This window comes from Nilaparvata lugens, chromosome 5, assembly GCF_014356525.2.
Source record: "Nilaparvata lugens isolate BPH chromosome 5, ASM1435652v1, whole genome shotgun sequence".
Lineage (NCBI taxonomy): Eukaryota > Metazoa > Arthropoda > Insecta > Hemiptera > Delphacidae > Nilaparvata > Nilaparvata lugens.
In genome coordinates this window covers 20,325,002-20,397,090 of record NC_052508.1, presented here as the reverse complement: position 1 = coordinate 20,397,090, position 72,089 = coordinate 20,325,002, and the positions used below count along the sequence as shown (strand labels likewise).

Genomic DNA, 72,089 nt, shown 5'->3' with positions numbered 1-72,089 from the left:
ACATTCAAACACGGCTGTTCAATTATTTCCAATCATTAATAATAGCAATATTGTTAATGAAGCTCTCGCACACAGCATTTTTAAAAAATAATAACAATATTCTCATATTCCACCATCATTTTCAATCAAAGCAGTGAAAGACATGAAATTTTAATAATTGTGGTAATGAGAAGTTCTCTCAAAATGCACGAAACGCACAGTGAAATATTGAAATTGGATTGATTTCAGTGTGGAATCACATACGTATTGTGAGCCCAACGAGAACAAGAATAAATTATGTCGATACCAATTACAAAACCATAGCCCTATCCAGTATATGGAATGCTCGCCGACTAAATTAAATGGAATTCTCTATTAATAATCAATAATTATTTGATGATCAGACCGCCCAATAACTAGGGCAAATATTTCAGTGGCAACTATGTGACCAGTTTCAAAATGGAACGAATATACTCTCTGTGGGTCAATAGAATAGTATGCCACGAACAAAATGTTTCATTAATAATTTCTTTGCATTCATTAAAGAAGAGTTCACAAAGAATTCACCGAGCTATGAGCATAACGATTCTGTTAACTGAGAGATGTCGAGCTGGATGTCAGTTGATGTCTTGATGTATTGTTCTGTTGGGCCCATGGTCGTAGCTACTGTTTCATTGGACCCATCTATACAATAATATGATTTATATAACGAATACTAAATTTTAGTGAAAAACATCTTACTTTCTAGGGTTCACAGCATGTTTCTAATGAGAGTAATAATGTTTTGGATCAAGCAATGAATGCTCAAAAAAGGGTATAGAGGGGAATGTTTGGAAGAAAATTTTTGACCCCGCAGTTCTATTTAGGGTAGTAAGGAGGTAAACATATCAAAAGTCCCAACCCCTACTCCCTGTGCTAAGGGGGTGGGGGTGTTTTAAAGGTACCATTTTTTGGTTTCTCGCATAAAACTCAAGAACTATGTATCCTAAGGACTTGACTATCATATAAGAAACTTCAGATTACATAATTTCCTACAATATTTGCTCTTGAAAGTGTGACATTTTTGAAAAAAAAACACGTTTGCCACCTATTTTTTTCTATTTTTGCTCTTATAACTTAAAAATCAATTTAAAAATCGATGTGAAAACGTCATGTTGATTATGAGCTTATAGAGCATTGAATTCTCTTCAATTTGATGTATAATTTCACACTCTTACGAATTTCTTTACACCTTTTGCAGCAGCTTTAGTGTTGAGTGTGAGATCCCCATTTTTGTAATAATAGACTAATTGAAAAAGGAATTTGGAGGGAACGTTTTAAACAAAATTTTTGACTTTACAGCTTTGTTGAGACTAGTTAGGAGGAGAACATATCAAAAGTCACCATTCCGAACTCATCTGCTAAGGGGATGAGGGTGGTTTAAAAGTTTTGCAGCGTTTTGCTTCCACACTCATATCTTGAGAACAATGCGTTCAGCCGACATAACTAACAAAAATGAAGCTTGTTAAATTCTCTACACTTTTTGTCAAGTGGAATTTTGTGATATTCCCAACAGTTCCCGAGATATTCGCTCATGAAGGTGTGTAATTGTTGAAATAACATGTTTTTATCAAATGTCCTGCGCTTTCAGGGCTTATAACTCTCCAACAATGCATCATAAAAACTGATGCTTATCGTAGGTTTGTAGAGCATTGAATTTTCTTTGAAATTATGTATTATTTCACTATTCCAAGTTTTCCTTTCATTGTTATAGCAGCTTCCATGTAGGGAGTAAAAATTCCATTGTTGCAACAATTGATCGTTTGACAATAACATTTGAAGGGGGTGTCTGTGACACAGTTTTTGACTTTGCAGCTTAATTTTCACTAGTTAGTAGGTGAACATAGCAAAAGTGAGCATCTTTATCTCCTCGGTTGAAGGTGTGGAACCGCTGAGTTAACACTTGTTGCAGCAATGAAGATTTCACCACCTAGATTAAAGCTGCTATAACAATGAAAGAAAAACTTGAAATAGTGAAATAATACATCATTTCAAAGAGAATTCAATGCTCTACAAACCTATGATAAGCATAAGTTTTTATAATGCATTAATGGAGAGTTATAAGCCCTGGAAGAGCAGAACATTTGATAAAAACATGTTATTTCAACAATTACACACCTTCATGAGCGAATATCTCGAGAACTGTTGGGAATATCACAAAATTCCACTGGAGAAAAAGTATAGAGAATTTAACAAGCTTCTTTCTGAATAGTTAGTTATGTCGGTTGAACGCATTGTTCTCAAGATATGAGTGTGGAAGCAAAACGCTGAAAAATGCAACTTTTGAACCACCCTCATCCCCTTAGCACATGAGTTGGGAATGGTGGCATTTGATATGTTCTCCTCCTAACTAGTCTCAACAAAGCTGCAAAGTCAAATATTTTGTTTAAAACGTTCCCTCCAAATTCCTTTTTCAATTAGTCTATTGTTGCAAAAATGGGGATTTCACACTCAACACTAAAGCTGCTGCAAAAGGTGTATAGGAGCAAAAATAGAAAAAAATTGGTGGCAAACGTGTTTTTTCAAAAATGTCACACCTTCAAGAGCGGATATCTCGAAAACTAGAGGAGATATAAAAAAAGTTGCAAAATGAATATTGTAGTAAATTATGTAATCTTAAATTTGTTATATGATAGTCAAGTTCTTAGGATACATAGTTTTTGAGTTTCATGCGAGAAACCAAAAATGGTACCTTTAAACCACCCCCACCCCCTTAGCACAGGGGGTAGGGGTTGGGACTTTCAATATGTTTACCTCCTTACTACTCTAAACAGAACTGCGGGGTCAAAAATTTTCTTCCAAACATTTCCCTCCATAACCTTTCCTTGACTGGACTAAGGGGTCAGTTCAACCGTAACCAAATTGAAATGTTTGAGAGTTTGTTAAGTCACAATAAAGTTAGTTCAAACAAATTCAAACTTGATTAATCATGATATCTACTGCGTTCGAATTATAAAATAAAATTATATATAAATATGTTCAACTTTAATAGGAAATGTATTTACTGTTCCTACATAAATTTCAGTAAAGAGAAAACATACTTCCTGTAACTTTGCTGATTCTAAGATTTCAGAGAATTATACATTCTAGAAATTAATGTTTAATGAACAGCGCATGGATTTCCCATTCAAGTCCAAACTGAGTTCGAGTTTATTAAAACCTATCTTTGGAGATTTTTTTCCAATTCCAAGCTACAGTATAAAACTCCTGATTGTCTTAGGGAAATTATCGAAATAATATGGAAAAAGCTATCTGAATATGAAGCTTTTCAACATTACAATTACTTTCTTGGAGTCTCTAATACTCAATTGACAATAATAGCTAATACCTGATCCTTCCAGGAAACTATAGAAATCCACAAAAAATTTTCCAACACAACTCCCTTGATCCATGTGAGGATGTCACTCCGGGTTTTAACGATACTTACCACATCATTCAAACATTTCATGTCCTTTCTTGAAAAATAATTTTCCAGCCCATTAGCCCATTTTCAAGTTTAGTGTTGTTTAATCAATTATTTGAAAAATAGAAAACATCTATGAATATGTTATTGTGAAGTTGCACCGAGGATTCTTTTGAGTTGAAACTGGTTAGTGCCTAACGCCCAAAACATGGTGCGTCTTTTCACATTAAGTTGGAATGTCCGACATTCTAATTCAATTTTCAGCTTTCTTCCGGCATTCTTGGCAATTAAGTGCTTCTCACAATGGGCTTTTGTAACCATTTACAGCTCTCAGGTTGGAGCCGAACTTTAACCTTGAACTTTACTTTCGTTCGAAGTAATAATTATAGACCTTCAAAAGATTGGAAAAGCTTGGCTGATAATGAAGAACAGCATTCAGGGTGCTCCAACCTCCAGGAGTGTTGGAATATAGTTAGTTATCTTCATATATAGTTATCATTTCCATTAAGGAAATGATACTTGGTTGATCTCCATTGCTATAGGGGATGAAGATTGCTTCGATATTCATCCTTGTAAAGTATGATAATAATGATTTTAATGATAACTAGATCTAGATAATGGATTTTCTAAAAGGAAAAAACAGAACATGAATCTTTAATCTATAATATCATACTCAGGATGATTAATAAATAATTTTATATAGTTATAATAGTTATTACTGTCATTGCAATAACTATTATACTCAGAATAAACTATACAGTCAGAATAAACCCATGATGTGAAGCTATTCAGTATTATCATACCTCATAACTGGATTAGTTAATTTATCAGTGATCAAAATTAAAGTATATAAATATAACATAGAATTGCATAATAGTTTAATCATTTTTTGGACTTTTTGTCCACAAGTATTTGGATTTTTTGGAATCAAATCATGAATTCTACATAGCCTCTGGACTGTTTATTTTTAATCAAGGATAAAAGCAGTTTTGGGCAAATGCTTGTAATAATTTAGAAATACTTGAAATAATGAAAAATGACATCTATTAGTACTGATAGTGATGGGACGATAAAATGACGATTGATTAGTGGAGAAAATCTCTAATTTTATATTGTACTGTACCTATCTGCTGATATCCCTTTTCATTTCATCAAACAACTGAAATTTATTTGATATATTATTGAACAGAATATGAAGTACTTATCAGACATTCCATGATTTATACGTACAGTATGCTACAGGTTTACACCAATTTCAAAGTGTAGTATAGTTATATTTAGTATGGACATATACATAACAGGTTATGATCAAAGGATATATCATGCTCAATTTGAACTAGGTGCAGTAGCTAGGACCCACAGTACGGTAAAGCGTAGCCGCCTGCTTTTAATGAAAATGCATCATCTATCCAAAACATGAGAGTATTGCTCTGCCTCTGTGTGAGATTTAATGCAAAAATGCATGGAGAATCGTATGCACTCGACAAATCATTACCAGACTGTTTCCTCAATGCCTGATAATGGACTCATCAGTGAGCAATGCTCTCTCTCATGCGTCCACAGAATGAATTATTATAAATTATCATCTCTGACACTCTCAGCTCCCGGTAATTTATGTTCGAAACGTAATACGAAAACCAAAAGAGAAGAGGATTATTCACAATAATTATCCAGTATCATGTCAGAAAATGGAGAGCCGTGTTTTATTCGTTACCTCTGAATGTCAATTACTAATTTGAGTTGTAAATCATTTTTGAAGTTCCGAAATACGGATTTTATTCAGTTAATCTATCTGGATTATATCCAGGAGGAACCTGAATCGCGTTAGATTTGAGTTAGATGTTTACAGCGGTGACATTCTGATGACTCAAAAGTTCCACATTAGATTTCCTGATACAGATGGAGTTGAATAATCTATCGTCTATGATTACATTTTATAAGGACCTTTCAATATTTTTAATTGAGATTTGTCAATAGCAGATGTATATAATTCATATCTTCTTGATAACATTAAAATGGCCCTTCAAAACTACTCATTATTCTATCAGGTTGATAATTATTAATGAGTGGAATGTAGTAAATAGTTGAATCTATAGTAAGATTGCTATGGAGCCATGAATTTTCTATGTAATTTTGTCTGCGCCCTATTTGTATGCCAAAATTTACATACTGACCCCATTTTTCCCAGAGATCTTCAGATTCCACTTATTATTTTCAACTAGATTTTGAAAACCCTCTGCCCCAGCTCACCTTATCGCCTCTCTCTCTTTCTCTCTCTCCAGATAATACTTACCACCATTTCCAATAGAATCCAGAAATCTAAATAAATCAATTACAACTCAATTTTGAGACTTCGGTCACGTCATACATTGTCCCAACGGTGAGAAAAAAGGTTGAAAAGTTTTAAGAGGAAAAACATAGCCTACTGATTTAGTGAAAGAATGTAACGGAAAAACTTTTCACCAGCAGAACTGAAAGTGAGGGACTTTAAGGGTGTGAGTAGTTTAATGGGTCAATTTTAGGGAGAATAGGACAACGGCATTTTTGCAGGGGATAGAAGGATTAAATTCGGAAAGATAGAAAAATGGATTATCTTTCACCCAATACTATTCCACTTAATGATATTACCTCATCCTCTCCCTCCAAAAGTGTCTCACTCTTTCAGAACCTTCCACTCCCACTGACTCTTTCAATCACGATCTCTCTCTCACTTTCTCATCAATCGCTCCCTCACAAACTCACACTCTTGTTCTGTCTTCCTCTTTCTTCACTATCTCTCTTTCTCTTTCTTCATTCTTCCTCTTCCACTCTCTCACTTTTTTGGTCGAGTTTAGGACATTTTGGGTATCAGGATGGTTACCTGATTGAACCTTCGCCATTTTATATTTTGTTATGTAGATATAATCACATTTGTTACATAAAAAATAATTTATTTCTTCTATATCTTATTGTTCTCTAGTAGGCCTACACACTATGTAAATTTATTAAATTTCTCGTTTAGTATTAGTAAGTATTCATCTATAAGTGTATAATACCGTTTATATAATTGTTGTCTGCACATATAAATAAATAAAATCTAATCTCTTTCTCTGAGAACAATCTCTTTGAAAATCAATCAATCTCTGTCTTCATCTCTCTCCTGTCACCAAACTCAGATCACTCTTCTCCCAAACTCTTTCTTTCTCACTCTCTCATTTTTAACCACTCCACACTCACTCACCCTCTCTATCTTATCTCGCTCTCTTTCCCTCTCTCTTTCTCTTCCATTTTCTCTCTCTCTTTTTCTTTCATTCTTTCTTACTATTCATCTGTACTCTCCCACTCAATCAAATCACGTCACTCTCTCTCTCTTCTACTCTACCAAACTCTCCAACTATCACTCTCTCAAGGACAATCTCTCACTCCTTTTTTCATTTTCCCTCCTCCTCAATCATGAGTATTTCAACCTATGATAATTTCAATTTTAAGAGAGTGAGTGCCCATGATCATAGAATAACAATAGAGAAATTTGTACCTATCTTTCCTCTATGATGTATCTCTTCCTTTGAAAAAGTCTAACCTTATTTTGGACTGCGTCATAACCCAAATTCGGGAGAAAAATAACACAAGGGTCACCTCATTATATTATTTACCAATGCTATTTACATCAGTGTCATTTGTACAAATAAATACAGAATTGTTAGTAGCTCCTTACAGATTTTAGGCTCACAGACAGTCTCTCCCGCTCAATCTCTTTATTCTTTCTCTCTGCCTTTATCTCTCTTCTACTCATCTTCTTCCTCATTCCTCAGCTGCCAGTTTATTGGTGTTGGTTTGCGTGTTCGTCGCACAATCGTTGAGCGTTTGTCCAGTGCTTGTGAGCAGGGAGAGGGCACGTTTGTTCAGGGGTTAAGCAGGCAAGCACAATCCTTCGCCGCTCTTTGTGAATCAGCGCCCAGTCACTCACTCCTCCATCCATGTTTATGTTGGGCACAAAAGCCGGGATAGAGTCTACTTGAAGAGGACTTGTCCCATTCATCGGGCGAACACTACTTCACTTGCAACTGTTTTCTCTATTCATGTGTGAGTGCTTTCAAAGGATCTTATCCGGCACAATAATAATATGATGGCTGCATGAATCTTTTATCTGTGTATTGGATGAACTTGAAGAGAAAATGCATGGGAACCTAATGCCCTTTAGCATTGTCAAGACATTTGAACATGGTCAAGCCGTGTACGATTTACAAGTGCACAATGGAATTATTTGTAACCGGAGATATCTTTGACCCTTGACTTGATTGATCTTCCAAAATATGAAATATTTTGACGTTATGTGGTTCGATAGTCATTCTTGCAGACTATACCACCGCTGCGCACCAATGTAAACGGAGGGGGTTATTTATTCTCTTCTATAATATTTGCTAAAGTTTACTGCTATCAATTCATCTACCGGTATTTGAATCCTTGATTGGTTGGAAGCTTTTAGTGGATTCGTTCTTCAAATGCACAGATTATCATCATTGTCACCTATTCTAGCAACTATAGTAACTACGAGCCAGGAACTTCAATGAAAATACTTTTAAAATTTAACTTCAAGTTTATTGAACTCTAAATAGGTAGAACGAATTAATAAGAGTCAGGTAATATGTCAAATTTTCAAACAGAACAAAGTTATTCAGCAATCGATTCAGGTCAAGAAGACACTCCATTTTTAATCTATACATTTTGGGAACCTGCTAACTTGCTGCAACTAAATTCGGGCCTCGGTCATTCTATGTACTAAATTTTGAGCTATAATACGAAAACAACAAGAGTTTGGCACTCACCATTTTAACAATATCTAAACTTTACTTTTGAGAACACTCAATCCAAAACTCAATAAACTCAGACGTTATGAAACTTTACTTAAATTCACGCACACAATAAACTATTTAATTTTTCAAATCTACTGATTCTATCAATTTTATATTACTATACAAACTACAACAAAAGTACTGATAATGAAAAACTTTTCAATTTTTCCCTCTGGATGGGCAACAGACCCATTCAGAGGACCGAGGCTCGCGCACCGTTACAAGATTTTTCGTTCGCGTCTCAATTCGAACTGAGGCCTTTTCACTGAAAATTATTCCCCCTCCACGAGCGTTGAGCATAACTTCCAGTGGAAAAGCCAAAGCTGCAAAAAGGTCAATGGTCGTACAATTCCCAAATACAGTAGCTTTCTCGACAAGAAATTGAAACTGCATTTGAAAAATGCACGAAAATTGCTTTAATTTCGACAACTAAGCAACAAGTTAGCAAATTCAAACAAGACAGAGTCAATTCTCAGACTAAAACGCAGGGTTCAACATACAGTAAAAATCAAAGTTCATTCCAGTTCAAAAATCTGAAAAATAATATAAGATACACAAAAACAACTACAATACTACCCTCTCAATATCACACTATTACATATTCATGGTAACTATCATCATAAAAGTCATATAATCTCCAGTGCACTCGATATAAATAATACCTGGAGTTGACCAAATTGTTGTTCAAATGTCTTGACCGAGCTTGGTGAAACTGGACATAAGACTTGACGATTGAAAACTAAAAGAATCATCAAGAATTGGAGAATAATGACTTATACCAGAGAGTAATAATTAACTATTCAATTAAAAGCAATGTACCTAGAATGCATTGTACCTAGAATAATATATTCTAGATTCCTTGATTAAAAGTATTCAATGGTATATTTTAACTCAGCAATGTATTAGTTTCAGTTCAGTATATGAAAGCTTATTACCTTATTTTTTTTTTTTCATTTTTCAAGCGTTGTGCTCATCGGTGACGCCGACGGAGACTATCTCAAACATCCGATCATGGCTTCAATATTCTGCCGCTCCCGTCGTTGCCATGCGATTCACACCAGTGTGCGCAAGGCTACAGTGGAAACAACAATTTTCTGTATCCACTTGATATTCCATACACTTTTATTGTTTCCCACTGCACTTCAAACAAATGCATTGCGTGATAGTAAGAGAGTGCATTTCTAGTTAAAAATGCACTGACAGATTGGCGGATGTGATGTGGGGCATCAAAGCCGATCGGAAGTGGCGTAACATCGTAAAACGCTGCCGAATTAAGTCTTCATGCACATTGGCATCGACTGCCACCTCAGTCTAGCTCTGGCAGCATCCGTCTCATCATTGGTGCACAGAGATTTGGAGTGGCATTATCGGGCTATCAGCAGTCAGCGCACGCAGCAGTTAGCTCCGTTATCTCCGCTTTACGACTCCTAATGGCGCTCGCAGCCACTATTAATAGGGAATCGCCCTAAACTATCCGGCGAGTTATTGGCGCCCGTAAAAACAAAGAAAATTGCCACTTGGTTCCGACCTATAGGTGCATACCATAGAACAACACTAGTATTGGCTCATTTTGCATTCAGTGCGCAGTTTTATAAATGCATGAGCGAACTTCACTCCGCCCAACACTTTTCTAATGGGCAAGATCAGATGGTTTTGTAATAGCATGATAACTGTGCAATTTTGCTCTCATAAAGTTGCTGCACCTGATTATTGAATTACTATACATTGATTTCGTCTCCAATTTCATGCTACTGTTATCCGGTTCATGCAGACAGTATAGAATGTAATAATCTCTATCACATTCTATAGTCTCTGGGTTTATGAGGGAAATGTGATTCGCGACTCAGGTAACTATTGGTAAACCAAACACTCAACACCACACGATTGGAGTTAATCTCAATGAATATTCCAATTTCAACTCTATTCTCGAATGATTTGAAAAACTTGGATTCTATACTGGGTTTTTTATGCATTCTATACATTTTAGCGCGAGTATATCAAAGCGAATCTGATGAAAGTGTTCTCCATAGAATATCCTATTACTTCTGAAGCCGGACCAGACTATCAAACTAATCATCCTATTTCAACCTATAAACCGAAACCTAAATTGCGTGAAATGAGATAGATGAGGAATATTGTGATTATGATTCGAGTGATTCTAGTTTTAGAAATCGGAATTAATTTAATTGTATGCATCATTCTGAATTCAAGATCTGGTTTTTTCACCAAATTACAATCAGAATATCTAGGCTATCTTCATATCACAAAATTTAGATTTTGGCTATAGGTTGAATAAGACCATTAGTTTAAGCGTCTGGAGCGGCCTTAACTCTTGGAGTAATAGGAGATTCTATTGAAAACATTATCAACTTCAAGCTTACTGAAACTCTCTAGGTTTACCTTGAAAATATTGGCTTCAAACCTTAAGGCTATGCAAAGGCTGGAAATAAACTTTCTACTGGTGATATTTTTCAAAGTTTCTCGATTTGTATATCATCAAGCTATCAAAATGAAAAAGTTTTCTTTGGGAAAACTTTCTTTTACGATCATTACTTTTTGAGATATGAGCGCCTAAAGTTTACATTTTTGGGACAGAACATTTCAAATTCGGTAAGAGATAAATACATGAGATTTAGAAGATTGATTCATCATGCTATTGTTGATCTAGTAAAAAAATTTTTTAAGTTATTCAATTTACCAAAAATAACTCAACAAAAAGTTATTTTTGGTAATTTTAGTAAATTCAATAACTTTCTCAAAAATTGATTTTTCCAATAGCATGAAGAATCAATCCTCTAAATCTCATGGATTTATCTCTTACCGAATTTGAAATGTTCTGTCCCAAAAATGTAAACTTTAGGCGCTCATATCTCAAAAAATAATGATCGTAAAAAAAAAGTTTTCACCAAGAAAACTCTTTCATTCAAAATCAATGATTGGGAAAAAAAGTTTTTCTCAAGAAAACTTTTCCATTTTGATAGCTTGATGATATACAAATCGAAAAACTTTGAAAAATATCACCAGTAGAAAGTTTATTTTTAGCCTTTGCAAAGCCTTAAGGATGAAGATCGTCGGGATCTTAGCATCATATCTATCAGTTGCATTCTTAAGTTGATTTATCTTCTTAGAAGTTGTTCAATTAGAAGCGTTAAGGAAGAAGACAATTTGGAATGTATTACAGTATCAAGTTTGGGTTTGTAAAAAAAAAAACGATCAGTTCAATTATTCACTGAGAGGTGTGAGCTCTCAATCGCCTAGACTCCTAGAGTTATTGATTTGAGAAATGGTGTGATGTATTCTCTGATACTTTACTTTTCTTTTTAACTGCGTAAGTTGCCCACATGAGCTTTTTGGTTGTGCGTGGGTAATGGAATGAGTGTGTGGGTGATCGATGAGGTTTTCAAACATCCACGTCTACCAGCGGGATTCGAACCCACTATGATGCAGTGCTAGCAGATGGGTGCAACACTTTACCCCACTCCACTAACTTTAGGAACTTGAATGAATAAAGAAAACAAAATGTCTATTTGAATGAAAAATTTAGTTGATCTATTACCTTGTTATTTTTGTGCCTGTTGTGATGATTGTGCGAGACATGACGATGATGCACCTGCTTATGATGTCGCTGACGCGGAGCAACGTCTGACGGCCCCAGCTGACTGGCGGCGTCAGCGTCATGATGACAGCCCTGCGACGTCGGGGCGCCGTTCAAAGATGGCGGCTGCAGATTGGGATCGCAAGGCATTTTGCCGTTGTCCGTCTCGAACCAACCCGACATCCCACCTATCAACATTGTCAATGCTGTTCCGAGACCTGTAATCCACAAAATCGTTTAAGCAATCATTTAAGGAATATTCCTTCTCTTTTTGCAGCTGTTGGAAAGCAGTGTGAAGAGAAGCACAGACAGACTTGGGAAAGCTGACAACAGAGAACAGTGGAGATCACTGTTGTACAGACAATAGAGAGATCAGTCACAGGGACAGTGATTTTAGAAGATGCCATGTAACAAGGTGATGCGAGCGAGCACGGAGACACTCAGTCGTGCCAGCACACTCTATGTAAAGGGTGGTGGTCGTGCACCGACTGGATGACCCGCCAACAACGATGGACAATGCTCAAGGATGGCTAAGCTCATAATAAACATCTTCCAAACAAAGAAGACTGACTTTGATAGGGATGAATAGGGAAAAGAATAGAATAAACCTAAAAATGGAGTAATGCTTGTAAATGCTTGAGAAACAATGGCCTGCTCTGAAGTGATGTTTATATAATAAGTTGTATAGGCCTACAGTGTTTCAGAGAAACGGGAAATTTTGAAAGTTAAATAATTTCAAGAAAAACAAATCTTTAAATAAAGTTCTCATATCATTCAATAGTAAAAATAATGCCATTTTAGAATAAATAATACCGTAACATTTATTTTTTGCTGATGACATTTTGCAGGTGTATTCCTTTTCTACGCAAACAATCCTGTAGTCTTTTCATCACATTGTCCATGGTTTGACGTAACATTACAACTGGAATTTGAAATCGCTTCTCGAATCTTGGCTTTCAATTCTTCCGTTGTTGCAGGATTGAAAGCCAAGATTCGAGAAGCGATTTCAGAATTTCCAGTTGTAATGTTACATCAAACCATGCATAGACAATGTGATGAAGAGACTACATGAATGTTTGCGTGGAAAAGGAACATACCTGAAAGATGTCATCTTGAAAAAATAAATGTTAAGGTATTATTTATTCTAAAATGGCATTATTTTTACTATTGAATGATAGTGAAAACTATTTTTATAGATTTCAATTAGTTCCAGTCAGTTTCCGACTCTGGGACATTAGATGTGGTTTTATCCAGTAGTTTGTCTCCAAAGAAAGCCTAGCACAGCGTGAGTAGGAAATTGCGACCCCCATGGATAAAAAAATGTTATAGAATAGAGTTTAAATCGATTAATAAAAACAATATAAAAACTTGTAATACCCTTTATTAAAACTTTAAAATATTTTAGCTTTTATGATATTTTAAAGTTTTTAATAAAGGGTACTACAAGTTTGTATTGTTTTTATTAATTTGAACAAAAGTAGCCCATATAAGTGGAGTGATTTTCAAAATTGATTATATTCCATTTTTGAATGTATTAGAGATTTACAGAATATGAGTATTAAATGATGTTAATAAATTGTTTATCAATATCTAGTATGATGAGATGAGAGGAAAGCGTTCTTGAATAGTAAAGTTTGATTGAAATAAATTAACTCACCTGTCAGAAGTAAAGCAGTAATGACTTTAGATTTTGCAGAGACTACAATAGCCATTATTACGTGAAGCAGCTTGTAATAATAGAACAATCACTAGTGTTGGATTTTGCATTCCCCATAATGGCTAAAGTCTATCACCGTAATTAACAGTATTGTCCTCAAATTGAATACATTTTCTGTAGTGTATTTTCTCCTAAATTCATTTTGAATCATCACACCACTTTATAATCTACAATAAAAAACGTATTTTCACATACGATGAAGTATTTTTATGGATTTAGTTGAGTTACAAAGTTCTAAGCTTATGAGAGCCAGAAAACGATTTGGAGATTCAAATGGAAATGATTAGATGAAAATGATATATATTGTCAACCAACATTATATAGTGCAAGTAGTGAAACTCATAAATATAATACAGTATAATGTCTCGGTATCGTACCAAACGTGAGCATAGATATAGGTAATGAAAATATTATAATATTTTGGACTACACACCAATGGAATACTAAATAATGATCAAATAGATCGCTAATCAGGCAAATCATTTAATCTTCCGGCTAGTGAATTGATAATAAGAATAATAATTATTTGAATTTTTGAACAAAACACGGGTTTTCAGGAGAGCTCAAAAGGAAGAACTAGAACTGGATGATGAACAATTTTGTGATGGTCAGGATAGCCAATAAATTGCACTACCATGGGGATACAAAGTGTTTCCATTTATCTTGAATACCATTTCTTGGAGAGAATTTCTCTTGTTTTATCTCCCCCAAGTGACCACTTGACTGTGGAGTCTATTCGAATCTTTTTGTCTGAGCAGTTGCTAAACTCGTTCATGATACATTTTTAAATGGACATAACTTTGATATATTGTAAAGTGATGTTATTGAAAAACACAGTTAACTTGAACAACTTCACAACTTAGCCGCAAAACGATGTTGTCTTAATGGGAAAGATTAAGAAAAAATATCAAGTGAGAAAATATACACTTGAATGAATACTCAGTAAAAAGTGCATAAGGATTGTCCAATCTTCGAACACTTTTGAGCCACTACATTCAATCTGAATTTCGATCTCATATGAAATTTCAAACATTTAGTTGTCAATTATAGCTAGATGGGATGGGCAATTTTCTGGCATTGATTCAAATGATTGTTACAACGTATTTTTCAAAAGTTGATATCCAAATGATATATGCTTCTGGAGTATTAATAGGTTTGTTAGAAAATCGTAGAGATACAAAAATCAGCCGACAAAATAAGAGTTCAATTTATATCAGTCATATAAAGCACTGTTTAATTTAATAATCCTTGTACTACTAATATCAAATATTTCTATATTCAACCAATTGACCTAGAGAATAACAACTAATAAAGGTATCGGTGCATGTTCTAGTAGAGGATTGGAACCTCAGCTTACATTTATTTGTGATGTTATGCTAGAATAGAAGTGAATAACAAGAATTCTCCATTATCATAAGAGATTGTTTTATAATTGATAATAATAGGCCACTTGAGCTACCAACTACTACCTACTGTTGTTCAATGAGAAATCAATGGAAGCTCTTCCATCATATAAATTTATAGTTGCTGAAAAAGTAATATTTTATCTGTTTTCCTTAAGGAAAACAAATCAGAGGAAATTTACGTAGAGAATATATTAAACAACTGTATTGTTTCATTGTTCATCATTAGTTTATGGAGTCTGGTGTAATGCAAAAACAGTATTACAAGACACGTGGATCGTAAGGTTTATGTCAATACATGTGTCTCATTTTTCTCATCTTGAAGGTACTTTTGTGCCAAGGGAAAATCTTTTGCAAGCGGTGCCACTGCTTTCCCACACTGGATGGGGAAACTAAAATTGAATTCTATGAGGATTCCCTGCTGGAGTTGTAGGTAGGTAAAGTAAGCGATTCACGTAAACACGTAACGAGGTTGGAGAAGCGATTTGACGCGTGTCCTCGCGACATCGAATCGTGGCGGCTACTGAAGCCAACAGTGACGAGTCGGGGTTGAAAACCCCCTCGACTTTATTGCGCAGAACCTGTGCTCTCGAGACCAGAAACCCCACTTTGCAAACCCCCAGCGTCACCAATTTCGAGCCCCACACCCACTAGGATGTTAAGGGTCGCTTAGCTCGGATTAGCAGGACCAACTGCTTTGAATCAGTGAACGCGCGCGCGCTGACGCTTCATGATAACGAGCTGATGATTACGCCAACACGTATTTTTTGCACGGTCACATATTTTTGTTCAGCAATTTTTCACTAGACTTTTGCCATTCGAGACAGTAATGCCCTATAGTCAAAATATCCGATAATGACGTTTCTGTACCTTTTTCTCTTTCCCTCCTCAAACAAGGCCAATAAGATCTCTCCCGTGTAGAACGCAAACGTTCATAACATTCGTTTGGAGCCATATGTTTTCAACTATGAAACTGTCATTTTTGAAACTGGGTTACCTTCCATTTTATTAACTAAATAGCATAATATGATAAATGCTGCAAGATAATTTAGTCATCTAAAATGTGGAAATTATTGTAGTTTGGAATAAATCTCCATTATTATAGAAGTAAAACATTGCTGCAATCTGAGCTCGAGCGAATAAAAATGTATGTATAGTACAATCAACGAAATGTTATAAAAGGAAATGTTTCTCACAGTTTTTACTTTGCAACTGTTTGGACTGGTTTGACATGTGTATACAGAGTTGGTGAAAATGATAGAAAAAGACTAATACGGTATTTATTTTCCAAGGATAATTTGACAGTATGTTTCATTGGTGATCGTAATCGAATTTATTAGCTAACTACTTTTCAGTCAACAGGCATATGACACTATCAGTAGGGTGAAAGTGTATGAGGCACTTAGGGAGTTAAATTTATTTTTATTTTATTTTTATTTTATTTTATTTATTTATTCCTTGAAAAAGCATTACAATAATTCACAATTTAGAAATATAACAACAAAATGAATCAATAGGAAATACAAATAAACATAAGGAACTACTTCCCCAAAAGAGCAAGCTCGAGCTTGGGGAAGGAGCAGCCGTACTTTGACTACTTACTTATTATTAATTAACATTACAGTATATACATTAACAACTAAAATCAAATCCTTTCAATAAACAAGATAAATCAGTGATGCTATAATAGATCAATATATTTACATACAATATGTGTTAGAATGCAACAAAATTTGTAAATTATAATAAATTATAATAATGACCTGATATTGCCTAGCCCAGTGTATAACATGATATAAGATGTGGTACAAAATGAAATCTATTCAATTGCAATAATTACTATACTAATGTAATCCAGAAATTCTCGGCACTATCCCAGCCATGAGAGCTAACCAGATACTTTTTCAAATGTAGTCCAAAGTTTTTTTGGGCGAGTAAACCTCTCAAATTACTTGGAAGAATATTAAAAAATAATGGAGATAAATATATGAAGCTATGCTGACCAGCAGTAGTCAATAATCTAGGAACAGTAACCAGACCTGACTCCTCCCGTCTTGTAATAGCACAATCCGTTCTATTAATGAAATGAAAAAGTGATAGCTTCTTATAATATAATATGATGTGTTTCAGGTATATCTGTCTAATCGGTAGAACTGAAAATTCCAAAAAAGCCAATCTTGTTGAATACATTCTATTCTTTTTCAGAATAATTTTTAATATTAAATTTTGTATTGTTTTTACTGGTTTTAGAACATTTGTATATGCACCACCCCAACCCACAATACCATATTGGAGCAATGACTGTGCCAGTGCATAATACACTATCTTCATGACTTTCATAGGCAAAACAGAACGTAATTTCACAAATAAATAAATAAGTTTTCTAGATCGTGTAGTAAGCTGCGACAAATGTACATCCCACTTTAAATGCTGATCAACCATTACTCCAAGATATCTGATACTGCTAACCTTCTCTATTTCATTACAATTAACTGAACACCCTAAATCTACATGACTAAGACAATTTGGAGAATGCAAAACAAGTGACATATTAACTGGCTGATTCTGTATATTCAAGGAAAAAGAGATGTATTTTGTTTTGGACAAATTCAGAGTCAGTTTTCTTCTATCAAGCCATTTTTTTACTTCTCCCAGTCCCCTAGCAGCTGAGTCATATGTGCTAGCCCAGTTTTCTTCATGAAAAATTAAAACTGCATCGTCTGCAAATGACAATATTTTCCCATTGATTAAATTAAGGTTACAAAAGTCATTAATATAGATCAGGAAGAGGCAAGGTCCAATCACTGTTCCCTGCGGGATTCCCATTTTAACAGATTTATATTCACTAACAGTGTTATTGACTCTAACACATTGTTGCCTATTCTTTAAATAACTGCAAAACCATCCCAGTGCCACATCCTCAAGACCAAGGCTACGGAGACAATCAAGTAGACGATCATGGCAAACTGTATCAAAGGCTTTTGCAAGATCAAGAAAATAGCTATTTGTCTCCTACCTACATCCAAGTTTAAGATTGTTTCTTGAACAAAAGCAGCAATTGCTTCCTGTGTTCCCATCCCCTCTCTAAAACCAAATTGATTTTTTGACAGAATATTATTCACTTCCAAAAATTTATGTAGCTGTCTCTTTACACATTTTTCAATTATTTTAGCCAAATTCGAAAGTAAACTTATAGGTCTATAGTTGGTAATTTTCCTTTTGTCTTGTGATTTGAATATTGGTTTTACTACAGTTGTTTTAAAAGAATCTGGAAAAATACCTTGTTCAAAACTTACATTAATAATGTGTTTGAGTGGAGAGGCAACAATACTTTTAACAGATTTTAAAACAGATACAGTAATGCCATCATGACCAGGCCCAGATGCACCTCTAAGACTCTCGATCGCCTCCACAACCTCAGTCTCTGATACATATTGAAAAGTAAAATAATCTTGCGGATTGTGGGGATTGTCTGGTTGCAAATCGTCACCAGGCTCACTAGGAATATTTTGTACCATTTTCTCTCCTATAGAGATGAAAAAATCGTTAAAAGCATTAGCACATATATTGGGATTATCCCTAGCACTATAGACATTACCATCAATTTCAATTTCTTCCAAACACTCCTTCCTTATTTTACAACCAGCTACCTCCCTAACTACATTCCAAGTCCGTTTTACATCATTTCCAGCCTCCTCAATTTTTCTGCTATAATACAATCGTTTAGCTTCTCTAATAAGGACTGTCAATCTATTTCGATAACTTCTAAAATAATTTCTCAGATTTAAATTGAATGGTTCCTTTTTACATTTGTTAAATAGAGCTTGCTTTCTTCTAATAGAAAATACTAAACCTTGAGTAATCCATGGCTTGATTTTTTTAAACCTCGAACTAGATTTGGCTACATTTATAGTGGATTTTTCAATATAGCTTTGTAGAGTTGCTACAAAGTTATCTGTTGAAACATTAACATCCCTACTAGAAAATACAGACTGCCAGCCCTCAGACTGGATAAGAGACAAAAGCCTATCATAATCGAGCCTGGTGGCAACAAGTGGCAACTGAGCAGCATTGTTAGTCAAGTCTATTTCACAACGAACCCTAAGAGAAGTAACATAGTGATCAGTAATACAAGTCTTCAATACCATGGGTTCAATGTGCTTATTAGTGTGAACATTACCGAAATAATGATCTAAACACGAAGGTGTTCCCTGAAATGGAACCCTTGTAAAACAATTCACATAAGATATAAGCCCATTTTCGTTCAATAAATTCAAATAAGATTCAGTGTGGATGTTATTTCTATTATTCAAGATATCAATATTTATATCTCCTACAAATATAATATTTTTTCCTAAATTTAAATTCGAAAGCAGCTCAGCTAAAGAGTTAACAAAGTCCTGGCAATTATCATTAGGTGATCTGTAAGCACAAACAATAACCCACTCCTCCTCAAAAATTTTCAGCTCTATCACGAGACAACTAGCCCCAACTATTGTGCATTCCCGCACATGAACATGATCATAATCTTTTTTCAAGTAAACTACTACATTTCTATTTGTGTGATTCATTGAATAGTACTGATTAAAACCAGGTATATCACACCCTATGGGCCTAACACCTTGGTGACCCGTCTCAGATAATACAATCATGTCTATAAATGGCAATACATTAGCAAATTCTAAACAGAACTCGTCTAAATTCTTCCCAATGAATCTGATATTACTATGAATTATATCAAAATTTACACTGGGTTGATTAGAAATAATATTGTAATAATCATTAGAGTTATTCAAACATAATGTCTCAACTTCATCGAATTCATCTAAATTTTCAAAAATGTCCATAATAAAATTATTTTACTGTTCATTGTTAAACAAGTCTTTAGTACTTACATCTTAGAAAGGTCCACATCACTTTTAATATGTAAAACATTCTTACTGGTTTCGTCTTTTTTGACAAGAATATTACCATCACGTACCCACACAAAGCGATATCCTTTCTCCCGAGCGATTGTTCTGGTCGTATTTAGCAGTTCAAGCGTTGAAGGTATCAAATGTTCGTAAGCCATCACCCTTGTTTCAGGTAGAACAGCTGAAATGTTTTTCGCCGATATACCAGCCCCACTATTGTCCTGCGAAGATGCTAGACGAAAATGACCCATCCATGACATCTTATCTTGACGACGTACGAATTTAATTACTATCGGTTTGATGCTGTCTTTCTTCTTACTGGGAAGGCGATGAGCAACACTTATGTCTCTAGCAGTTAACTCACTTCCAATCGTTTTTGAAAGCATATTAAAAACCTCATTGACACATTCGTTATTTGTTTCTGTTATTCCGGTAACCACAATATTATCTCTACGACTGTAAGATTGTAGGTCCGCAATATCTGTTTTCAGTTTTTCATTATCACTTTTCAATTTTTCATTGTCCTTTTTAATTTTTTCATTCTCCAGCTTGATGGATGTTAAATCATTTTTGAAACTTTCAAATTCCTCCGAAATGAATTGAATTGATTTTTTAAACTCAGCGAAGTCAGTTTTGAAATCTGGCGGCAACTCCGATTGAATCAGCTGTTTAACAACTTGGCCGATCGCTTGAAGGTCAGCCTGTGAGAGAGTAGTTGTAGGCCTACTACTAGTAGAAGTGAAGGTAGACGGAGCGGCGGCACTCTGTGTTGACACCGCGACCCCCGCCTCAACCACAGTAGACAATGCCGCTTTGTCACCCGCACTGGCGCCGTCTGCACTGCTTATCTGCTTCTGCTGTTTACCCGCTACTGCCACCGACTTACACACTATACATTTCCATTTACTTCTAGTGTCATTTGACATTTTACGAAAGTTTTTTTCGTTAATAAGTTCACACACGAAATGTAAATATTTTTTACAAACACAACAAAAAATAAGGTCCCCAAAAAATAAATGTCCCCACAAAGCTGATCCGTCTCATAAGTATGACGATGAAAGGAAGCAGAGCTGTGGTCAAGATTGATGAAAGTGTTACAGATGATTTTGAGGTAAGAAGGGGACTGAGGCAAGGAGATGTGCTGTCAATCATGTGATTCAATGCAGTGCTGGAAAATATTATCAGAAAGGTGACCACCAACAACCCCGGGGGCACACTCTTCAACCGGATGTGCCAAATAATGGCTTATGCAGATGACGTGACCATACTAGCAAGAAACAGGAGGGAACTGACAAAGATCTATGAAAAGCTGGAACATGAGGCAAGAGAAGTAGGCCTGGAAATTAATATGCAGAAAACTAAAGTGATGGTTATGTCCAGGAGGCCAGTGAATGATGGAACACAGATACAGTTATCAGGTAGAACCTTTGAGAAGGTGAAATCATTCAAGTATTTGGGCACCCTAATAACGGAAGAGAATAATGTAGCGGAAGAAGTGGATGCTAGGATAATGTCTGGAAATAGGGTGTATTTCGCCCTGCAGAATATCCTGAAGTCCAAAAATGTGTCAAAAAAAGGCAAAATAAAAATTTACACAACTGTTTTAAGACCAATAGTGACATATGGGGCCGAAGCTTGGACATTGACTACAAGAGAAGAAGGTCTGCTTCAGAGATGGGAAAGAAGGATTTTAAGAAGAATTTTTGGAGCAATCAAGGAAAATGAAATATGGAGGATAAGAACAAACGAGGAACTAGAAAGATTGTTCGGGGAGACCAGTATTTTATCTGTTGTGAAAAGTATGAGGCTGAGATGGGCTGGTCATGTGTGCAGAATGCCAGAAGGGAGGGTGCCAAGAATGGTGCTGGAAGGCAAACCCGGAGGAAGAAGATTACAAGGAAGACCAAGAAAGCGGTGGGTTGACGATGAGGAAGAGGATTTGCGAAGACTGGGTGTAAGAAGATGGAGAAGAACAGCAGAATGTCGAGAGGGGTGGAAGGATGTGGTTGTGAAGGCTAAGGCTGTAGTGCCAATAATGATGATGATGATGATGACTTTTCAGTCGCTTCAAATATTTTGTCCGCCATCTTGAATCCAACTTAACTTTTTTATTGGGAAGGTGGTCAATTGAAGATACTAATACTCATATAGAAATTGAATAAATGAAAACATTAAAAATATGACATCAAATTTATTGACCAAGTATTGGATATGTGAGTGAGCGATACTATACAGTGTGTTTACTAAGTTCGAAAAACTTGATGTTTACTAAAATGTAATAGTTTTGAGTTTTTAAAGATTTTCGTTGAACTCATTTATTTCAATTTGTATGAATTATTTTATGTTTATGTAATTATTATGAATTATTAAAATTGCATGTATTTACTTTTTTACTTATAAATCCAACAGTGATAAGCCAATTGTCCCCAATTAACGAATAAATCCGAGATTCAAGAGAGGAAGTCCTAACTTTGATTGGTCGTCCACTGCGTTGATTGTCACAAACTTTTGTAAGACCACTTTGAAACTGTTCTACCCATTTGTTAACGTTTGAACGATCCAAGCAATGGTTTCTGTACACTTTTAAAATTCTTTTGTTGATTTCACTACCTTTCTCACCCTCTGCGAACAAAAATCTGATCACAGCACGTTGTTCTTCCATGGTGCAATTCTCAAGAAGTGGACTTGCCATTGTTAACTGAGTCAATTTGTGATAATGTTTACGAATTTTCGAAATACGGTGTAACAACTGATCAGATGTCATCGCAATAAGGTTGCCAACTTTATGTCCTGAAAGTTTTTGTATTGACCAATTTAGCCGTTTTTGAAAATTAGTAATTTTTCTCGTTACTATTGAATGACCCTCGTACATGGCTCTCTCTCTCAGGCAGAGAGGCCCGATGCTCTTTCCTTCACTAATCACTCCCACTACCTAACAGCATTCTCCCTACTTTTGTTCTAGTATCCAATAATTGTACGCAGCATGCTTACTCTTCTCCACTACTCTACCCATGCTACAAAATCTGGTAGGAGAAATCGGTTTCCCCTCTTCATGATAAAAGTAAAATCTCTCGGACTATAGCTAGTCATCGCCATTGTTTTAAATTATATTGTGATCAAATTCCGAAAATATCGCAAGGAAGTTGGATATTAGATTCAACTCGGGACACACTCACCCGCAAAGGCACACCACCGTACAGTGACAGCAAGATGTATGTCCCTACACGTTTCAGTACATTATTATCGCAGCACGTCCGACACTTTCTTGCGTGCCGGTGCGGGATCGATGCGGGATCGGTCACTGTCCCGTGCTTCAGTTGGAAAAATTAAATCAATTTGGCGAATCGGGTGAATTGTAAAGTTCATAATACTCCAAACGTGGACGAGGTTAGAATGAACTTGTATTGTCGAGTAATCAAAAATTAAACACGATCAAGCAATTCTAAAAAAATCTGGACTATGAGAACTGTCTAGAAAATAGAAAATGAATAAACAAAAATAGTAAGAAAACATACCTTTATTAAATATATTCTTGAAGGCAATGACACTTGACAATTAAAAAATTAAGAACAGCTAGGATTAAAAGCTGAAAATTATTCAGCCTCTATAATGGAATATACTAATGATGTCAGTTACCAAAAATTAAGTCAAAACAACACTCAATTTAGATCAACACAAGTTACGATAAAATATTAACAATAATTACCACAGCTAATTAAATAAGCTCACAAAATTTATAAACACTTGAATGAGAATGTCATTTAACAGATTCTCCTTGCATACTTAGTAATATGCAACAATATTTTTGTGACAGCAATCTATGGGACTCATTGTAATTGAATTACTCGTATTATAATTAAAACTATTCTCTCTATCAAAATAATTACAAAAACTAGATTCGGAACTTTAGATTCTGGGGACCAGATTCAGTTCTCAATAATTCACTTTCGATGTTTCAGTACAATGTTTTCAAGAAAATATTTTGGCTGCTGTTGAAGTTTCTCACTTATTATGTTTTACTCAGCATCATCTCAAAAACTGCTTTACACTCGTTTGTCACAGATTTTATAGTAGGTCAAATAACCATGATTCTCTTATTTAAAACTAGTAACAAATCAAATAGAGCAAAGATTGAATGTGACAGTTTTTGTAGAAGAGTCTGACTCTTATGATCTCTTTGGCCATTACTTCATTAACAGACAACATTACTTCATTAACCACAACATCTCAATTAGCAAGGTGAGTTCTAGCTTGACGTTACACACAAAATGACTTCAATGACGACATTCAAGAGATTCTAGCTATATTATAAAAATACTCTTATATCATCATCGAATTGTTTATTATTAAATTGACAATTTTGCAAATCATCTGGAAAATACAAGCAATATACACCTCACAATTTTATTTACACAGAATGTTTTCGTAAGTGGTTGGAAAATTAGATACAGTATTTCATGTTTTCTGAAGAACAAAAGCCTTTCTAAAAAAATAGAATACAAAAGTGAAAAAAAGATCAAGATTATGCGCTAGCAGCTTATTCTAAGAATCTTTTCAAATTTTAAATTATCAAAATTCACAACTACTCCATTAAAAAATAGATAACTATCACAGAAAGTTCACAACTGAATGCAAGGAGGTTACTTTAGAAAGAGGGCGTAAGATAAGCACACTGAAGTAAAAGCGAGGATAACCTGTTACTAGCAAAGTTGTATTAAACATAATGAAATATGCTAATTTATTAGAAAATTGAGAATATTGGGATAGGACCTTTGTCACGGAGGCTTGATGATAGAACGTTCAACTATTTCAGAATCTCAGTGGAAGCTGAAAGTGCATGATAAAAACAAGTACAGAAATGTATAAGGCCACCTCTTTCTGAATCTCGAATGATGTGAGTTTGATGGCAGGTAGGTGATCATGTCTTGCTTCACATAAGCCCTCTTCATAAAATCAGTGACGTCATTTTTCCATATTTATCATGATACAAAGTAACATCATCGATAATGAAAAAATCCTTCAGATAATAAATCCTCCATAAATTCAATAGTTAACTTTTAAAGCAAGCAAACTATGGATGGAATGTTTTCTGGATTGAAAATTATCCCTTCCAATCCGAAAATGGAATTAAAGTGTAAATTAATTTACTACACATTTAATTTAGTTCAACTGAATTCTTGTTGAAGCGACAAGAACGTTTATAAACTCCCGGTACTCTGACAAACTCAAAAGGATATTAAAATAATTTTGATTTAATTAGTGTGACAGAAGAATAGTAACTCTTCTATGCTAACCAATATTGTACTTTCAATAACTATCAATAGACAAACTTGTATGTAATTGAAGAGACACAGATTAGTCCAATTCCTAGTTTTGTGAGAATGTTCTTTTTGTGATTGGATGGGACCAATAAAACTTGGCATGTCCCTTCCTTACAACTCATCCTTTCTCGGAAGATCGTCATCTTCATCTTCTTCTTCAGCCTGAAAATAAAATAAGAAATTTCAATAAATTTTATACAATAAGTAGAAATAAATCATACAATTTCACATAACAATATAATAGAATTTGTTGGTGTCATAAAGTCTTAATTTAATTTGCCAGGCATAAGACAATCTAAGTTGTGATTTGACCTGACATTATTTTACAAATTACTCCAATAGACAATAATAACAACATTATACTTTGGCTTCTATAATAATTTCCTAAAATTATTATAACCTAATACATTGTCATTAAATAATAGGTTAGAATCTGTTATAAAACGTTTCCTTATTAGGAATGATACAGATGTATTGTCAAGTCTAGTTAATTGAAGGATAATCTGATGTACAGTACGATGACCCAAGCTATTCTTATAAAAAATTCAACAGATAACTTAAGCCTTCTTGATACTTGATTAGAGTAGAATTCTTCATTCTTGCAAATATCACTGATCATTGAAATCACTAGAAGAGAAGAAATAAGGTTAACCTCAAACTACTTCTCTCCAGAATTTAAATAAAACTAGCAGGAAACCCGTGCTCCGCAAGGGTCTATTTTGAAACTTGACATACTTAAAACTTGATGAATTGAAAATAGGCCTATAACCATCCTCGGTTAATTAAGAATCTATATGCAAAATTTCAAGTTAATCAGCCCAATAGTTAGTAGTTCAGACGTGATGATGCGTCAAACATAATTTCCCTATCCCGTACGTGTATAAGCCAGTTCTTTCCTTTATTATAGTATAGATGTCCAAGTCCGAAAAAAATGGGTCCTCACTTTTACATGATTTTCAGTTCAAACATAATTAAAACAAGGATTTCAATTCCTTCTTCTTGAAAACCAGCAAGACTTTTGTTAACATTCAACTCCTTTTATAATAATTTAGAAGTAATACATCGACAATCCATTTCAATGGTACTAGATACATTTCGTCAATACATCCAAGTGGTGGATGTACAATACATCCACTCATAGACAAGGAAAGCCTATAAGCGAGACATTGATAGCCTATATTTAGAAATTAGATATGAGAAACTCACATCAAAGTAATGGTGCAACTATAAAGTAATTTAATGTGTCACTATCTGCCATAAGGAAAAAATAATAATTGAGATTCACTTCCGCTCCTTTAGACATGAATTACTTTGAATTCGAAATGAGCACAATGCTATCAATACAAATGATATTCAACAGTGACAACACTACAGAGAGATGCAATTCAAACTGTCAGCAATTTTTGAATAGGAAGCATTGCAGTTATTTATAGGGAATGGTGACAGTTATCTATGGTCACCATAGATATCCGTAATCGCATTTCAGTGACAGTTGAGTGAATTAAGCCTAAATAAGGGCGCTAGTTTTGTACTGTGCTTATCAGTTGATAATTGCCGAGTTCACTTGCCCATGAAATTATCAGATAAACTGGAAACCTACCTCAGCGGGTGCTTTTCCGTATTCACCGCCCGATTCGATGAACTTGGACAGTCCTTCCAGTGTTCTCTCGCCGTTGTATTGCACCACCTTGTTGTCGCCCTTCTTGTACAGCTTTATTGTGGGGAAACTGAGGATCTTGGTGTCTTCCAACTCATTGATGGTGGCATCCATCTTGGCTACGACAATGTCGTCCTTCTCCTTCAAAGACTCGCCCAGCTAAAACATTGATTTTCATTAGAAATTGGTATTACAAGTTCTGTAATATTAAATTTTGGGAGTCCTTAAATAGAGCTCAAAAATCAAATCAAATTTATTCCCTCAAAAAATACAACACAAATATCAGCATTTAAAAGTATACATTATTAATTTTTAACTTAATTATATGAAAATAATACCAACCCTAAAATAGCCGAGCTTATTAAAACAGTTATCAATTGAAGTTACTAAAACTATTTAACCACTAGCAAGTGAGCTTTGTCGTTTTCAACTTTATTAACGACTCTGAATTTGGTTAATAAAATTGGTTTAATTTGGTTTATTTAAAACTATTTAACCACTAACAAGTGAGCTTTGTCGTTTTCAACTTCATTAACGACTCTGAATTTGGTTTATAAGATTTCAATTCCATCAAAACTACATGTACAGAGAGAACAGATACTAAGAGACAAGGGTTCAGGTCACTATTTTTTTATCACAAGTTAAATTCCTGTGAATAATTCAATTAATTGCCAAAGATCGTCTTACAACTTAGATAGTTTAATGTAAGTTACTGAATAAAGTGTGACCATTGAAATAATTGTATATCAACTCAACTCATTTATATAGCTGAGCTGTTGAAAAATAAGATGATAGGCACATGTCTATGCACAGGTTTTACCTTGTAGGCTACTCCTTAAACATAGATGGATATAAATATACTGCAGTTTTGGGAGTATTTTTATATAGTAATTCAATAGTATTTTTCTTGTATTATTTTTAGATATTTTAATATTATAATTGTGTATGTTTTTGAGATATAAATTTGAATTTGAGATGATGATTTTTATTATCATCACGACATAACAAATAACAACAAACAATAACAGAATGAAAAACAATTAGTCACAACTTGGTCACATCAGGTAAACAAAAACTTAGTAACGTCGGTTAAATAAATCACGGATCATATCAGGAATTCAGACTGTAAATGTAGAAATGTAATTCATGGAGTAGACAATAGTATCAGATGAACATGAATTCATATTAAAAATATACTGCTTCTAAATGTATTTAAAAAAACCCAAATCATCAGATTTTGAATCATCATCTACACAAAATTGTCAGTTTCAATTAGATTATCTTTAAACGTATAAATATTTTATATTAATGTTATTGACTGTTATGTATTCCACATACGATTCAGGTGAAATGAATATTTTACCTTCAGTTTATCAAGTCCAAAATCAAAGATGAACAAAATTTATTGCAATTAGATCGATTTTGATACCTGATCATAGATGGGCTCCAGTTGTTTGCAGTGTCCGCACCATGGAGCGTAGAACTCAACAAGCACATCCTTGGACTTGTCATAGGCGATATCGGCGAAGTTCGACGCCACAAGCACTTTCACTGCCTTCTTGTCCCAGTCTTCTGGCAAGTCTTGTGACAGCAAGTGTTGCTGTGCAAATAAACAAAATTAAAGCATCATCACCAGTCTCTTATACAAAACTAGTGATTGGTAATCATACCATGAACTTATGAGTTGTGAAGGTGATATAATGGTAGTTATCCATACTGAATGAAAAGAATAGACACTATCAAACTTTTTATCCAGTATACCATCAACAGTATAAAAATATGTTTAATAGTGTAATATTGAATAACGATCAAGAATATACATACAAGAAAGGCAGATTACATTGTAAGGAGTGAGATGAAAACAGTATTTCATCTTGTCTTAATTGATTTAGCAAAATGAAGTGGAAGTAAATTTACCGGGTTGCCAACGAGAAAGAAGTCCAGTATTGGTATACAGTTCTTTGATGTTTGAATCAAGCAATCAAGCTGGTTTATGTACTTCCCAACAAAGTATCAACCTACAAGTTAACATGTTAAATTATTGGGCGTATTCATAACACTAACTTTGATAACTCGATACAAATGTCATGTTCAGTACAACATAGAACATATAGTACCTTCTCCAATTTTTCAAAACAATTCAAATAATTTTCTTTTTTGTTATAATGTTTATCAGATGCTCTGCATACTATTTCTACAGCGTATTAACCAGTGTTATTCAATCGTTGTAATAATACACAAGTCATAGAGATTATTAGGTAAAACACAAAAGACACTGTCCAAAACTGTTCTTTTAACGAATTTCTATGAATATTATATGAAGTAAATTCAAAGCAGCAATGCATCACAATATCAATAATTTGTTGATTGCTTTCTTATTGAAGAGGCATACGTGATTTATATAATCTGAGATGGAAATAGGCTAATTAATCGGAGTTGTAGATTACCTTCAGTTTATCAAGTCCAAAATCAAAGATGAACAAAATTTATTGCAATTAGATCGATTTTGATACCTGATCATAGATGGGCTCCAGTTGTTTGCAGTGTCCGCACCATGGAGCGTAGAACTCAACAAGCACATCCTTGGACTTGTCATAGGCGATATCGGCGAAGTTCGACGCCACAAGCACTTTCACTGCCTTCTTGTCCCAGTCTTCTGGCAATTCTTGTGACAGCAAGTGTTGCTGTGCAAATAAACAAAATTAAAGCATCATCACCAGTCTCTTATACAAAACTAGTGATTGGTAATCATACCATGAACTTATGAGTTGTGAAGGTGATATAATGGTAGTTATCCATACTGAATGAAAAGAATAGACACTATCAAACTTTTTATCCAGTATATCATCAACAGTATAAAAATATGTTTAATAGTGTAATATTGAATAACGATCAAGAATATACATACAAGAAAGGCAGATTACATTGTAAGGAGTGAGATGAAAACAGTATTTCATCTTGTCTTAATTGATTTAGCAAAATGAAGTGGAAGTAAATTTACCGGGTTGCCAACGAGAAAGAAGTTCAGTATTGGTATACAGTTCTTTGATGTTTGAATCAAGCAATCAAGCTGGTTTATGTACTGCCCAACAAAGTATCAACCTACAAGTTAACATAGTTAAATTATTGGGCGTATTCATAACACTAACTTTGATAACTCGATTCAAATGTCATGTTCAGTACAACATAGAACATATAGTACCTTCTCCAATTTTTCAAAACAATTCAAATAATTTTCTTTTTTGTTATAATGTTTATCAGATGCTCTGCATACTATTTCTACAGCGTATTAACCAGTGTTATTCAATCGTTGTAATAATACACAAGTCATAGAGATTATTAGGTAAAACACAAAAGACACTGTCCAAAACTGTTCTTTTAACGAATTTCTATGAATATTATATGAAGTAAATTCAAAGCAGCAATGCATCACAATATCAATAATTTGTTGATTGCCTTCTTATAGAAGAGGCATACGTGATTTATATAATCTGAGATGGAAATAGGCTAATTAATCGGAGTTGTAGATTACCTTCAGTTTTCCTTCAATGAAATCACTGACAAAGCTCTTGATGTTTTCGGCGCTGAAGTCTTGTTTCTCGGGCTTGAACTTGACCATATCATCGGCCAGCTTGATAATTCTCATCGAGGGAATTTCTTCCTTCTTCAATCCGAAGAAATCTAGGATTCTTCCATGCTCTTCTTCATCAGCGTTGATGGAGACGAAAAGAATCTGGAAATATCATAAATTTTATTTTAGTTGAATATGAATTGGCGAAATAAATAATTATTGATCATATAGGTTTGATGAATTCCGATGTAGTGAAGCTGACATGCCCATCATTTAGACAAACTAACCCTAGCCATGCAAGAAAAAAATAGATTTTGGCTTTGAAGGTATTTTTCATTCACCTATTTATAGTCTATTCATCGAAAGGAGAGCCAACAATAACACAAGATTTGCACTTGTGTGTTCATAAAAAAAGCTCGGAATTTAAAAATAAATGTAGGTAGGCTATCCTAAAAATTGAGATAATGTAATTTGATTTTTGTTACGAAGCTTGAACTGTTTTCCATCAATTATGTTTTAATATAAGCCGTTTTGGGTGTATCCCGTGGCTTGATTTTGTATATACATTGTATTGTAAATATTTATGGTGAATAAATAAAAATATAGATATAAGAGTGACGACTCCTATCAGCTTTTAATTGCTCAACTAGTAAATACAAGCAACAAAGCTGGTAGCAGCTAATGCAGCTCACAATACTCTGGACATACATTCTCACTTAATCAGGTACTATGTTTCGCGCAGTCTATGCCAAAAAATGTTAAGTGGCTACTGCTTTGCTACTTCAAAATACAATTTCTCACGCGCATGTTTATTCACATTGTCTCTCGACTCCCAGAATAGACTATAGTTATAATGGTGAATGTGATACCGGTAGCCTATTAGACTATTGATGAAAAAAATATAATCGTTGACTTCCACGATAATTATCAACTCAAATCCTAAATCAAATTTGAAATAGAGCTAATTTATCATTCAGAGCTAATTTATTTGCTAAGTATTGTTGGGAAGAGGTATTACCTTCATACATAACAGAAAAATATCTGAGTATTCTAAAATCAAGAACAATATAAACTACTTTAGAGCAATTTTTAAATTATAACTGAATGATATAACATCATTATTTGATTGAATGAATGAGGAAATGTCAATACATTTCCATTTCGAGAACTGTATTGCAGTTTCATGGCTTTACCAACCTTTACAATTTTGAAAATGTGACTAGTATAGCAACGGAAATGTAGTTCAGAGCTCAATACTTGAAGTGGAATTAACAATACCAAAGTGTTTTCATTCATGTTTGAGCTGCACAATAATACATTCTTCAAATAAACCTTTACTTAGTTACGGTACTATTGTATTACCTTGTCTCTGAATTCCTTGACGATCGACTTGGCTCCTTCGAGAAGGGTGTCGTAGTGGCCACTGGACTGGGACAGGAACAGCAACAGATGGCTCTGGAATTCTCCGCCGAATATCTTGGTAGCAGTGTCCTGGTTGAAGTCAACGATCAATGGCAGTGATTCGGCTATCACGAACTTCTTCAGATTGGCCTCATCCAGTTCTCCATCAAAAATTGCCTTGCCCTCGTCAAACTGCAAAGCAAAACAGCAAACCAAATAACAAACTGTGCAGTGCAGTAAAAACAATCAATCAAGATTGGATAAATCATTACTGATAATAGCTGGTTCAAGGTGGTATATGGATTCTCATTTCTTTTATAATGAAATTTTTTAAAATTAATTTAGTTATAGAATTTCGAGATTCTGATATTCAGAATTTATTTGGTATAAATAGTAGTAATTTATTTGGTATAACAGTTATGAAGCTATAAACTTGAGCTTTCGTTACACAGGGCCTTCGTCTCCACATGGAGATGATACTTCAACAGCATTCAATTTACACATTTTACCGAATATAGTGGTTTCAATTATGTAACGATTTGCAAGTATTTTTACTTTAAAGTATTTGAAGTCGACGAAAAGTTCTTGCAATTTCAAGATGAAATGCACAAGAACACACAGTTGTCTTCTCTCAAAACCCCTACAAATCCAAATAGACTGTAGATTCTTAGGAGTAGATAATTGTTGAATGTTTCACTCAATTCTCAATTAATCCAAATCCAAGAAATTGTGCAAGTAACGTTTTCCACCATTTTGTAATCGTTATTTTCTGGCAATGAATGAGGTAAAATAAAAAACTATCAATTTTTCACCTTACAGGCCTTCCAGATTAATCACTTCTCTTGAAAACTTGGAGGCTTATTAAGAATTACACGTCAAGTGGAAGGAATCTTCTTCAAACCTCCCTAATGAGAATTTATTGATGTGTTTTGATCACACATAGCTGCACTGAAGAGCACTGCATTTTTTATCAAGCCTACTCGATTTCTTGAATAAGGTCTGGAATAATGAAGCTCAAAGCCAACAAATTACATTACCAATGAATATAACTAAGTGTCTAATTGAGGGAAAAGTACACAAGAAATGAAGGTAGAGATGGATGATTGGATAGATGAAACATTTTTCTTTCACATTAATTTATAAATAATAGTGCAGTTCAACCTTCTTCAGTTGTTTAACGAGACCAGTCTCTGGCCATTTAACAAACATTGCAAATAATTAAAATTGGATATTACTTGATCTGCAGTCTGGACGGGTATTAGTATTGAATCCTTTATGACACACATTCAGTATAAATCGAAGCAAACATAATTAAACTATTGAAAGAGGCTTTTTTGTGTAGTTGAGAAGTTGATATTGTGGTAATTATTCATATTAAATGAAAAAGACTAAGAAATTGTCAAAAACCACAGATTTATTAATACTCAGAAAGACCGGTCTCGGTTATTACATCAATCTCTGATAAACAGTTTATCAGAGATTGACAATGGTGTAATAACCGAAACCGGGCTTTCAAAGTATCAATAAATCTGTGGTTTTCGACAATTTCTAAGTCTTTTTCATTGGATATTAAAAGAGGATTCAACTTAACGAGTTAAATTATAGTCTGAGTAAAATGAGTTGAAAATAATTTCAATTATTTCTGAGAAACTTTCTCGCTTTCACCACCTACTCATCTTTTGAAACAAAAAAGTTTCTATAGTGAGGTCCACGTTATAATGACAGTATTTGACCAACTTTGATTTTGCTATCCATTCGACAAAGCCGGTGGTACTATCCTTTTCTAGGTCCACAACGATGCCAATTATGTTTTTGACAGTGTAGAAATATAATTAATTAATGCAAAGAATCGGCATCGCTATTCTTCTATCTTCATCCACTGCCATTATAACGTGGACCTCACTATAGCATGTCGAGAATTTCATTAGTCCAGTCAATATAGACATAAAAAAGGGGGTGTGCTTGCAATTTATATTGTAGTTCTGATTTTTTAATATATTATTTGGGTACATAAGAGATTCCAGAAACAATTTCTTCAAATTTCCTTGTGCTAGATACAGGGTGGTCCAAAAACCTCGTATTTTCGGCTCATTTTCCAGTTTTCAGCTATTTCTGCCAAATCTCGTAATCGGACAGAAAAATTTGTTCCCGCCTTTTTTCTAGAATATAAAATTCTGTTTAAAATGAGATCATTCGGAACTCTCTATCTCCAATGAGTACTGAGTTATGAGTGAGATTTGATTGTTGGAAAAATCCGGGAATTGTAGATATTTTTATCATTTTAACGGTTTTGGTAGTACTATGATAGGGAAAAGTTATTCAAGATGGATTTTAGACAACTGAGCTCGTAGAGGTTGAATTTATCTACAATTTGGTATCAATAGAGAGTTTCTATGATGTATCAGACTCGTTTTAGAGACTCTTGATCAACAGTAAAATCGGAAAAATTAATGTAAAAACTGAAATCGCCATTTTTGAAATCTTCTGTAACTTTCGAATGGTATTGGAATTGGAAGTATTATTTATTGGAGTGTGTAGAGGGGGACAATTTTCACATCCTCACTAGATTTGGGAATTTTATCAGAAGTATTTCAAAAGACATGCAACTTTGAATATAGAAATTGGCCATTTTTTGTGTATTGGAATATGGGCTTTAGTACACTCAATAATAAATTTTCCACTTTTCGACCGAATTTGACTTATGATGCATGATTTTGGACCGCCTTGACGAGCCGAGAAGAATGAAATGTAGTACGATTAAATCTAAGCATTGTGTCAGAAGTTATAAGTGTTTGAAATTTTGATCCTTGTGGTGTCCTTAAGCGCGCCTCTCCACTAGGAAATACTGAAACGAAGTGCATCTAACGGGTGATTTTGATAGAACATAATCTTATGAACTTATGTCATTGTGCGAATTATCAATGTGAATACTCTGTAGTTGGTGATGATGGTTGAAGCTGAAAATTAGGTGTTTTTCACAATACAAGGAGCATTGTTGTCAGGTGTACCTGGAAATCTATATGAGATAGAGCGCTCTATCTGATCTCAGATTGTAGAGCCAAAAAATACGCCCAGAGGGATTTTGAATCATACATCTAAATGGTAACAATCGGAAGATATTGTTGATCAAAATCTAAAATTCATCAAAAATTGATTTTCTCTTCAAATTTCACTCATTTTTGAAAAATCATCTCCAATGAAGAGAGCGAGAGCGAATTTTTCTGTCCGATTACGAGATTTGGCAGAAATAGCTGAAAACTGGAAAATGAGCCGAAAATACGAGGTTTTTGGGCCACCCTGTATGTAGCACAAGGAAATTTTGCATGAAAAAATTGGTTCTGGACTTCTCTTATGTACCCAAATAATATATTAAAAAATCATAACTACAATATAAATTGCATGTACCAATGTATATAGTGACTGGACTAATGTTTTCTGCACGAAATGTCTCGACATTGACGAACATAATCATTAATTAAAAATAACTATAGATCGGATAAAAATTATCCACACACCAATATAAAAGGAGATATTCTCTCCGTTCATTTGATATAAAATTATTACGCATTATGACGCCCCATGATTCTGAGAGAAGTGATATTCAAAAGAAAACAATTCTTCGCGATGTTTACAATTTTATCATAAATGTTAAATGTCCTTTTAATCCTTCAACCCTGAAACTTTTTTAGCACTACTAGGATATCGGGGATGATATTCTAGATCCAATTCAGACATTGAATTGAAAATTTGAGAAAGTTGCAATTTTACAAGATTTGGCAACCCTGTAATTTCTTCGGATGGAGGGCCCCAAGTCTCAACTTATTTTACACAGACTAGAATATTATTGTCCTCAAATTGAACTGAAATTGAAATGCATAATTTACTGATCCATCAGTTACATATTGAAGTTCAATGTTTAAAAATTATATAATAACCTGCTTGAATAAGACGATTTTGGAGTCTTCTTCGATTCCCTGGTCCTTGAATGCTTGGTCGATTGAGATGATGGCGAATGGATGGTGATCGATGGTGTCAGCGACATCAGTGAATAATTTTGCCTTCTCAGACTGTGGGTCCTGCACAACAAATCATACATTTTTTTCTCAATAATTATTATAAAAAAAGAAAAACGTGTGACCTATTATATATAATATTCAAAATAATAGCAGAGTTAATAATATTATAATCTCCGATCAATCATATAGCCTACAACGCATAATGACTGTTATAAGTTACATTTTTTCCACGTTTCAAGTGATGCAATATTCATGTTTGAAGTCATCAGATGCAGTAGCTTCAAATCAAATCAAATAATTTCTGTTATTAAAATAGTGTCGGGGAAAAAATTAGAGAGAAGAAAGGTAATAATGATAATAATATTATCGAGTGACCTGGCTGGATCAGGTCTGGAGTTTTCAGGTCGCAACTGATCGATTTCAGGGCCTCTGACATGACAACGTATCTTTTTAGGCAGCCGGGACCTACTTCAACAAGAAGAAAGGTGAAAGGGACAATTGATAGAGAACTGTATATGTATGTGCAAGTTATTAGAAACAAGGGCGCATAGTAATTAATCAATTTGGATTCGCCAAAGTTTATAGATTGGACCATCCTTTGTCATTATCTGATTGTGATGACATTTATATTTTTCATTGAAACACAAAGTTAAAATTTAAATTTTAAAGGCAACAAAGAATTGAGTTACTCGAATCACGGCCAAATAAATATTCATTGTTCTTTTGGCACTTGAAAAGAAAGAACTCTGGAGACAACCTTGACACGCTGATATTAATAGGATGCAGTTTCTAGAACAAAAATAGAGGAAGACCTTCAAGTAAAATGCATCTTAATACATTAGTACTAAGAAAATTAGGAAATTGTCATTGTTTCAATTGAAATTTATTTCAAGTAGCCCCCCATATGAGAAAATTTTATTATACTATTTTTAACGTTCAATCTTTTTAACATATTTCTTTTTTGAAAGAGGAACTTTTAAATGTTTACTATTTTTAATATAGGCTAAATCTCTTTCGAATAATACATTTTAACACTCAATTTGAAATGTTTAATAAAATAAAATAAATTAAAACGTTGTGTCACTGGATGTCTTACACCCAATAATCAACTTATTCAATAGATTTAAATAAATTAACTTATATTGCTTACTACGTTTTGTAAAATATCTACCTTGAAGTATCCAACGACACAAATGCTGTTAGCTTCTTGGAATTCTTTGAGTTCTTCAACAGAAGCGAGGATTTTGGCTGGGGTTCCACTCTTCTTTTCAAGCCAGGAGATGAATGACTCAGGTTTTCTATCACCTGAAATTAAAAAAAAACAACTTATGAGAAAAATTTACAGCATAGCTGGTTTTTTCAACAAAGTTTATATTCGAAACTTGGAGCCATGATGAAGCAATAATAAACACACTTATGTTTACAGAGTAGAGTAATTAAAAGTAAGTTAACAGAAACTCATTTCGAGAGAAAATTTAATTCTATTTATAACACCTAGAAAAGTTTAGAATGATTTTTATCATATCTTCATTCACGAACAGTGTATTATTAAAACAATTTAGTTAACTGAAGATGGACTCTTGATATTTTCAAAGTAAATAAGCTTTTTAATCACCTCTTAGTTCAGAGTGAACTGATAACATTTTGTGGCTTAAAAACTTACACAAAAATAACAACGTTTTATTGCTAATTGACATTTTCTATTATTGATGGGACACGTTTTCAGTTGTTTAAATTACCACAAGATCCATAGAAGAAAAACACTTGCAAAAACACATAAAAGATAGATTCATCCTTTAGGCCTACCTGAATAGTCGATAGGTGCTTTCCCTTTCCTAAAGAATTTCAGAGTTGGATATCCTCTGATTTGATATTGTTCTGCTAGCTGCTTGTTTTCAATAGCATCAACCTTTGCAAGTTTGATGTTGGAATTCTTCTCTGCTAACAAATTGGCAGTTTCTTCGTAGATAGGTTCCAAACCCTTACAGTGACCACACCATGGAGCATCTATAACAAATTACACACAAATATTAGCCTATGATAAAATGTTTAGTTATATTAACAAGTTGGGTGAAAACATAATTTTCAATTCTTATAGGAATCATGTATTTGTTACCGGCTATATTACACTAGATTTAAAAGAACAACTGAGCAATACCTTACTCTTTTACATTTGCATGCTTCAATTAGTCTTCAACTAAAAAGAGTTAAAATTACAGCAGTAGGCTAAGTTAAGAATGGAAAAATAGTATTAATAATTTTCTTGAATATCAGGGATTTCCAACAGATTTTTAAAATAGCTATTTTGCCAATCCATCTAACATAGAATTCTATTTTGATGAAATCGAATGATCAATAAATTGAAAGGGTTAGTTATGAACACTTTAACTTAACTTAAGGTGGACTACAATGAAATAAATCACATTTCATTCAATCAAAACGTCCAACCAAATCAATATTGAAAAATTAGTCACATCATGAAGTCCCACGTCACTCAGAGTACAGCCAACCGGTTTATGGAATAGCTAGTAATATGATTGCCAGTCTTACCGGCAGAATTGACCTTAAAACACATAATTCTCAACTTGCAAAGGTATAGGTATAACACTTCACGACATTGTTTTGTCTATGAGTTAAGATTTTTAAAGCTAAGATAAAATTAATGAAATTGATTGAAGCAACGTGTTCGAGATAAGATTTTTCATCTCAACAAGTAGGTCTATATATTATGGTTATCTTTTGACTAGGTACCAATTATTTTATATACAGTAGCCTAAATAAAATTCAAGTAGGATGACATTTTCATAGCATGTAGTTTATAGCAAGACTAAAACATTTTGCTTCAGAGTAAAGATATAATTAATTAAAATACAAAATGGGTTAAAGTACCGTTACTGCAAAGGTATGAGCAATTTACCAGATTGTCAAGATAAATATATAGCCTATTATTAGTAATCTAATGAACAAAAACTTTAATATATAAATTTTGAATCAATAACAATATTATTGAAAATGTATATTTAAAGGTATACTTTTAGAATAAACATGAGAAGAAAGAGTAAACAATACTTACAGAATTCTACAAGTACGTTTTCATTGGTTTCAATACCGGCTTGGAAATTTTCAGTAGTAAAAACTAATACATTACTCTTGGCTGATTCTTCATCACAAGAAACAAGACCGCTTAGGGCTAATAAACTACAAAGTAATAAAGAATACATGTTAATATAATCTAGAAACATATAAACATAAGATGAGAATCCACGAACTACCGACGTCAAACTGAGAAAGAGGATTTCACTTGGCTTGACTTGATTCAACAACAAGAACTAATGAGAAACGTGGCAGTGCAAACCGTGGTCAAATATGATTGGATGTGAGATTCACACAACCACATAAATGGGCTAAAAATAAATTCCAAACAAATCAAGATGAATAAACTATTTAAAAATAGTATATGTGGCTTAAATATTATGCAACAATAATTGTTTTATTTTAATTAATTAAAAATGAATGGAACATTCATTATTTGAAAAATAATTTATTGCAGAGTTTGTGTCAGCTGTTTTGTGAATCTATATCAGTCAGCTGACTGATCATATTGTTTTTGTCTGTTCTGTTTTCATCTTTCATGAGAATATAAACAACACAACATCTCAAATATTATCCTGAATCTCAAATATTTGATTATTTGAAGCCTTGTTTCTAATTGTATATTTGTTTGTTTCAAAGCAATGCATCAATTTATGCGCATTCATAGTTACAAAATGTGCAGTTATTGTAAAATGAAAACAGGCACGCATTTTATCGGCTTTACATAACCTATAATCCAGATCGCAAAACTAATCAGGTACTATACATACGATTTCATAATATATAAAAATAGAGAATTTGAAAAGATATAAATATATTTTTGTCTTGAAAGATTTGGCATCAGTTTCAAGGTTTAATTTTGATTTCTTAGAGATACTGTCAGTATCTCTAGTAAATGTCTAAGCTAGCTAAAACCTTGAAACTGTGCCGTTAGTGTATAGTAAGTATTTCTTTCAATAGCACAACATTTATTCAGCCAACCAGGACATACACAATAGAAATAATTTTATATTCTTCTAAAATGTGTATCTACCTCTTGATACAAGTTGTGCAGAATAATTTTATGAAAGTAAAAGAGTTATTCTCTTTGCAAATTTCACTCGTCCAGCGTACAAAAAATGAAGATATATCTTATAGATACAAATCAGCGTTTTTATATTTCCTCGTAATCAATTATTAATTCTTATCATTTGGTCAAAATTTTCATTAACAAATAAAATAAGTTAATGCCCTAAAAAATTAGCAAGCTTCTATGTTAACAGCTTCCAGTCATCAAACCGTATCACATAGCTTAGCAATATTGCAAATTTTTATTTTACGAATTTGAATGTGTCAATTTGTAGGCCTAACAGGATATATTTAGTTGAAAGTCAATTTTATTAGTGAATTGGTTTTTTGTTGTAAATTTAAATATAATGGATTCTTCTATTCGTAATGGTGCTTTGAAAATGGACTTATGGCCTAAAGGTTAGTTAGGTTTGGAATCTGGACTGTTCAATACAATGCCCGTATACAGTAGGCCTACTCTCATAGAATGCTGCTATGAACTGTACACCCATAGATTGTATTACAATATATTGTATTTGCTTTTTTAGAAATTGATATATAAAACAAACTCATAATGATCCTTCAATACATTTTTCTGAAATACTCAGAAAAAACTATTTGCCATTTTTATTTCATCCATTCTATTACGGTATATTCTTTCTATTGAAATTTTATGTTACAGCAGTGTTACTATCTATTATTCAGTATTATTCTTGTAAATAAACAATATTATATTATCAAAATAGGTGTACAAAAAATACCGTCTGCATCCAAATTGTGCCCTCTTGGGCAAACAATAAATGCATAAAGGCATTTAGTCTATTCTACTTCACCATTTTTACTCACTTTAAAAGAAATTACGTTCATTTTCTACTATTCTATTTTCAGCAGTACCAGTCCTACATCAAAGTCATCTCCTAATTGTAAATGTCGATCAATGAAGCTCACGTCACATCAGAGCTCTACTCAAAAAATACCAAACTAGATGAGAACTCGAGTGGATGTAAGCATTACATTCTCATATACGCTATTTATATTTAATTAAATAATTATTCAATTTAGGCATATTTGATCATTTCTAGCTTCTGTTATTTGGAACTTTAATTACCTTAAATCACTTGTTTAATGATATACAGTAGTGATGTAAGTTATAATGGTTCAATGTTCAGTTCAGATTTCAACGATATTCTATTGACTTACAGTGTTAGCATACGATATTGTGTTAATCAATAACTGTCTTGTTTGAAAAAATATTATATCATTAAAACTTGAATTAGTATTGTCATAAGTTCTCTTATGACGACTTTTCTTAACTACTATGAATGTGATCGTTTTATCAACTTGGAATGTTGTTTGCTGAACATTCTTGTCATGAACAGTACTTTGTTCATTATTATATAATATATTCTATGTTTTTCATTTATATGTTTTTCCCGGTTGCACAGAAGTATGTAAAATTCAATAGTGATGAAATGCCACAAGAACCAACTAGGTAAGTCTTCTTTTCAAAGAATATTTCCTTTGAAGTTCATGTGAATAGTCTTATTTTCAAAGTATCCAAAAGATTGGTTCCTGTGGCATTAAATCCCTTTTAAAATTTAACAGAATTTTGTGCTACCGGGTCTTAGATTTGCAGTATCAAATCAATGTATTCTTCCACATGTGCGTAGGTAATGAGGCGGATGATGATGCATGTATTAGTGTTAGTTTTACAGATGGAGTGGAATTCCACCAAGAAGATTATTGCTACGTCTGTCAATGAGGGAGAGCTCCTGCATGAAAATATAGCAGTACATATCTATATTGTACTATATTATATATTGTATATGCGCTATGTACTAAGAGCTTATGTGCTATCCTTTTTTTTAAGTGAACATTTTTGGTTTTAATAATTCTGAACATTCTATGACTAGGAATACTGGTTGAGAGATACAGAAAGTCATTCTATAAAAAGATACACAAGCTAAGCAGATATATCTTCTAATACTAATGATCTCGAATTTTCAGAGATGTTTGTCCGATCCAATTTGCATAGCATTGTTCATCATAGAATAGATCTATCTGAAATTGTCATAATCTTGCAGATGTTAATTCGAAGTTTCATTTCCATTTGCCATCGAACTTCAATGGCGGAGAAGAAATTAGACCGAACTTGGAAGTGGACAAAGATGGAGACTACGTAGTTGATAGGAAAAAGGATCTTATCCAGGAAACTATCACTATAGGTAACTTAGTTGAAAAAATCGTCAACATTTTCTTCCCCGACTTGAATTTTATTAGCTTGGCTTTGCTAATTTTATCCATTATGTGTAATAATAATTTATATACGTTGACACTGTAGAAAATAGTATACAGTACTTGAATACAAATTTAGAATCATTTCTCCAAACGGAGTCCAATCTACTTAAATCCATTAAATAATGATATGTTACAAAATTAAGTTATGTCCGGAAATAACGACTTCTTGTTTCTGGAGTAAGATCCGTAGGTACTATACAATTCTACTATCCCTGCTATCAACTATTTTTCAAGCATCTTACATTCTCCTTGTTGATAAAAATATATTTATTAATAAACTACCACTTTCTCGGGATATCTACTCAGAACTCTTCGCCCTATAACCATGCTTGAGATTAAAGTATCAATGAAGCAAATCCTATGTCTCTCTTTTGCAAATTGAACTCCACAAACTCTGATAACCCCTTTAAATTAAATTGACTAATATCATCTCTACACACTACACAGTAATCTTTCCAATTACAATAACTTTTCATACACAATAATCTCTCCACGTAAGCTTCTATAATTTTTTCTGTAACAATTTCATTTCATTTCACTTAGATACTTTGTCGCTATAACCTTGACCTTTCTCAACTATGTAGTATTGTACGTGCCACATTCAATAATAAATCCCTGTTTTTTATTTGTTATAGTTTTCTGTAGTGTAATTGGTGTCATCGATAATTTTCCCTTGTAAGATATTTACTCTCCAGACGTTCTCAATTATAGGACAATGAATTATTCATATAATTTTCATTAACAATTCATTTTTTCAAATTTTACAAAAAATATTCAATTGAAATTGTTTTCATCCTTTTTGATTATTCCATTCCATACGAAGGAATTTCATGAGCTCTTGATACGATTGAGAATGGAAGTTCATTTATGTTTATCATGCTTTTACCAAGCCATTAATTCACATGTCGCCATTGCTCATCAGTCGGAAGATGTTTGTATCCAACGTTGAAATATAGATTGATGGTTCAGTAACTGCGACACGTATAATAATCACAGTTTACACACTAAAAGTGGCATTGAATGTACGTGATCTAATTTTTTTCGTTTTTGGTCCATAATTCAAATTTATAGGATATTATAGTGTTCTGGAAAGTATTATATTTTTAATTGTGTGTGGGTAATGCTTGTACAATAACTCAGTAGACATCATTATCTCGTTATCTCTCGCACTTCCGTCTCAAATATGCCGTTACGTTAAAATAATAATAATAATGTCCAGAAATAAATTTGATAATTCCAATAAAGTATTCATATTTTTCATGAAAATTAAATTTGAAAAATCGGATAGGCTGTAAATCGGATTAAAAATTATTCAATGTATTTTTATATCAGCATTTATCAGGTTACTTTGCCAATATTATCCATTTTAATAGCAATAACTCTTCCGACCGTGTAAGTTACGTCTGGATTTTCTTGATTACTCCTATCACGGACGTCTTAATTTCTTGATTACTCCTATCACAGACTATCCATGTTTGAACAAATAAGAAGTATTTTTACATGATAAATTTTGCCTGTCAAAAGAAATGCATAGTCACAATCACTGTTAATATTGAAGAAGGCACAGATATTCCTACAGCATGACTTATTTCATAATAATTTTGCAGGTATTGCTCACTTGTACTAAGAAGAGTACTAATGTGAGATTCACTTTAAACTGTCAGCATTCTCTATAAATAACATTAATCATCACAATTCAACCAATGCTGCCAGTTTTAAGTGGATTTCACTATAGCCCATACCAAAAACACTAAACAATTTTATGAATCTTCAATTCAAGTTTTGTGATTCTTGGAGAAACTCACTCAGCTATCAAGTGAAAATGGATCGAAATAAAATATACATTGATACATGCAATATCATTCTCATATGCCCGATATGATTGAGTTATAGGATAATCCATTCCATGGATTTGTATCTAATGTTGGTCCTGAAATACCGTAATAGCTATTTATGTATTAAGAGCGTAATGCGCGACTTTATCGCTCGCGCAAAACAGTTATCACGCGACGCGAAGCGGAGCGTGATAATTTTGCAAGAGCGATAAAGAAGCATTACGCGCGAATTACATACAAAATTTTTTCTACAACTGCCCAAACCTGTTAAATTACTTATATCGGCGGAGTTACAATTACCGACTTTTTAGGTTAAGATATGACTTTTTGGCGAGCTGCTTACAATCAGCTGATTAGGGAGCGTAAAGAAACTCTTCTGCGCATGCGCGAATGATAAGCGAACGTAAAGTAAATCCACTGCGCATGCGCGGATGGTTAGCGAGCGAAAAGTAGATTCTCCTCAGAAATAAGCTGTTTTACGAGGAGAATTGATTATGTAAATTCTTTTTTTACGCGCAGTTGTAGAAAAATAATTTTGTTTAAATACAAAATACAAAAAATTACTAGCACCCTTATATTATTTTATTTCAGACAATATCAGTTTCTTGTATATATCCCATTCTCGTCTCCATTGATTGACTGATTGGACACTTGAGAATAGGATAAATAGGCCTACCCAAAACTAGTAAATAAGGGGCTAGTGATTCTATGTATTTAAGCTTTAAGCAGGTCTATCAATTTACTTGAACCATAATAATTAATGTTGTATTTCAGAGCATAAAGCGAGCACGAGCTTGAAACTAGTTGGTCTGCAAATATGGAGAGGAGCATTGCTGCTTGCAGACTACATTCTCAGCAACAAGACAAAGTTCGCGAACAAAGTTATACTGGAACTTGGAGCCGGAGTCGGATTGACAAGCATTGTGGCTGGTATGCTGGCCAAGGAAGTCATTTTCACTGGTAATTTCACTCTGATATCTTATAATAATATATTTGTCACTCATTCACCTATAAATGAGTTATATACCTCACATAGTTTCAGTGAGAATTTCAGTACGGTACTGTAATGAAATACTGAACTTCAATTTGGCTTGATTTCGTATTTGTTTAAATTGATTCAACTTGATTTAACTCTGTTTAATTGATTTTTTTTGTGGATCTTATTCTAATCATATAGATAAAATTTTTGTCATTCAAAAAACCCTAATCAAAGCCATACTAGGAAAGCCTAGACGCTAACCGAGTGAAAATCTCTTTTTTGAATTCAAGGTTCTAACTGTAAGGCAGTTGTATATTAAAATTCTCATAACTTATATGAACAAACATAAAGATCTATTCAATTTGCGTGAATCTACATATAATCTTCATCCCTCATCCATCACTTTTCAGGTTGCTGACACTAATTTATCTATCTGCAGAAGACAGTTCTCATACATTGTATCAAAACTCATAAATAAAATCCCTCGTCAATTCATCACCAATAAGTTGAGTAAAAAGCTGGTAAGAGATATAAATGAGTGGTTGGCTTCGAATGACATAATAATTTAAATAGTGGCTGTCAAAGCCAAGCAAATTTTCTCTTATTCTCTCCAATATTCATCTTGAGAAACAAAACTTAATTCTATTACGTCTCCCTCTGCCTTCTCCCCTATCCTTTCTTACTCCCATTTTCCTTCTTGGTTTTTAGTTTCTTTTTAAGTTTAGTTAGTTTCTTTTCAAATCTAGTGATTTTTCTTTCAGTTTTTTTATTGTTTCCTTTCACTGAATTAATTTATTTCATCTTTTTTTCCTGAAAATTTTAAATATCTAAATGTTTCAAACACTCGGCCTCTGCGCACAGGTTTTTTAACCTAGCGGGGACCTTCCTTATTTTTATTATTATTTAGTTCAATACTGTATATTATTATTATAATGTATTTCTAATTTCTAAGTTTCTATCTTTCGTTATTACTATTATTAAGGATAAATAAACGATTTTGATTTGGATTGGCTATTGAATTAAATTGATATTGGTATTGTTATTCATAAATTGTTATTGGAATTACAGATACAGAATTTTCAAATATTTAGTGAGGTATTATTAGAAGTTACAGAGATTCAATTATAGTTTCTTTTTTCTTATAAGTGATCGAGTTCAACTTGTTGTAATGAACGAATGCTGTATTGTTCATTCCATTGTTTGTGTGAATACAAAAAATATGATTCAGTAAGCTAGACTGAGCAAACAAAATTGTATTTCAGACTGAAATATCAATCAAGTGTGATATTGTTCCTTCTTGACACGCGAACAAATCAAACAACGATGATACATAGAATACGTTTTAGTGTCGAGGTAGTATCAAGCCTATCGATTTGTATTCATCTTTTGATTAATGCATGCTAAATTTATGTGTTGTATATATTATCATATCACACAACTACAGTATCTAGTCTTGACTAATACCAAATGCGATAACAGGTACCGGTATCTTATCTTCTGTACTAATACATGAAATACTTGATAATGAAATGAAATAGTTTCATCGTTTTTCAAGACTCCTCTTGAAAAATTAAGTTGCTACTGTGACTTTTTCCAATCGCCCAAGATATATAAACTGTGAAGGCATTGATCGCCACGACAATACGAAATTTTGACATCAAAAATGATACATTGAAATTAAGCCTCACACTACGTTTTCATTTTGTTTCATTAAAGAAAGGAGAACAACCTTCTATCGAATATTGACCACTCTCGTTAATTTTGCTAATTGTATCAATTTTATCAAACATGAGCTGATATTATTATGAAGCTAGAAGTTGTTTGGTACTAATAATAACAATTCTCCTTAGCGTATGGCTTATTTAGATCTTTATAGTCTACGGGAAAGCCCCTCTAAGCCTTAAAAACAATTTAAACCGTCAATGGGCCTAACGACTGTTATACTTCGGCACAGACCGCCAATTTAACGTGCTCATCCAATAACACGGGATTTACCTGGATAAAAATGTTTGGTCGGATACCTGGAATCGAACCCGAGTATGATACGGAGTTCACTAAACAATGAATTGAATTGGATATGCAATAGATACAAGATCGGATTGAAAAACTCTTTATTATAATTTCTCTTTTATCAAGACATTTATAAAAAGTGAGAAAATTCATTTCATAATTATGTGTTTGAGAGGGTGCAAATATGTAGAAAGTTTCAAATAAAATCTTAAAATATTTTTATTGATACTCATAATGTGAAAACCCCGTTTGAGACTTCAAGTTTAATAATAAACAACAGTAACTGTAATTTAATTTTCTTTAAACAATCTCAAAACAGCATCATTCTTTCATGATAACCATGTATTCTAATAATCTAATTGGAATTGGTTGGTTGGCAATTTGATCTTTATTATTTTCGAACCTGTTTAGATTGGCATCATTTTAATTTAAATCGGTTGGAAAATAGTTTTGGGTTTGTAACAATTTTTTCTTCCCCGTCTATTGAAATTAATGTATGATTAAATGATTATGAAACTATGAATATTATGTTGGCGTTTTTATTATTAGGTCAATATACATCCTTGCTTTTCTCACTAGATATTGACGAAGGAACCATCCTGGATCTCATCAAAAGAAATGTATCAAACAACAAGAAACTCATAAAAAGTAACTCTGCAGTGTTGCCACTTGATTTTATGGATATGAGCTGGAATGATGAACTGATGGAAAAGTTGAAAACTGTAGATATTGTTATTGCGGCTGATGGTAAGTTAGATCCATCACACACCATTTAATATTTTTTATTTATATTCAACATTCAAATATATTTATATTTAATATATACACACCATTTTATCTCAAAATATTTATATGAAATATAAATATTTTTTATTGCCGTTTGATAGTTTTATCTCCTATGCTAATGCCATAGGCCAAAGACTGCAATTATCATTGCTAAATTACGCAATGACAAATATTATTGTCTAGATTTGATTTAGATAAACTACTAGAAGAGATTGTTGTAGTTTCAGTTGTCTTTCCAGAGCCACACTGAAGCCTTATTGTGCAGTCCAACTATTATTAGTGTATCTCTGGAGTGCCAACTGAACATATCTACCAAATTTGAACGTTCTTGGGCCAGTAGATTTTTAGTTCTCTTGATGAGTGAGTCAGTGCCATTTCGCTTTCAAGTTTATATAAATGGATGACTAATCTACTAAACTAATCAGAAACATGAATACACATTCTACTGCTGAAGATTTTGAATGTAAAGGTTTGAACGAAAGATCATAAACATTTTTCATTATTTATTCTTATTCTATTTTAGTTAATGCTGAAATGAATAATTATCATTTTTGGAGCTTAATCTTATGAAACTAAGACTTATCTGTTACGAAGTATACTGTAATATAGGCTATAATATGCTATATAGGCTTCACTATTCCCAGTTTATCTTATTGTTCTACTATCTCTCGTTTTCCATATAGAGATAGCTTAAATTGGTTGACATAAATTTCTAATAATGTCAGCCAATTATTTTTTGGAATACTATTGTGTGCACTGTGCATGTTCCAGTAACAGCGGTGGACGAATGATAATGTCATATAATCATCATTATTTATCATCTTCAATTAACCCGTGGAGAACTCCCCAAACCACTGATTAAGCATAGTTGTGACGTCTTCAGCTCATACCATTCACACTTCTGAAATCAAATTTATTCATTTATTTATGGAGACAAGTGGTATTTTGTCAAATAGGTACAACAGACAATTGAATACAAAGAAATCAGAAGGAAATACAAATTGATATAGTCTTGAAAAGTGTTAAAATAACAAAACAGTAGACAAAAATGATAACATTCAGAGAAATTTTGGAAAAAATTGCTCAGTTTTGTTAAAATGATAATCAATGAATGTTCGAGGATTTAAATTATAATACATTAGCAACAAATCAGTGATGAAAAGTTCAGTACACAAGTAACTTTTCAAAACATAGTACAAGATAATAATTTTCCACAACATTAGATAATTTTATGAACTGCTATAATATAGGTAGGCCTACACTATTAGTGTAAAAATGATAACCAATGTGATATGATCCAAATTGTCTACCTTCATTCATCAACCATTTCATTCAATTTAATTTGATACATAACAATGTATTCTGTAATTAATGATACTAATATTGTACTTTATCTAGGCGCTGTATGGCATCTTTTTCTGAAGAACCAAATCTAAGCATTATTTGACGAATGTAAGCATCATGAAATTGGCGATTTTTTCAGTAAAAAACCTTTCACTTTGCAATTCTGCACAAAGCACCAGTAAATACATTTTTCGAAAGGCAACATAATACTGATTGTCTTGCAGGTTTATTATTATCTATCTCACAATCATTCCATATTCAATATTCATTATATTATTTTATATCCTTCTTTGCTGCAATAACTGTAGTTGTTGATGTATAGTAATTGTAAACTAATTGTCGGTTGCACTATATATTCAGTCGAACCAGCACCAATACTTTCAATTTTCACTCTTTTTCTCATTATTTTTAGAAAATATTCCCATTTAGGTCCATAAATATATTTTGCCAGGAAATGATGATCTATATAGTGTAAATTTCTTCAATCATTTATTCCATATTTGATTCTCAATAAATTATTATTAAATTTTAATTTGATTAGATAATTAAATGCTGTTTTATATTGTGAAAAATTATGCATACACTCATAAATAAATATTGGAAATTGAATTCAATTGCAATAATAATGTGATGAAAAAATAATCAATTTGGAATACTTGAGTGGGAAATAAGAATTTTTATTGATACTGTATGTTTTCAGTTATCTATGATAATGAGGTAACGGAAGGTTTTGTGAAAGCTCTCACAAGAATCCTGCAAATACCTCCAAAGAAATCAGCTCTAATTGCTTTGGAAAAAAGGTATAACATTTATTTATTTTCATTTTTTGTTAGTACAAAATATTTTTAAATTTTATTTTGATCAATGTTTCCAGAATAGTAAGTGAAGAGTTCAATGCCATGAGAGTCAATCTGATTGACAAGACTCTACTATGCGTTCAGTAATAAACTTGGCATTTCAGATTACAATTGTTGTGAAATATGTGAATTGAATTTTAGACTGAGATAGATAGAATTGTGTGTACTAAATTAAACTTTATTGAAAGGTTCAACTGACATATATTTGCAAGTCTTATAAAATAGTATCCAACTACTTCAACTCATCGATGAAATACAAATATACAAATATACAATTAATATACAAATATTCCCTCAGTGTAAAATTAATATTTTTGAAATTCTTCTTTATTTTAAATTGTTTGTTTTTCTTTGGATAACGTTTCATAACTCGTAATAGCAAAAACTGTATCTCCATTCTGTTTGAAAAATACTTTCATACATTCCAATAAATTGATAGGTAGCGCAAAAAAATTATCCCTAGTGATACTTATAATATTATTTTACTCTTATCATAGTTCAAATTGAATTAAAGTTAATAAATGCATTCAATATTATTGCAGGTACGTTTTCACAATTGATGATCTTGATACAACTGCGCCATGCTGTGAGTATTTTTTGGAATATTTGAAACTTTATTGGAATCGTCCACCAATGTCAAGATGGACATTCCGAGAGTTGAAAATTGATTTTGATCAATTTTTCGAATACAAACGACTCAAACAGTTAATTCTCTGGGAAGTAACTACAGATTAATCACTGCCAAAAATATTATTATCTAATACCTGTACTTGAACATGTTTCGACTATAAGATTTACCTTTATTATTTATTTTGTTATCTCCCAAACTAATAATAATACAGTATCAATTCATATTTTGTACTCAATTTTTGTACAAGTTTACAAAAATTAAAAAACTCGAATTAATAAGAATCCTGTAAGACTTGCAGTTATTTCATATATATTGACCTGTATTTTGCATGGAAATTTTTGAAAATTATATTCGAAAAGATGCACAGGGAGTCACATAGAAAGTGAATAGTGAAATATCTTGGTTGTGATGTACTACTTACGGAATTAGCTAGTGTTGGTTTTCATGATCTATTTTCGATTTTGACATGAATCCCCGACACCGATCTGAGAATGAGCTCAGCAACCACATTGATGTCGGGTCCATCTGGTGGTGTTATTAGTCTGTAGTGCCTCAACACCGTCGAAATCACTATTTTCATTTCCATCATGGCAAATTTCTGACCTGAGAAACAAAATTTGTGCAAATGCTTATTTTTTCAGTGTTTTACATTTTTTCCATTCTCGATTCATTACATGAAGCGCCAAGATGGACGACAAGTTTATTAAAGTGTCAATTATTTTCGTTTTTTTCCTTTCGTTAATCCTTTTGAAGAACACTCTCATAAATAGATGAACATATTTCTATTGTTCACATTTCTGTTAATATTTCTCAGATCGACCAGGTCAATTCCTATTGATTATTTTATAGCTAGAAAGTTTTCAAATCTCTAAGGTTGCAATATAATCTATCTTTTATAATACAATAAAGAAAATAATTGGCTTATACATGTACGAGATAGGAAATACACGAATGACGTATCATCGCATCTGAACTACTGAACTGATTAACTTGAAATTTTGGATATTGATTCTTAATTAACGGGTGATGGTTATAGGCTTATTTTCAGTTCTTTAATATTTCACTACGTCAAGTTTTCAGTTTGTCAAGTTTTCAATTCGTCTTTCTTACAGTTTTTTATACTCCATTTGAGAGTGATCATAGATGAAATAGTGTATTCAACTGCTTTATCTCCAATCTTCTTATTCTTCCTCTATCTATATCTTCTTCTCCTTATTCATCTATACTATATGTAAAGGAAGGTATAGGCTTATACATGTACAGGATACAAAATACATTTTTGACGCATCACGTCTGAACTACTAAACTGATTAACTTGAAATTTTACATAACTATTCTTAATTCACTGGGGATCATCAAAAACTTATTCTCATTTTTGTTAATCAATTGATTATATTCCCAATAATTAAAACAAATTTATTCAATTTGTGATACGAAGTTTACGTAAGATAAAAGCCCAATCAAATTGTTTTTCTATTGTAACTTATTACAGCTGTTAATACTTTCAATATCAGCATGGAACCAAAAAATCCAATAGTTTCTATACTAAAATCAAATAGTTTCTATACTATTATCATTATTATTATACTATCAAATCAAATAGTTGCTATACTATTTGTGCTATAAACAGACCCTTGCGTAGCACGGCTTAAGTGCTAGTATGACATAAAATAGGGTACTTTTCAGTACCACAGATTATTTTCAAAATTGATAACTACAGTGGAGTGCACTTACCAATGCAGTTTCTTGGCCCCGCACTGAAGGGGCAATATGAGTAGGGTTTGCGTCCGTTTATACTGTCATCAAGGAATCGTTCGGGATTGAACCTGTCAGGCTCCGAGTAGAGTTGCGGATCTCTGTGCAGTTTATAGAACATCAGCACTGCACTGCATCCGGCTGGTAGTTTGTATCCACCTGCAAATACAATCACATTCATGAGAAACTTTTTGAAAACAGACAATAATCAGAAGATCTCCGAGTTCCAAAACTGAAAAGAATAACATTGAACTGATATTCTCATCAAGACTGAATACAACACAAATATTTTTTTCTAGTATTCTATTAAGATACATATTTCAAGTATTTGGATATCAAACATTACCAATCATTTTGTTGCGATAGAATACCACTAGGACTGAAATGTAATATCGTATTCCAATATGTTTCTATAATTGACCGAGCGAAGTGAGGTCTAAGATTCAAGTCGACGGTTTGGCATTTCTCTTAATGTTTAAATGTTTGAATGTTTATATGTTGATATATTGCGCATTTACGGCGAAACGCGGTAATAGATTTTCATGAAATTTGACAGTTATGTTCATTTTTTAATTGCGCGTCGACTTATATACAAGGTTTTTGTAAATTTTGCATTTCAAGGATAACATAAAAGGAAAAAGGAGCCTCCTTCATACGCCAACATAAGAGTAAAAATCAGACTATAGAATTATTCATCATAAATCAGCTGTCGAGTGGATTATTATTTGTATGCAATAGCGCATGCAGTTAATATCTCAATGTAACTTGGTAAAAACCAGCTGTGTGGAGAAGCCAGTCTATTCCTGTATTTCCATAAGGTCTATAGTTTCAATCAGGTACTTGTGGATGAGAATACTGCGTGAGGTCTACTGTTCACAGAACTACTAGTATGTACTAATAATTATGTTGAGTTTTCATGGTTGCTATAAATTTGAAATAGGACCTAGTAAAGTACAATTTTTTGGATTAATAGTTTCAATCAAGACATTGTCGAACGCAGGCAAATCAAGCAACGTATTATTTCATATTTTTTTAAATGTATGAATTCAGGGCTACTTTCTTTTATTTATTAAATAGAATTATAGTACCCTTTAAAATTAATAAAATAATTTTTTGTATTCTTGTTTTATTATTTTATTAATTTCAAAGGGTACTATAATTCTATTTTATAAATATTTCATATTTTCTCATCCAATAAATTTTCTAAAATAAATATATTTAAAACTAAGGTTTTAGTAGCTCAATAACTTATCTTTTAAGTAACTTAATAAATAACTTATATTTATTCTATTGACCGAGTGAAGTGAGGTCTAAGATTCAAGTCGACGGTTTTTGCATATTTCTCTTTATGTTTATATTTTATATTAATTTATGTTCCGCATTTACAGCGAAACGCAGCAATAGGTTTTCATGAAATTTGACAGGTTTTTGCATTTTAAGGATAATATATAAAAGGGAAAGGAGTCTCCTTCGAACGCCAATATTACCGTAAAAATCAGACTATAGAATTATTCTTCATAAATCAGCTGTCGAGTGGTGGATTATTATTTGCATGCAATTAATATCTCAATGTAAATTGGTAAAAACCAGCTGGTGTGTGTACTATTAATTGAATGCAATTTGTTTGCACTTAAATGAACTATTGATTGCATGCTATAACGCATGCAATTAATAACTAAGATAACATAATATTGTCTCTCGACCTTTCTCTGCTTTGAACTCGGGCTGAACTGTTGAAGGAGATTAGCTTTTGATGTTAGCAAATTTTTGATACACCAACCCCAACAGCCATTAGCCGTTTACACACCGATATGTCGCCAACACGACACACAGACAGGATTTACTCTGATGGACAATATTAGAGGAGACAGTGGTTTATAACTGCGCGAGGTCTACTGTTCACAGAACTACTAGTTTATTGTGGATACAATTATTACAATTAATCACATTAATATGATTGAAAAAGAACAACAGGCTTGGCCCAAAACTATTCTATTCCTAAACTTTGATAATGAATAACATGTCCATAATAATACAAATAATTTCAATCCCTTTTTGTCCTGAGACCTCTCAATTTCTATCCTCATTCCTCTCCAAAAGAAGACAATTATTGGGATTCAAGTTTTGCTTTTAGCAAACTAGAAACTTGCCAGGCGATACCAGATCCATATTTCTCCTGAGCCTGAGCTCAACAACTTGGGAAATTTGCTCTATCATGAATGTATTGTTACTTACATTTCAAAGTGGTGTCTTCTGTAACTGTGCGTGCCACGTATGGAACACTCGGCCATAGCCGCAAGGTCTCTTTGATAATGCACTCTATGTATTTCATCTTTGGCAAGTCATTGAACTCTGGCATTGCATTGGAATCTCCAAATATCTCCTCGATTTCTTTCATTGCTTTTTCCTGAAAATGATCAATCATAGAACTTTGACTTTTAAAATTCTGTGAAAATCCAATTTTACACAAGAACATCCTGTAAGGGACTCTCTCTAGTAAAAGCATATCAATGTTTTTATATCTTGAAAATTATTCATTTAAAATCTCCTTTCGTCAATTTTTAACAACAATGAATAAAATTTCAATTTTTTTATTGAAATTTCAAATTTCAATATCATTTTAAATTTTGAAATGATAATACATTTCGTATTAGATGTAATGGAAATTCTAATTATTACAAATTAGAAAAGCTTTTTCTAATTAGAAAATTACCATTTTCAATCAAACTACAGTATTTCGATTTGTAAATAGTGGAAATTTAATATGATGATGAACTTCAAAGAAACTGGATGAAGTCTCTATAAACCAATTCCATTTATATTCCATTTGTTCATCAGATTGTTAAAGTACACAACATTTTTGCATCAAATTAAAATGTTAATCATGAATGGACAGCAACTCATTTTTGAGAAAAAGTTATATTAAGAGTCTCACCTGAACTTCAGGATGCTTCATTATGGCGTGAAGAGCAAAATTTATTGCTGATGTGGTTGTATCATGACCCTGTAAGAAAGTACATGCTTTAGTAGAAAATTAAGAAATTCGTAATTTCAACTGTTTTATTTATGAACGGCGTCTGCAAAATCAATAAAAACAGTTACTTTGGCTTCAATATTGTAACAATTTACCTGCTGTTAGGGCTAGAAGTAAAGTTAGTGAGTCTATTATGCAGGCTTTAATCAAAGTTTAAATTATCACCTTAGAATTCTTCAATGTTGTTTTCCATCACGAACTGCTTATTATTAAATCACTTTTTGCTATTAGAAAAAACGACTAGCAGTCAGATATTTTACAATAAATGAATTAATCACTCACTGTGACGAGATCTTTCGGCAGGTTCGTCATCTTCTTGGTTGTACTCATAGACAAGTAGAAGGATAGAATGGCAATTTTACTTTCCTTGCCCTATTACCTATAGGTAAGGAAAGTATTGCTTTCCGAAAAAAATTAAGTTACCCCAATTTCTAAATTTCTATACGTTTCAAGGTCCCCTCCAAAAAAGTGTTTTTTTGGTATTGGTCTGTATGTGTGTGTGTGTGTGTGTGTGTGTGTGTGTGTGTGTGTATGTGCGTCTGTGTACATATCTCATCTCCCAATTAACGGAATGACTTGAAATTTGGAACGTAAGGTCTTCACAATATAAGGATCCGACACGAACAATTTCGATCGAATGCGATTCAAGATGGCGGCTAAAATGGCGAGAATGTTGTCAAAAACAGGGTTTTTCGTGATTTTCTCGAAAACGGCTCCAACGACTTCGATTGAAGTTATACCTGAAATAGTCATCGATAAGCTCTATCAACTGCCACAAGTCCCATATCTGTAAAAATTTCAGGAGCTCAGCCTCATCAATGCATAGTTTGATTTTAGATTCTCAATTATCAGGCTTCAGATACAGTTTAAACAGAAAATTTCAAGTGGAATAGATTGAGCATGAGAATCTCTACAATCAATGTTCAGTAACATTTTCACCTAAAATTAAAAATAAGCTCGAAATTCGAGAAAATGTGATTATCCAATTGCAAACTGTTGGAAACTGTTGATTCTATTAAATTATACACTATGAAGAGATAGCAGACCTCGTGTGTCTCCAGCGTTATTGCCCTGTCACCAGCTGGCTCAAATCTTTGAATAGTAGACTTGAGATGCGCGGGAACACTGGCGTCAGGTGATCAATTTTCATAACGGCAAGGAAAGTTGTGTGAGTGCGCCACACCAGATTTTTTAGTGTGCTGTTGGTGTCTATTGGTTAATGTATGTTTGTGTGTTTGTGATTTTCTTGAATTAGGTGGTCGGTATTGGTTGGTTTTTGGTTGGTATTTATCAAACATAAATACTGATCTACAAATCATACACATAAAAAACAAAGGACCAGAATTGGACACAATAGAACAGTTTGAGATATACACCATATTCTATCCTTCTACTTGTCTATGAGTACAACCAAGAAGATGGCGAACCTGCCGAAAGATCTCGTTGTCACAGTGAGTGATTAATTCATTTATTGTAAAATATCTGACCGCTAGTCGTTTTTTCTAATAGCAAAAAGTGATTTATTACCTCAATTGCTTCAAACTAGTTACATTTAATAATTATAATTTCTATCAAAACTGTAGCTCAGTAATGTGCTTATGGAAAAATCACAGTTTAAATTATCGCTTCAATTGCTTCAAACTAGTTAGATTTAATAATTATAATTCCTATCAAAACTGTAGTCCGGTAACGTGGTTATGGAAAAATCAAATTCATGCTTATGAAGTGTTATTAGATGGTAACGCTATTGAGAGCGAAGATAAACCCTCACTCGACCCGAATCCTGGAGCGTTGCACAATTTAGAGAGTCCTACTACTCTACTCTAGTATATTATTATAGCATAGATATACTCAAACTCTTCCTTCAAGCAAATGCCAAATATATTATAAACAATGCTCAGGAGAAGCAAAAACGTCCTTTGAAATTATGTAGAAATTTAGTATTCTTGAAATTATCAACTTACAGCAAACATGAATGTGTTGACTTCATCAATCAAACTCTGCTCTGAGTAGGATCCATCGTGTTCTGTATAATCAAGTAGTAGATCAAGGAAAGCTGATTTCTTTTTCTGGCCTGTATTGGAAATAGTAATGCTTAAAAATGTTGAACATAAAATTATAAGTCATTGGAAAATTGTAAATACATACTTAAAAAAATTATATGATCATATCATTATATTAGAATATAAATTTCAATAATAGTTTAAGGGTTAATAATTGATTCCTCATGTTGAAAGCATTAAATCAATTTTTCAACAATGACTGATATAACTCATCCTCTTAAGGTATTTGAAAATGCAATGAATCTCACAATACGAGGGCATCTTCACGGGCTCCCAATATGGTTTTCGTAGGGGTAGATCAACAACCAATGCCATTGATGCTCTTGTCACGGACATACTCAATGAATTTGAGAAGAAGGGTTTTGCCTGGGGTACCTTTTGTGACTTGAGTCGGGCATTTGATTGTGTCAGTCACAAGATTCTGATTAAGAAACTGAATTACTTCGGCATCCAGGGTACAGCTTTAATTTTATTTGCTCCTACCTTTGTAACAGGAAACAGACGGTTGAGATTCATGGAAAATGGTCACCTACAGTGAGTGTTGAATGTGGAGTTCCTCAGGGCTCCATTCTTGGCCTCTGCTTTTTTTGATAGCTGTGAATGACTTACCTTATAATGTGGATGCCAATACATATATCTATGCAGACGACACTACTCTGATAAATACTGGTAGTGATATTCTGACAGTTGGTGAAGGGGCTACTAATGCAATGACACAGGTTTCTGATTGGTTTGCAGCTAATGGTTTTCTATTGAACCAAGCCAAGACACAGACAGTTGTCTTCAGTTTAAGACCATATGTGAGTGACCCCTCGATTTCTAATAAGGCCAGATTTCTTGGACTGACGGTGGATAACGATCTGTCTTGGGCTCCTCATATTGATACGGTTTTAGATAGGTTGTCTCGAGTGAACTTCCTCTTACTGCGTTTGATGTCATGTTTGCCTTTTGAATAAGTAAAATCTTCATATTTTGCTCTGTTCCAGTCGGTTCTGTGGTATGGTCTGGTGTTCTGGGGTAATGCTACCAGGATTGGAGAGGTATTAATAATGCAGAAGAGAGCTATCAGAATAATGAGTAGAGCCGATAGAATAGCCCACTGTAAGCCACTTTTTGTTGAGCTTGGCATTCTTACGGTAGTGAATCTGTATATATTCAGTAGCCTTGTTCACACTCATAAGTGTAGAAAAACGCTCCAATGTAGATCGAACGTTCATGGGATTAATACTCGACATAGTCATGACATCAACATTCCTTTTGTCCGTCTGGAAAGGCTAAGGTCCAGCCATCTGATAATGGGTAGTCGTTTATTTAATAAATTACCCCTCAAGTTTAGAGACATGAGAACCATAGAGTTCAAAAAAACTCTACATACGTGGCTCTGCGCTAACCCCTTCTATCATGTTGACGAGTTTTTTGAGCTGCCTGAATCCAGCTTAGACCTGTAATGCTATAAAAACCATTGAAACCATAAAGGCATATTAATTTGACTAGTACTCTATTATGTATGTGTTCTAATATTTTGACGTGATCTCATGCATCTATAGATGTTTCATGGATCGAGAAATATATCTATCTATCTATCTAATAATATTACAGTATGCTGTAACTGACATGATAATTTTCTCAAAATTTGTAGCTCAATTGAGAAAACAATTGTTGAACATTGTATTATTTTTTGGAAGCTAACTTTGAAGAAGCACAAAAGGTTAGACTACATACCAAAAGCCAAATTATTGATTTCGCCATTCCCGTTCGTTGTTGAATGTACACCATTACTTTTTCCATTCTTTATCGCGGATGATCCATTAACACCATTCGATTTGGCCTGAGATCTTTTGAGTTTCTTACTTTGGATTACCTGGAATAATATACGGTAACTCATTAAGCTAATATTATTGAAAAATATTATCAGCTTAAACATTGAGTAAATGCCTATTATCCTGAAATATAAATTAGGTATATTTATACTTCCTTCATAATATAAATTTCGTTTCCTTTTAAAATTTGAAAAAAATAAATTGTGGAATAAATATTATCCACTATAGAAAGATCATATAGATCACAATATTGAATGATCCTTTCAAATCTCAAAGATTTTGTAATTGTCAGTTCATGTACCAGTAAATAAGTGCAATTAGTGTAACTTCACAACAGATGAATGAAAAAATACAATTATTATCTTATTCCTGATCTGTCGGCTGTTTTTTTTTTCTAAAATTTCATATCAGCCATCGTGAAACTTTATTAGACACATTCTGTTCTTCTTCTTTTTACCTTTTTCTTCCCTGTATGATACCTGAATAAAACGGCCAATTATTATACCAGTTTGAACAATTATTCTTTTTTTATTAATTTATATTATTGATTATTTTTCCAAGTTATAGTTAATCCCAATTGAGGATTACTGCTACATGAATATTACTCTCTTGAAAAATCTAACTGTAAATTAAAATTTTCAATGTGTTTTCAAAAATCAGTTACTCCTGTCCTGCCTACCTTCATTATAACATCATGAACCACTTTCAGATCCTTGTTGAATGCTCTTTTGGCGCTTGTCATATTATAAACGAAATCTGGATACAGCCAAGGCTTGTAAAATCGATAAAGAACTGCCTCTGACAAGCTAAAAATAGAAAATAACATTCACAATTCATTGATTATTGATATCATTAGAATAATTTCTTATTTCATTCAATAATTCACAACACATTAGAAAATGTGTTTCTGATTGCTCAATGTTCATAAACCTTGATCTAAATTACTCGTTGAATAGCATGTTTGTTTGAATTTCAAGAAACAACGTCTGTTGCTCGAGATCAAAATAATATGAATGAATGCTTCTTTTGAATGAAAGAGGATTATCTATATTATATAAAAGCGAAATAGCACTCACTGACTGACTGACTCACTCACTCGCAGAACTAAAAATCTACCGGACCAAAAACGTTCAAATTTGGTAGTATGTTCAGTTGGCCCTTTAGAGGCGCACTAAGAACGGATTTGGAAAAAATTCCAAAGATACGCCCAAAATCTGCGTTTTTCCAGCGTTTTTTAGCGTTTTCTCAGCTTTATCGAGAACAAATGAACAGAAAATGTTCAAATCTGGTACAGAAGCTCAGCTAGGGTGTAATAATGTTGTGTTAGAAGGAATATGCAATAACGTCAAAGATACGCCCAAAATTAGCGTTTTTCCAGCGTTTTTTGCTTTTTCTCAGATTTATCGAGAACAAATGAACAGAAATTGTTCAAATTCAGTACAGAAGCTAAGCTAGGGTGTAATAATGTTGTGTTAGAAGGAATTTGAAATAATGCCAAAGATACGCCCAAAATTAGCTTTTTTGTGTTATCTCAGTTCTTTCATCAAGTAATAGACAGAAAATGTTCAAATTTGGTACAGAGGTTTAGTAGCTATAGGGTCTAAAAATTTTGTGATGAGGTGACCTTAATATTTCATCAAAGATACGCCCAAAATCAGCGTTTTTCCAACGTTTTTCTCAGCTTTTCTGCGTTTTCTCAGTACTTTGACTTTTTGATGGAATGAAGCATAATCAAATTAAAAAAGCAGGCGAGCGAAGGGAGCCCTCTGATCTAATTTTTGGACGATCCAGTCGGGGGTCCTGGCTAGACGGATATGGCGAGCGAAGGGAGTCTGACGGCTAGTGCTAAATAAATATTCACTGTCTTCAAAACTTGTATCCCATTCAGTCTTCTCTTACTCTGAAACAATTGATGATATGACAAAACTATAACTTTGGAAATTATAGCCACTACTGAATAGCATCAGATACGAATATAATGCAATAATAAACGGTATCTTTTCTTTATAATAACATCAATTGTCAACCAACTGGATAAAGTACCTACGACTAGTTGGCTAGAAGCTTACTTACTTTCGAAGTGATGTGACAAATTCTGGACTGTTATTCAATTGAGCGTTTATTTCAGTTCCCATTGATGATTCTGTTGAGAAGAAAAAGTCCTTGAATTACAAAAATGAATTTCGATATGAAAGTTTTGCATGTACCTATAAACCTATTGAACCTATAAAGTAAATTCAATCAAATCAAATTTTACTTCCAATACTTACAGAAAAACACGTAAATCAAGTGAGGAAAAATTAATTTTAAAGAAGAAATACAGTATGATTGATCTCTTAAAGAACTATTTTCCATGTTATTCATTATATGAAATTCATTAATATTTCATGAATCTATTACCACTGTATTCTTGATCAATTCACAATTTTTGTGATAACATTCTTCATGAGAATGAGATCTTCAATAATATAAGAATTCAAAATATTTATTCGATGAGTTGATTAATTAAAATTGACCACCAATTATTTCTCAAATTTGAAAATTTCCTTACCTGAGATAATATCTAATGTACATAGAGTTATATATCTGCTTATGTCAAAGCTTGGCTTCCCAATTTCTTTCTTCAGCTCTCTAATAAGTATTAATGAATTTTTATTTATCACATCCATAAACTGCTCCAGTATTTGGAAATGGAAGGCAGGTGTTATTATCTTTCGCTTGGTTCTCCATGATTCATCTAGAAAGAAACTCAGTGTAAGCTATTAAGTTGATTTCCATAAATTTTCATCTATGAATAATGAAGTTAGTGATAAACGAAAAAAAACTCGATAAAAAGACTTTTTGAAATTAGTAAATAAGAATCAGTTTATAATCATTAATCTATCCGTATCATAAAAATCGTATTATAAATTGGTGTTGAATCAAAATCGTCATTGGGGGCAGACATCATGGTGACTGCTTGGTGGTACTAATATTTGTTCCACTTTTCGGTGAAAAAATATTTGGTATAACTACCTCCTGTGTACTACACCACCGCAGTTAAAATCAATATTTGGACAAACGTGATAATCACTGAGTATCTACATAATAGTACAAAATACAGTATAGCCTATCACTTTTTCAGCTGTCTCGTATTTCATTACAAGTCAATGTATTATGAATCGAGAGGAGATTTAATATATAATTTTAATTAGTCTACTATTTGTAAATAGATAATAATTCAACTGGGATTTCCTTGTTAGGTTATAAGTTCTTTGAACTTGAAAGCTTTGATTGCACTGGTGATTTCACTGTGATTTCTGTTTAGCTGGTTGCACGAGTAATCACGAGTAAGGAGAATAAAGAGTAAATTCTCAACTGGCAAAGAACAAACAAAACTTGCAATACTTCTTTCAAACAATATTTATCAGTTAAAGAAACGAGATCAATAATTGTATTGTTTCAAACTTTTTCTACTCATGGCGTATTGTAAAAGAGTTATTTTTATCTTTTATAGCTGAAACAATAGGGCTTCATTGACATGATTTTCTTACGGAATCAGATACAATGATGATATAATGTATTAAATTCTACACTCACTGATCAGATAAAGATTTTATGAAGAAATTTTTTCAATAGCATGGGATTTTCTTTCTCCTGCTCTCTCACTTTGAAAGTCCTTAGAGTCTTTGCTCAACTCTCATTGTTAGTGGAGATCACTTTTCCTCATTCCACGCAACTACTTGCACTTCCTTAAACGAATTCATTTTCTCAGTCAAGGTCAATATAAGGAAAAGTTATCCCAAATCGTGGCTAGTGCATCTATCAAAACCTCCCTTTTAAAATATGATACCATTCAGAATAGATTTGAGATCTACAATCCTTTGAATCTTCAAGTGAATCCATATAGAGAATTAAAATTGTTGAATTATTATAAGCTTGATCGGCAGGAGTCAATTTATGAAATGTCTATTGTGTATTTCTTACCTTCGTCTGTAAGAAGGCTTTTTCCAAGCCAAGGATGTAGAAAATCATAACCGAATGCTTTCTTCAAAAGTTTATTGTTGGAAAGAAGTAGCTGGAAAATTAATAATTGCTTCTTAAAATTGAAACGATATTCACTGAACAAGTTATCGATAATGAATAATATAAATGCTATAGAAATATCAATAATACATTAACATAACATAATTACAAAGATAATTTTTTCCAATAGTCAATCAAGTTTCATGCACAAAGTGACTTTGCTTTTGAGACAAAATCAAAACAATTGAAATAAGAATGCACTCAATTTTACACTTATACTTTGTAATAGCCCCCTAATTCTCCCTTTATTGTCATAGTTTATCATTGGCATTTATCATCATCATCATCTTCTTCTTCTTCATCTTCTCTTTCATGCTTGTTATCATCTCTCCATCACCATTCCATGTCTTTTCTCAACTTTTCTTTCACTTATCTCTACTTTTCAATATCATTTATAATTTTTTTCAATAGGTTTTTTAGTACTTTTTCTAACGTTAGTTTAGTGAATTTTGTTTTGAATACGAATAGTACTTGTCTTATTGTGATGTTAAGGAAGCATATTTGGGTTTTTACCTGTTGCTCCCATTGTGAAATAAATAAGTTAATAATGTGTAGCTCAGGATATAAATATGAGAAATGAGTATCAATAATGAGTGTAAGGTAGAAGAATATGAATCCTGATGTAGATTTGCCCACTATAATATTCAGTAAGTGTTTATCCGGTTTGAATCATTAAAATGTATATAGGAGCATTGTGAATAAATTTCAATATTATAGTATTTGTATGGCTAGTCCGTGAACAAATAAGATAATTATTTATTTAAATCACAATTCCACAGTTGATTTAATTACAGTGCTCATTTGGAGCTTCAATAAATAAATAATTAAATGTTTATTTCCCAAAAAACCAGAACTACTTCATCAGTTACAAAAAATATTAGATAGTACCTCTACTATGAATGGTAGAGGTTTTGACAGCTATGTTTCTGGAGTGATAGTCCTTTATCAAGATATTGATAGATAATATGAGATAAGTTATTGGTAATGGTATTTCTAGGAAGACCGGTTACTAGAAGAATATTTGAGAAAACTTATCTTTGAGATTTCCACTTAAATTATTTACCAACCTCAGTCTCTTCTACATTACTGAGAACAATAAACAACTCTGGTCCCAGCCATGCCGCGAAAACTGATCCTTGCTCATCACACATCCGACACAAGTTACCAAAAAATTCTGAAACAAAATTATTTTTTAAATGGTTATTGGTACCGTATAGTAATCAATCATTCATTAAGAGTCAGAGCTAGAATTGAAATGAAAAAAGAGGGGGAGATAGTTGCGTACAATCTTAAGAGATTCATGTTTGTGAATAATAACATTATATTGCAAGAAATATAAACTTGATAAATAGCACAGGTCTGCAAAAAAAAATTCTCCAGCTCCATGAAATATTTTTACTCAATTATTCATTATTACTCTTGCATACTCTTTTCTATGAAAAATAGATTCATGATTTGTCTTCTATCAGCCTTGCGCACACAGGTTCGAAACGCAAGACCGCGACGGGAGCGAGATAAATCCAACAACTTGGCAAAGGCTTGAATTTTCTCCCGCTGCCGTCGCTGTATTGCGTTTCGCACCGGTGTGCGCAAGACTAATAGATGAAAGATTCTTATGAAATTCATGGAATACCAGAAGTCGAGAGAGTTGAGTACTCTGTCATGCAGTTTAGCAGTACACAGTAGTTGATGAGTGTCGATTGAGGGTGTACTGAAAATTGTATCGATCATGGATAAAAACATTCAATTCTCTGATAATATTGATCGATTAATTCAGTTGTAATAGAATTACAATGGGAAATTCTGAGATCATATTCTATTCATAATATTTTCATAGGAAATTCACAGTAGCATGTTCAGTGCGCATTTAGTATCTTGTCATGATTCATGGGAGAACTGAATCTACTTAAAATGTAAATTAACTCACCTTTTGGATTAGTTCCAAATTCAAAAGTACATCCCACGATAGGCCAATGAGTTGGCTTTGGATAGTCCTTTGTCAGCTCATGTATTCTTTTTGTCTTTTTCTGCCATAGATAATGCAGGGCAAAAACTATTATGAAGATCAATGTGAAAAGAAGCAACATTATTTTCTTCCCATATGACCACCTGTAATAGACGTTGTTCTTGAGATGATGATAACAATAATTCAACCATGTCTACTCACCAATTTATTCTATGATTAAGGTATAATCAAGGTTGTCAGTATAGTTTACAAAAAATTATTCTAATCACCTGAAGTTTAATAATATACGCTTAATGATAATAAGCTGAAAGATGTATCGAAATTGGATTTTCAAAATGAATCTAAAGCACAATAATAATTGTCTAACGCTAATTGTATCGTACATGGGAAACTTGAAGTAATTTCGTGAATAATTTTCTTTTTTGTCGAGTCATTGCACTCTATGATTACAGAACTATTATTAGATTGAAGACTGTATTCTCTGAATTTCTTAATTCAACTTCGTTTCAGGTCTCACTGATTTTGAATTGAGAGAATCTCACAACTGAAATCACTTAATGATAACACTGAGAATAAAGTCGAAATCACTTAGTGAAACTAACCTGAATAAAGAAATTCAATATAACAAGTTATATTGAGTTCGACCATGAAGAGGGGACTTGGTTTAAAAACAGATTTTAACAAATTTTGATTAAACGTGAACAATTAAAAAACTTTTCTTCTTGGATATTTTGCATTGACAGTTGTTTTTTTTAAACTGAGAAATTTAAAAAATCCATTTTCCATGTTTTAGAAAACATAATCAAATACAATAGTTAACATCTCTCAATTAAACATTAGCAGTCGTTAGGTCATGTCAGAGGCCCTGAAATTGATCAGTTGCGACCTGAAAACTCTGACACCAGACCTGAGCCAGCCAGGTCACTCGATATTATTATTATTTTTTTTAATTAAACATAATTCATATCATAATCGCATTTATATTCCATCTATCATGCTAATAGCGTAAATAATCCAATAATTATAAGAAATTACTTTTGATCAACTACTTAGACACTAAATTTCGAACTTAGAACTATATTTTCTAAAATTTAATTCTGTAATAGATCATGAAATTTAACACCCCACCGGTACTGACTTATCAACTCATTTATGTGTCAGTGTTATGAATGAAGTGATAATATTGTATTAAGAGTCACTATGCTTTATCAACTTTTTCGGTCATCAAAATTGAAGAATAGAACTTACCAAATCCTGCGCGATATACACCAAACATTCTAATTCACAAACCTTAAATTAGGCATACTCTCACTAACCGCGGCTCGCAGTTTGACTGACTGATTATTTTGATTAGCTCGGTTCAAGGTTTGAATGGCTAAACACACATTATTGTACCAAGTACAAACTTAATTTCCATGTAATTTACCTACTTTTGCTGAATGAAAATGGAGTTACTCAACAGCGACCGTCAAGGCTAAATGTTTTGTTTTTTGCACGCTCTGGTAAGCAAACAAAGTTTAGCACACAATGTTTCGAACTCCAAACAGATCCGCGAAAATTTATAAAAATGTTTCACTACCACAAAATTTAACAATTGTATTCTAGACACACATTCATAACTCTGAATTATGTTATACACACTGTGAAGTTTCTGGTAAGAATAAATCACTGTATTACACCACTTTAAAAGTGAAGCTTTTTGGAGCTTCCACTCAAGAGGAGCAATAGTGTGCTTCTGATTCACTCTCACTTTTCATTGGACGATAAAACAAGCAGTGCCTCCGCTCTGTGGCGTTTTCAGCTGTTGCTCAAAGATTATGACATAGAAACCGGTTGGAATCCATCTAGTCACCTACATTTCTTTAGCAATCCACGAATAATCAGGCCAGTGCTATATTCAAACTGAATATATGCGCATTAAGTCCTCTCACTTTTCGTGAACTGGTAGATTTTATTGTTTGTTTTCATTGGTTTCAACTATTAACATTTCCGACAACAAAAAGTAGCCTATAACAAGGGAAATATTTATTTTTATTTTCCACAAAATACCGCACCATTTCCTTATTGCTTGTACTGTCATTAATTAGGCTTAGGCATCACAATAATTGACGTGCTTCAAGCATTCCAAATCTTTGATGATAGGCTAAACTAGTAGTTCTGTGAACAGTAGATCTCACGCAGTATTCTCATCCACAAGTACCTGATTGAAACTATAGACTTTATGGAAATACAGCAATAGACTGGCTTCTCCACACATCTGGGTAATCACTTGTCAGCTGATTTATGATGAATAATTCTATAGTCGGATTTTTACTCTAATATTGGCGTATTAAGGAGGCTCATTTTTCCTTTTATGTTATCCTTGAAATGCAAAACATTTAAACATAGATTTAGAACTTAAAGAAAATTATTGACCGAGCGAAGTGAGGTCTAAGATTCAAGTCGACGGTTTGGCATTTCTCTTTATGTTTAAACGTTTAAACATCAAGAGAAATGCCAAACCTTCGACTTGAATCTTAGACCTCACTTCGCTCGGTCAATAATTTTCTTTAAGGTAATTCATTTTTATACCTGCAAGAAATCGATTCCAGGAGTGAAAAGTTGATTATTACAAAATTTCACAAAAAAATGATCAAGAAGTAGGTAATTTGTAAAACATAAAAAGTTGAATCAAGGTCAAGACAATTAAGTCAAGATTAACCAAGGTTTTTTCCAAAATATTTCATCAAGAAAGGGATAAGTATCAGTGCTGTCAATTTTCAACTAGAGCTTTTTTAACTAAACTGTTCAATGTCACTCAGCTGGTTGAGGCAAATAACTCGATCAATCTCTTTCATTCAAGGTACACTTCAAGATTTATCATTAAGAGGATAGAAAGTCATAATTTATTTGTAGGCTAATTATTATTACAATTAGTATCAGTATAATTGTTTTTCATAAGCTCTGCTTTTGGAGCTCTTTTTGAGATAGTAAAATAATACTCAATAATGCAAGTACGGTAAACATTATGCAACAAATAATTTTGTAGAAAAAAATCGTGAGAAACAATGACTGAATATTATTTAATGCTTTAGCATACAGGCATGGGCATAGTATCAAACAACGTTCTATCAAAGGTTGGCTCGTTCAGTCAATACTACCTTTCTCATATTTTCATATAAATATGTTTTGACATTAACAAAAGATGAAAAAAGTTGCGTCTGTAATCGAAATCCGGTGAAAAAGTTTATCAGTGTTATAGTTCACAAAGTCAATTGACTAATATTGAAAGACTACTGATAGATAATGGGAGCATGAAAAGGCGTTTACTCATTTCATATAACTAATGTTTTACTCAAGTAATGTGTGATTCTAAGTGAGTTTCTGGAAAATCGTGGATCATTTTCTAAAATAATATACTATAAGAAAAAATAGATTGAATTGCCAATGGAGACACTCGAGATCATCTTGTAATTTTAAATAGGAACCAATTATTCTCATACTGTAATAGCTATGAGAATAATTGGTTCCTATTTAAAACTCGAAGATGAGTATAAAGCTATATTTTGTACTTTTATAAAAATTTTGTGAAAAACTTTGTATAATAATTACATGGGAAAATTCAAAACAATAGTTCACTTACAGTAGATAATTGATGAAGAAGTGGCTACAAAACTACAAGGCGGCCATTAACACTGAATTGCGACAATCCTATTTATATGTATATCGTGCAATCCCGATAATTATACAGTACCGTGTAGGTCTTATTATTAAAAAATAATAACGTCTGTTTATTACTCTTGTTATTGCCTGAATTTCTAGAGCTATGGGCAATTATATTAAATTATGAGAGCGAAAACTATAAAACATTTCCAAGACTATTTGCGTTCAAAGTTTGTAAATTATTATTTTTGACTAACTAGTCACAGTTCACATAGCAATACTTCAGCTTTATAACGCGAATCTTGAAAATTTGATTCTCTCTACAGATTATAGGTAGGCTACCTATTTTATTATTAGAAGGATTTTCCTGAAATCAATCTCGAATGGATATGCCAATCAATACGGCTTACGATTCATCTAAGTCTAATCATCTAAGTTTTATCAGGTTGCTGGTTGTTTACAAACGATTATTGGAAAGACACTCAACCAGCTTCAATGGAAATAATATGTAGAGTTTGATGGAAATGACTTGGTAATAGAAAATGTAGGCAACTAGCAAGTATCGCTAGTAAAATAGTAGGTTTATTAATCATGTCAAAAAATATAGGTATATTGCTTTCAATCAATGTCGGTAATCAACTTTTATTTGTATATAAAGCATATTGATTTATAAAGTCAGTGTTTCCGACCAGTAGTAGAAGAAGTTTTTCTTGGATATAGTCACGGCTACCAATATAATTTATTATTTGTTAGGTAGGCCTATACCTACAAGCATAGGTATGTAAGTGAAGGTAGAATATAGGCTACCTACAAGTTTTGAAGTCTACAAGTGAAAATAATGTGGGAAATTCCCATCATAGATAGAGCAATTCCCCCTCATCATACATGAAAACCACATTGATTATAAAACAAAAAAGAGACCAAAGTTAGATAGAAGTTAGTTAGCTAATACTTCTTTGGTAATATATATTTTTTTGGATTAAATCACTGCTGCCCACGTATGAAAATATTTTTTCTCGATTTCCATATTCAATGAGACGATTGCATTCCATTATATGTTATTTACGTAGTATGTTTCGAGTATTTTTTTTTCAAAAATATTCTTTTTTTCTAAGAACCTCGTCAGTTCTTATCCTTACTAAAGTTCATCATGTGTCATAATATCCTATTTCTTCTTTTTCTGCTATATCAAGATGTTTTACTGCGCTATAGCTTTTTTGGTTTTGCCATTATTTCAAGGTCGCACTGAGAAAGAAGGAAAAACAAGTTCGCCATTCAGACCAAACCTACAGCTATACTATGTAAGCTGGTGCTGACTTGAGAGCAAAACCTTTCCTCATGATTTAATAAATAACAGACTTGCTCTTATGGGATTTCCTGTAAAGTTTGTATTCAGTTAAATAGGAACTACTGAAATCCCTTGAATTATATAGGTCCATCTCCTGTACAAAATCTTTCTGATCATTTAACCTTGTTCTAATTTAAATGTTTGTTATTGGCGAGCTCAATTATTGGAGTGCTTCTCCAGTATCTTTCCTCGCTATCAATATTGATATACAAGGTACAAGTCCAAGTCCAAATATTTGTATTTCAGATAAGTATTACCGGTATTCCCCATAGGAAATTATTAAGTATGATAACCATGTTATATACATAATCAAAAAACTATTGCCAATAATGAAATAGGTAATTACTAACAATGAATGTATTTTGTAATGAATTATTCCCTATGAATATACCTAATTATTCTGATATTAGCCTAATATGAGTGGAATAATAGCCTAATGATGGACATGAATGAGAGATTGCATACGGTATTTTTTCAATTTATAATTTTGTTGACAGAATTTAATTTAAATCATAATAGTGATTATTGGATGTCATTCATAAAAATATCCAATCATACTGAACAATATATTTTATTTAAATGAATGTCCCATGTCCTCACCATCTATAATCACATATTGAAAGATTAGTATTTAAATAAATTATATCACATATTTATTACATCAATTATAATACATCACAATAAAAAAATAAAACTGAAAATGATTTCTTATACATCGTAATACTTTGTTGAAGATGAATTCTGATTTGCCTTTGAATAAAAAATACAAATCTTATCAGAATTTAAATGAATTATACTATAAATATAATAAGAATGAATAATACTATAGTTGTTGCAATTAGTGTATATTGATCACACTACAGTATTGATCTCTGCAAGAATATGATCAGTCACAAATATCGAGATTCTTCGATACTGTATTCATAAAAACGTTATTGAACATATAATCAAACCGGTTTACAAATGTACATTTCTTTTTTAAACGTCTTAAAGGTGATGCAATTTTTCAGTTAAGATCATGATATATTCATTAAATAAACTATCATGTACAATCAAAATAATTTTGCATACTTTGACTCACCAAAAAATGACTGACACAAAAGTGAATAGCCTAAGCCTATGAGATGGATGAATCCAATGCTAAACAGGCTCACTGCTACCTGCTACCTCTACTGACTACAACTACTGTATCAGTCTAGTAGGGAAGCTAAATTGCAACTGCATTGTTAGTTCTAACAAGAATTCAAGTTTCAAGTATATTACCACATCCTAGTGTATCTAGTAGGAAGATGCTTGTCGAGTTTTTTTTTTCTAAAAAACATACCATTGTTGAACTATGTTCCCACTTGATGAATTATTTTCTCATGAAAACAATACAAATAATAAAACTCACATTTCTGTAATTCATATAGAATAATCCACAAACCGCTTCAACAGATATTATTCTGTAAGAAATTACTGGTACAGTATTCATAAGTTTCTCTATTGGTAGGATCTCTCAAGTTGAACTTTTTAATTTGGTTGATATTCAAATCTATATTTAATTTTAAATCTTTGTGGTCAACTTTTAGTGCATATAGTATCAGAATAGTTTTGTCTATAAGCCTTCTAGCATAAAGAAAGAAAGAAATGGTTGTTCTTATGAACAGTTTGGATTTATTCAGTAGAT

General features: G+C 32.8%; 4 protein-coding genes across 22 annotated transcripts in view; 1 reads left to right on the top strand and 3 right to left on the bottom strand.

The window, feature by feature from the left end:
* Positions 1 to 15,478, bottom strand: part of LOC111043271 — a 23,778-nt gene extending 8,300 nt beyond the window's left edge. The window contains exons 1-3 of one of the 4 annotated variants that reach the window (XM_022328182.2): positions 15,039 to 15,478; positions 13,506 to 13,732; positions 11,810 to 12,066 (exon numbers count right to left, since the gene is read on the bottom strand). In XM_022328182.2, coding sequence (XP_022183874.2) covers positions 11,810 to 12,066; positions 13,506 to 13,560 — 312 coding nt within the window. In that variant the 5' untranslated portion in view covers positions 13,561 to 13,732; positions 15,039 to 15,478. Of the gene's footprint in view, positions 1 to 11,809; positions 12,067 to 13,505; positions 13,800 to 15,038 lie in introns of all 4 variants that reach the window. The other 3 variants (XM_039427883.1, XM_039427884.1, XM_039427885.1) reach the window with 3 other exon arrangements.
* A 7,902-nt stretch (positions 15,479 to 23,380) lies between these two features.
* Positions 23,381 to 39,385, bottom strand: LOC111043259 (protein disulfide-isomerase). Of its 2 annotated transcripts, none has more exons than XM_039427873.1 (9): positions 38,921 to 39,385; positions 37,654 to 37,854; positions 37,019 to 37,152; positions 35,767 to 35,907; positions 31,793 to 32,023; positions 30,392 to 30,592; positions 29,373 to 29,543; positions 26,803 to 27,018; positions 23,381 to 25,364 (listed from the first exon to the last, which is right to left on the bottom strand). In XM_039427873.1, the coding sequence occupies exons 1-9, from the start codon at positions 39,087 to 39,089 to the stop codon at positions 25,314 to 25,316; spliced, it is 1,515 nt and encodes a 504-aa protein (XP_039283807.1). In that variant the 5' UTR covers positions 39,090 to 39,385; the 3' UTR covers positions 23,381 to 25,313. The 2 variants fall into 2 exon arrangements, with proteins under 2 accessions (XP_039283807.1, XP_022183857.2); XM_022328165.2 differs by lacking the exon at positions 29,373 to 29,543 and adding an exon at positions 28,289 to 28,459.
* A 45-nt stretch (positions 39,386 to 39,430) lies between these two features.
* LOC111043262 (methyltransferase-like protein 22) lies at positions 39,431 to 51,013 on the top strand. 12 transcript variants are annotated; one of them, XR_005571266.1, is made up of 8 exons: positions 39,464 to 39,697; positions 40,876 to 40,990; positions 42,072 to 42,212; positions 44,895 to 45,080; positions 47,689 to 47,856; positions 49,294 to 49,347; positions 49,940 to 50,039; positions 50,639 to 51,008. XR_005571266.1 is itself a non-coding variant. In XM_022328173.2 (7 exons), exons 2-7 carry the CDS (start codon positions 40,915 to 40,917, stop codon positions 50,829 to 50,831), a joined length of 864 nt encoding a protein of 287 aa, XP_022183865.2. In that variant the 5' UTR covers positions 39,431 to 39,697; positions 40,876 to 40,914; the 3' UTR covers positions 50,832 to 51,008. The 12 variants fall into 12 exon arrangements, 9 of the variants coding, with proteins under 9 accessions (XP_022183865.2, XP_039283813.1, XP_039283810.1 ...); XR_005571268.1 differs by having other exon boundaries at positions 39,466 to 39,697; positions 40,879 to 40,990; positions 50,639 to 51,002; XR_005571267.1 differs by lacking the exon at positions 39,464 to 39,697 and adding an exon at positions 39,755 to 39,880.
* On the bottom strand, positions 48,384 to 71,673 carry LOC111043260 (cytochrome P450 4C1). Of its 4 annotated transcripts, none has more exons than XM_022328168.2 (14): positions 71,502 to 71,673; positions 65,392 to 65,573; positions 64,532 to 64,638; positions 63,366 to 63,456; positions 61,951 to 62,136; positions 61,473 to 61,542; positions 60,079 to 60,205; positions 59,302 to 59,440; positions 57,481 to 57,590; positions 55,418 to 55,486; positions 54,718 to 54,889; positions 52,462 to 52,641; positions 51,149 to 51,330; positions 48,384 to 48,796 (listed from the first exon to the last, which is right to left on the bottom strand). In XM_022328168.2, the coding sequence occupies exons 2-13, from the start codon at positions 65,549 to 65,551 to the stop codon at positions 51,170 to 51,172; spliced, it is 1,572 nt and encodes a 523-aa protein (XP_022183860.1). In that variant the 5' UTR covers positions 65,552 to 65,573; positions 71,502 to 71,673; the 3' UTR covers positions 48,384 to 48,796; positions 51,149 to 51,169. The 4 variants fall into 4 exon arrangements, with proteins under 4 accessions (XP_022183860.1, XP_022183861.1, XP_022183859.1 ...); XM_022328169.2 differs by lacking the exon at positions 71,502 to 71,673 and adding an exon at positions 66,679 to 67,299; XM_022328167.2 differs by lacking the exon at positions 71,502 to 71,673 and adding an exon at positions 66,857 to 67,208.
* Between the last annotated feature and the right edge of the window lie 416 nt (positions 71,674 to 72,089).

What these genes read in the sequence shown, in the direction of transcription:
- LOC111043259 (XM_039427873.1), bottom strand. Translation starts at nt 39,089, where the DNA reads ATGTTTCTAGATTATATTAACATGTATTCTTTATTACTTTGTAGTTTA. An exon ending in GTGTCGTTGGATACTTCAAG is followed by an intron (nt 35,908 to 37,018) that starts GTAGATATTTTA and finishes TTTGTTGTGCAG; the next exon opens with GACCCACAGTCTGAGAAGGC. An exon ending in TGGAGCCCATCTATGATCAG is followed by an intron (nt 27,019 to 29,372) that starts GTATCAAAATCG and finishes TCAATGTTTTAG; the next exon opens with CTGGGCGAGTCTTTGAAGGA.
- LOC111043262 (XM_039427876.1), top strand. Translation starts at nt 40,915, where the DNA reads ATGTCGATCAATGAAGCTCACGTCACATCAGAGCTCTACTCAAAAAAT. An exon ending in CAAGGAAGTCATTTTCACTG is followed by an intron (nt 45,081 to 47,658) that starts GTAATTTCACTC and finishes TTTTATTATTAG; the next exon opens with GTCAATATACATCCTTGCTT. An exon ending in TATTGTTATTGCGGCTGATG is followed by an intron (nt 47,857 to 49,939) that starts GTAAGTTAGATC and finishes GTATGTTTTCAG; the next exon opens with TTATCTATGATAATGAGGTA.
- LOC111043260 (XM_022328168.2), bottom strand. Translation starts at nt 65,551, where the DNA reads ATGTTGCTTCTTTTCACATTGATCTTCATAATAGTTTTTGCCCTGCAT. An exon ending in TTCATGATGTTATAATGAAG is followed by an intron (nt 59,441 to 60,078) that starts GTAGGCAGGACA and finishes ATATTATTCCAG; the next exon opens with GTAATCCAAAGTAAGAAACT. An exon ending in GGGGCCAAGAAACTGCATTG is followed by an intron (nt 51,331 to 52,461) that starts GTAAGTGCACTC and finishes TTTGTTTCTCAG; the next exon opens with GTCAGAAATTTGCCATGATG.